Source organism: Dromiciops gliroides, chromosome 1 (assembly GCF_019393635.1).
Source record: "Dromiciops gliroides isolate mDroGli1 chromosome 1, mDroGli1.pri, whole genome shotgun sequence".
Lineage (NCBI taxonomy): Eukaryota > Metazoa > Chordata > Mammalia > Microbiotheria > Microbiotheriidae > Dromiciops > Dromiciops gliroides.
The window spans coordinates 80,128,827-80,200,915 of NC_057861.1; the positions used below are offsets into that span (position 1 = coordinate 80,128,827).

General features: G+C 41.0%; 3 protein-coding genes across 5 annotated transcripts in view; 1 reads left to right on the top strand and 2 right to left on the bottom strand.

The window, feature by feature from the left end:
• Nucleotides 1-12,446: 12,446 nt before the first annotated feature.
• Nucleotides 12,447-43,463, bottom strand: GLI4 (GLI family zinc finger 4). The gene is made up of 4 exons (XM_043978346.1): nt 43,396-43,463; nt 41,094-41,262; nt 21,788-21,901; nt 12,447-19,460 (listed from the first exon to the last, which is right to left on the bottom strand). The coding sequence occupies exons 2-4, from the start codon at nt 41,218-41,220 to the stop codon at nt 18,532-18,534; spliced, it is 1,170 nt and encodes a 389-aa protein (XP_043834281.1). The 5' UTR covers nt 41,221-41,262; nt 43,396-43,463; the 3' UTR covers nt 12,447-18,531.
• A 9,948-nt stretch (nt 43,464-53,411) lies between these two features.
• On the top strand, nt 53,412-53,852 carry LOC122745823 (acyl carrier protein, mitochondrial-like). Its single transcript, XM_043991274.1, has one exon. It carries the CDS (start codon nt 53,412-53,414, stop codon nt 53,850-53,852), a length of 441 nt encoding a protein of 146 aa, XP_043847209.1.
• A 15,243-nt stretch (nt 53,853-69,095) lies between these two features.
• Nucleotides 69,096-72,089, bottom strand: part of LOC122734630 (zinc finger protein 883-like) — an 18,260-nt gene continuing 15,266 nt past the window's right edge. For all 3 annotated transcript variants that reach the window (XM_043975580.1, XM_043975581.1, XM_043975582.1), the window contains exon 5: nt 69,096-71,162. In XM_043975580.1, the coding sequence (XP_043831515.1) occupies nt 69,211-71,162 (1,952 nt within the window). In that variant the 3' untranslated portion in view covers nt 69,096-69,210. The remainder of the gene's footprint in view (nt 71,163-72,089) is intronic.

Genomic DNA, 72,089 nt, shown 5'->3' on the forward strand with positions numbered 1-72,089 from the left:
AATAACTTGAGGAGACCACCAAGTCAATCAGAGACAGATTTATTACATCCTCATGAGGACGGGCAAAACCCAATTACACATTGAAGTCTTGCAAAGATAAGCCCAATCCTCTAGGTTTTTATAGTAATCTTGAAAAAGACTGTCCCCACATACATCACAATCTAACATCCAATCCTGTCTCATCCAAGGTGCGTACCCAGCTTGTGATCCATGCATGGAGACATGTCCAAGATCAAAGGGGAGAAGGGGAAGGGGTACAAGTCTGAGGAATGTCAAAGAAAGAGGGAGGCAGAAATCACTCCCTTATTTGACTGCAATTAATCCATGACAGGGACTGGGGTTTTGACATGTGAGAAAGGAGTAAGCCGACTGGTTTATTACAAGCCATAAACTAAGGTGTAGCTGGCATGTAGGAACTAAGCATAAGTAAAGTAAATAGTGCTAATTGGTAGAACTGTGACAAGTAATAAAACTTACTGGGGGACTGGATATCTCCCAGATCCCATCCCAAAGTTTACAGAACTGTCCCAAGTCCATTATCTCAACAATAAAACTTAAAGGAGACAGTGAGAATTTGACAAGCAATTAACTTTTAGGCAAAGCGAGAGGCTAGCTATTCTGGGGGGGGGGGTGCTAGGTATCTTTCAGACTCCATCCTCAGAGTTTAATCTGACTCAAATCCATAATTGTCCCACACACTCTTTACCATAATAATCCTTCAAATTTTGGAAGAGATATTGATTTGAGTGTAGACCTGGGTTTAAATCCTGACTGCCCCAACTTGCTTTTGATCTTGGGCAGTTTCTTGATCAGATAAATGGGATATTATTTACACTTGAAATTCATAGAATTACGAAGAAAGCTGTTTGTCACTATAAACATATACGTTTAATGATGAAGCAATGAATGCAGAGACAGTAATATGGTAAGATTGCTTTCACTTGTAAAGAATAGGTTGGAGCTTGAGGAAAGAGATAAATTAAGAGACTATTGTACCAATTATTCTGGGAGCAGATGGAAAGAAGGAAGGGCTTAGTAAATGTTGATCCTCACAACAATCATAGGAGATAGGTGCCCCTCCTCAGGTCTTTCAGGCTCACCTCCATGCCTGCTGCTGTTGCAGCCATGTCCAGGATGCTCTAGGAACTGTGGAGGACTTGGCTTCAGTGGTTGGCCAGGCTAGGTTCTGTTATTAGGAAGGGATGATGAGAAGAGATAAAAGTAGCAGGGAGGAAGGAGGAACGGAAGGCGGCCACTAGGCGGTTCCTGGGCTGGAATGCCCATGTTGCTAGTGGAGGAGTTAAGACTTGCTTTTCTGTTTCCATGTTCATCACCCAATAGAATGTAAGTTCTTGGAGGGTAAGAACCGTTATTTTTTGTCTTTGTATCCATAAGGACTAGCACAGTATCACCTTGAATAAATGTAAACAACAAAAAAAGGTTTAACTATCCCATGGGAAAACTTGCACGTGACCCTGGGCCCTCCCTGACAATGTCTTCTTTGTTTTGTCTCTAATGTCTGATCTGGCCTAGGCTTGCTGAGGGGATCTGTTACACCATTCTGTCCTCCTGTCACTAAGGATTGGGTCTTATGAGTAAACTCCTTTAAACAACCTAATTAACCTAACATCCTAATCTACATTGATTTATACAATCAAGCTTTCATGGGTCCCTCTTTCTTTGGATCTCAGTATTGTCTGGGAGGTTCTGTGTCCTTACAGTTGGCATCCTGAAGCAGAACAGATCGTCTCCCTTACACTTGGCCTTACAGGCAGACAGAGTTTAAATAACTTACCCAGGGTCATAGAGGTAGTAATTATCTGAGCCCCAATATGAACTCAGGTTTTCCTGACTCCTGTTCCAGAGGTCTATTCTCTGCACCACCTAGCTGTCTCTAAGTTTACCTCTGCTAAGCAAATAAAGCCTTATTCCAAATAGTCACTGAAGATTTTTGAACATGAGTCACACAACTAGATTTACATACCTCAACAAACATTTTTTTTTTTTTGGTGGGGCAATGAGGGTTAAGTGACTTGCCCAGGGTCACACTGCTAGTAAGTGTCAAGTGTCTGAGGCCAGAGGATCTGAATTCAGGTCCTCCTGAATCCAGAGCCAGTGCTTTATCCACTGCACCACTGAGGTGCCCCCCCCCTTTTTTTTTTTGAGAAGTTAAGACAACACTGTTTATTGAAAGTTTACAGATGGGCTCAAGCACACTGGCATTGGAACCGTAGTATTTAAAAATACACATACATACACACACAGACACAGACACCCCCCCCCCAACAAAAATGAGGCAAAACCTCTGACCCTAGAGGAAAAACAAAACAAACCCAAACATTGTGAAATGGGACCAAACAAAATCCCCCAGAAACCTGGTTCCTAAGGAAGACACAACATTCTCAAACAGGCCAAAGGGAAAGTGGCCACTCCTAGGTTGGTAAAATAGAAGTCGAGTATGGTTTTTAAGCTTTGGGGGACTTAATTTTAATTTTAAAAAACCAACCAGTTATTTCAACTGATTTGCTAGCTTCAGATAAGAGATCTGAATTTGTGACCAGCGCTAAAGGTTCAGTGTTAGTGTGGCTCGTGCTGGCCATTGTGCCATATTCTTGTGGGGGTTGAACAGTAGAACAGAGCCCATTCTTCCTTGTCAGTCTTGGCCCAAAGGCATCACCATTGCTAGTTACTTGTCACCACATACTTGGTGTTGATTGGAAACTTTTCAGAAATGGGGCAGAACTGCTTGGTTGTCCTTTTTTCCATGTAACAAGCATAATAATATAAATAAAGATATAGTTGGAAAAAAAACCCAAACATTTTTTAAAGCACCTACTACATGCTTAGCACTGTGCTAGGAGCTGAGAACACAAAACCAAAAATGAATCAGTCTATGCCCAAAAGGAGCTTAATTAGTTTTGCTGTGGTATGCAAGAATGACTGGAGGGGGTGAGTGAAGGCATGAGGCCAATGTAATACTGTCCCTAATGTAATACTGTTCCACTTATGACAATTAGATCAAACATACATCTAGGAACTACTGTGGAGTAAAAAAAAAAAAAAAAGAAGAAGAAAGCATTATAGTTGGAGTTCAGAGATCTGGGTTACCTGAGTTCAAATCCAGCCTCAGACACTTGACACTTTTTAGCTGTGTGACCCTGGGGGCAAGTCACTTAACCCTCATTGCCCTGCCCCAAAAAACAAATCTCCCCCCCCCCCTGCAAAAAAAGGAACTGGGTTACAATCTAGGCTCTGAAACTTACTAGTTATGTGACTATATAGACAAGTCACTGAACTTCCTTAAGCTTCAGTTTCTGCATCAATACATGTAGAAGAGGGATAATAATAACTAACGTTGACTATAGCACTTCAAAGTTTACAAAGCCCTTTACAAATCACTCATTTGATCCTCATAGCAGCCCCAGGAAGAAGGTGCTATTATACTCCCCATTTTACAGTTGAGGAAACTGAAACAGAGATTAAGTGACTTGCCCAGGGTCCCACAATAAGGGTCTGAAGTTGGATTTGAACTCGTTTTCTTTACTCCAGGCCCAGAGCTCTATCTATCATATTGCTTGAATTGGCCCTATCACATAAGTGAACTTCTGGGTAAGGAAACTCACTCTCACCAGTGCATGTTGGTACCTTCTCTGTAACCTATAGTCTTAGCTGCTAAGAGCACTGAGAAGTTAAGTGACTTGCCCAGGGTGATACAACTTGTATGTGTCAGAGAAGAGACTTGAACCCTGAAGTCTATCTACCTTTGAAGCCAACTCTTATCTAGTAGGCCATGTTTCCTGTTACTGGGGTAAATAATAATAACCAACTTTATAGGGTTGTCATGAGGAAAGCACTTAGTAAATCTTAAAACACAGCTCAAAGAGGAAGTGTTATTTAGTTTTTATTAGTTTCTATCAAGACTGCCTTCTTGACTTGATAATTTGTTGGGCCATTCTATATTTGGGCTTCGGGGAGTAAATCCTAATGTTCCACCTTATATCTACAGGCAGTAAAAGTCATCTTTTTTTATACAATGGTGTTATTTGCAGTGAACCAAGTCTCCAAAGTGAGAATTATGGGAAAGATTAAAGGCCATGGATCAGAGGGGAAAATGGTAACAAGGAAAGTGATAACAGCCAAGGCTGACCTTGGGGTCAAGGTAATGGGTGGACAGAGAACAGAAAGAGGGGAGTACCATAGTGAAGATCATAGAAACAGCAAAGTGCTTCTTGATGCTGAATTTAAAAATGTATCCCAAGTGCCCAGAAGGTAACAGAGGGTAGAACAGGACATGATTCCTGAGCTGGCCTCAGGGCTTCCGTTTTCCAAGGCAGTCTATCAGTACTCACAGCTGAGACCTGGTTAAATGAAAACCTCAGCAGGTTACCCTGCTGTTTTCCTTATGGAAAATATTGGGATTTAGAGATCAAAACTTTAGCACTTAGAAATATCCTCCATGGACAGGGAAGAGTGACCTAGACATGATCTATCATTCCAAGGGCAACTGGGATTAGTACTGCAAAATTGGAAGAGATAAAGAAACAAAGAACAAAAGCAAGGTAGGTAACCAATCTGACTTAAGCAGTTACAAGTCCAAATGCATATTTAGCTGATAAAAACTAACATGAAGTTAATAAACCAAGATTTCACAAGGCATAGGAAAAATATAGAAAAGTTTTCTTAACATTTGCTCATTTGGAAGGGGTGTGGGAAAACTGGGACGCTAACCCACTATTGGTGGAGTTGTGAAAAGATCCAACCATTATGGAGAGCAATTTGGAACTACTCCCAAAGGGCTATAGAACTGTGCATACCCTTTGATCCAGAAATCCCACTGCTAGGCTTATATCCCAAAGACATCCCCCCCCCCAAAAGAGAAAAAGACCTATCTGTACAAAAATATTTATAGCAACTCTTTTTTGTAGTGGCTAAGAATGGGAAATAAAAGGAATACCCATCAATTGGGGAATGGCTAGACAAGCTGTGGTATATGATGGTGATGGAATATTATTGTGCTATAAGAAATGACAAACAGGACAATTTCAGAAAGGCCTGGAAAGACTTGTATGAAATGATGTATTGTGAAGTGAGCAGAACCAAGAAAATATTGTACACAGAGACAGCAATATTGTTTGATGAAGAACTGTGAATGACTTGTCTGTTTTCAACAATACAATGGTCCAAGACAATCCCAAAGGACTATTGATGAAACATACTATCCACCTCCAAAGAAAGAACTGATATTGATGGAACAGACTGAAGCATGCTATTTTTTACTTTCTTTCATTTTTTCCCCCTTTAATCAAGTTTGCTTGTACAAAATGACAAATATGGTAATGTTTTACATAATCATACATGTATAACACATATCTGATTGCCACCTCAGGGAGGGGGAAGGGGAGGGACGGAAAGAAGGATAAAAATTGTAACCCAAGACTATAAATAAACATGTTTATTATTAAAAAAAAGAATAGAATTGCCTCCTTCAATAGTGAGCTCTCCATCACTGTGAGTAGAGGTTGGATAAGAACCCATGAGGAATGCTGCAGAGGGGAACTTTGCATTAGTTAAGAATGATCTAGATAGAGGCAGCTAGGTGGCACAGTGGATAGAGCACCGGCCCTGGAGTCAGGAGTACCTGAGTTCAAATCCAGCCTCACACACTTAACACTTACTAGCTGTGTGACCCTGGGCAAGTCACTTAACCCCAATTGCCTCACTTTAAAAAAAAGAAAAAAGAATGATCTAGATGACCATTAAAGTCCTTTTGAACTTTAAACAAAACATTTGCTCATGCTTGGTACGTAGAAAGCTTTCAAAAATCTGAAACCTTAAGAATTGTAAGAAACCTGAGAGATCATCCAGTCCAACTCCATTTTACAGATTAACTCAAGTCAAGAGTCATAAAGAGACTTGCCCAAGGTGCACAGTTAATTTAGTGACAGGGACCAATTCTCCCGATCATATATGGCATGTTTCCACTATACCACATGGGAAAAAAGGCCCCCATGTTTTTTGACCAAATCCCAGCAGCAAAATTAAGAGACCACAGGTAATTAAGAAGCAAAGCTACTGAATAGTTTAGAATATAAATGTGTTTGTATCTCATTCATTTACAGATTAATTCATTCAACAAACATTTCCAAAATACCTAAAACAAATCAAGAAAAACAGTTTAGATAAGAGAGTACCCATTCTAAAGACCCTTACAGTCTTATAAGGGGATGACACACAAACGTAATGTTATGAGAATACCTGAATCAAAGTCAGAGTCTATCTAGTCTCTGGGGTTCCTAACCTTATTTTGTGTTACATATTCTTTGGGCAGTCCAGTGAAGCCTATGGTACACTTCTCAAAAGTGCACACACAAAATAAAATACGTAGCATTACAAAGGAAACCGATTATACTGAAATACAGCTATCAAGATTTTTTTTAAAAAGCTAACAGACCTAGGTTAAAAACCCTGGCTCTAATGTAAACTATACCTGAACAAGAGAACAGATTTGGAGCTGAAAGTGACCTCAGAAACCATCTAGTCCAATCAATTCTCTCTACAATATCCCCAACAAGTATTCATTCCTCCCTTGAAGACCTCCATTGCTGGGGAATTAACTACTTTATTAGTGAGGCAGACTTTTAGACAAATAGGAAGTGTTTGGGTTATATATTTAGCTAAAAAAAAATCTATCTTTCTGTAACTTCACAGAATTACACAGAATTTAATTGTTGGGACCTCAGCAACCATTTTATAGCTAAGAAAACTCAGGCTCACAGAAATGAAATGACTTGCTATTAGCCACACCCAAAAAGAATCCCCATAAGAACATTATCTGGTCTTCCCTCATCAAGATTTCTCATAACACACTTAACAAATGGTCATTTAGCCTCAATTTAAAAACTTCCAATGAAGGAACTATTCGTCTTTTAGACAGTTCAATCAGTCAGACAATATACATTTACTGAGCACCTACTACTTGCCAGGAACTGTGTGCTAAGGGTTAGGAATACAAAGAAAGGCAAAAGACAGCTTGTTTGCTAGGAGTTCACATTCTAATTGGGGAAGACAACATACAAACAACTATGTACAAACAAGATAAATGCAGAATTAATTGGAAATTAAGAAGTTTTTTCCTGAAATCAGTCCTCAATTTGTCTCTTCAATTTCTCTCCCTTGCTTCTGCTTTTGTCCACAGGGGCCAAACAGAGCAAATCTAATCATCCTTCAACATATCATCCCTTCAAGTTCTTGAAGATTGCTTTCATGTTCCTCCAAATTAATTTCATGCAATGAAGTGTCAAGGGACCTGTTTAGGATGCCCAGAACTGTGGTACCCAAAAGAGAACACAATACTGTACAGAAGGTCTAATGAGGGCAGAGGGCAGAGGGCAGAGGGCAGAGGAACTATCACCTCCTAATGTTTGGGGAGTGTGCTTGTCTTAATGCAGCTCAAGATCACATTGGCTTTTCTGGCTACTATTGTTGCCTCATTGTTGCCAGCATGACTACATTGTTGACTCATGAATGTACATTCTACTGAAACCCCCTGGGATCTTTTTAGACAAACTGCTGCCTATCCATGCTTCCTTATCCTACACCTTTAGAGTTTTGTTCTTGTTGTTGTTTTTTGGTTTTTTGTTTTCTGCGGAGCAATGAGGGTTAAGTGACTTGCCCAGGGTCACACAGCTAGAGTGTCAAGTGTCTGAGGCTGGATTTGAACTCAGGTCCTCCTGAATCCAGGGCCGGTGCTTTATCCACTGTGCCACCTAGCTGCCCCAAGAGCTGATTTTTGTTTTTTGTTTTGTTTTGTTTTGTTTTTGTGGGGCAATGGGGGTTAAGTGACTTGCCTAGGGTCACATAGCTAGTAAGTGTCAAATGTCTGAAGCCAGATTTGAACTCAGGTCCTCCTGAATCCAGGGCGGGTGCTTTATCCACTGCACCACCTAGCAGCCCCCCACCAAGAGCTGATTTTTTAAAACCTAAGGCTAAGACTTAAATATATCCCTCCTGAATTTTATCTTACTAATTTCAGCCCAATTAATTTCTAGTCCTGTGGTGTCAAATTCAACTAGAAACAAGGCTAGTAAAGTACACATAAAGATCCCTGAAGGCCCATACCGACTTAGAAAGCTACATTATCTATGTTCTGTTGTATTTTTGGTTATTTTATTAAATATTTCCCAATTAATTTTAACCTGATTCAGGCTCAGGTGTAGCAGAGTGCTACAGACTACACCTATGGCACCTTTGCATTTGCCTGTCAAGATTCTAATGGATCTTGATTCTATCATCCAGTGTGTTAGCTATCCTTCCTGGCTTTGTATCATCCACAAATTTGATGAATGTAGTAAGAAAAACAACACAAAACTAATACAACCCTGAGCAAGAAAAACAGCTACTAGTATTTATAGAAGCATTTTAAGGTTTACAGAGCATTTTTTTTTTTTAGTGAGGCAATTGGGGTTAAGTGACTTGCCCAGGGTCACACAGCTAGTAAGTGTTAAGTGTCTGAGGCCAGATTTGAACTCAGGTACTCCTGACTCCAGGGCTGGTGCTCTATCCACTGCACCACCTAGCTGCCCCGGTTTACAGAGCATTTTGCAAATATTCTCAATTTATCCTCACAACCACCCTGTGAGGGGGATGCTATCATTACCCCAATTTTATAGAGAAGGAAACTGAGGCACAGGTTAAATGACTTGCCCACAGTCATATAGCTAGTAAGTATCTGAGTCTGGATTTAAACTCAAGTCTGTTTGACTCCAGGTCCAGCACTCTTATCTACTCTGCCACCTAGCTTTCTCTGTTAAGTTCCTGACAACCACTGAACTGAATTTTCATTCTTTATATTTTTATCCTAGGTACCTAGCCTGACACATAGTAGGCACTTGATACTTATTGTATGAATGATGAAGTCATGTTGGCTTTTTGTAATCACCTCTTCCTTTTCTAGATGTTCACTAAGAATCTGCTCTATGGGGCAGCTAGATGGCGCAGTGGATAGGGCACCGGCCCTGGAGTCAGGAGTACCTGAGTTCAAATCCGGCCTCAGACACTTAATACTTACTAGCTGTGTGACCCTAGGCAAGTCACTTAACCCCAATTGCCTCACTAAAAAAAAAAAAAAAAAGAATCTGCTCTAGAATTTTCCCAGGAATTGAAGTATATGCTGCTCTCTTCCCTTTCTGAAAGTGAGGATATTTGCTCTTCTCCAATCTTTTGTTGTTGTTGTTGTTGCTCTATCCACTGTGCCACCTAGATGCCCCTTCTCCAATCTTAAGGTACTTTTCCTGTTGTCCACAATCTTTCAAATGTTGACAGCGGTTCAGCAATCACATACACACAAAACACATTCCTTCAGTACCAGAAGATGTCATTCATTTGGGTCAGATGACTTGAATTCATCAAGGGTAACTAAGTGCTCTCTTACTAACTCTTTACTTATCAACTACATTAGCCATATTGTTCCCTTATTCCCAGTGAAAAGGTCATTCTCCTTGGAGTAAAACCAGAAGCAAAATAAAAATTGAGCAGCTTTGTTTTCTCTCCTTAGTGATCATTCCACCTTCTTCCCAGCAGAAGTTTGAACCTTCCATACAGACAGCTGGTAGGTTATCATTTCCCTTTCTCCCAACCCCATCTTTTAAATGTCTCTTCAATCAGTCTTCACACAGCAGTCTCCAGTCTCTGAATATTCTTGGTTACTCTCAGACAACAGAGCAGATACCCTTAAAAAGCCTAAGAATGTGAAGAATTTAAAATTCAAAATTAACAAACATTTCTTAAGAACATAGTGTGTACAGAGCAAATCAGCCCTACCTCTGGACTGAGGAATGTGGTTGTGGAAGATATGATCCAAATGATCCAATAATAATAAGATTTGTAAAGCACTTTATTTATTGTCTCATTTATGCTTCAAAAAACTTCTATAAAGAACATATTACAGGTAGTATAACTTCAGTTTTGCAAATGAAGAAACTGCCTCAGACAAGTCATGTGACTTGCCCATGAGCAATTCAATAAGCATGTATTAAGCACCTCCTATAGATTACAAAGTACTGTCCTGGGTACCCGGGAAATAAAGAGAAACATGAAACTGTCCTTGCTCCATTAGAGAGATACATGTACCCACATGAGTAAATCCAAAGTAATTTCTGGGGGTGGGGGGAAGGTAAAAGAGAACTAACAACTGGGGAAGGGAAAGGAAGGTGATCAGTAGAGGCTCTTTGTAGGAGATGGCACCTAAGCTGGGAGCTAGAGATTCAAAGAGAAGGGTGGAAGGCTTGAGACTGAAAAGAATTTAAGGCATGGGGACAGCTCCCATAAAGGCACCAAAACAGGAGATGGAATGTTGTGTATTGGGAACAAGTATGTCTGCTTGCCTTGAATACAATGTGGGTGAGGGGGAGTAATATGAAATCAGTATGTAGAACTAGGCTAGAGAAAGATTGTAAAGGTCTTTAAATACCAGAGGAATTTCTATTTTGCCATAGAATGACAGAGGAAGTCTTTTGGCTATTACACCATATTGACTCTTCAAAAAGTCATTGTACTGAATATAATAACTGGGGGTTGAGATCTTTAACCAATCTTACACTGGAAGGATGAATCCAAATAGAATTTTTATCTGTAACTGATTTCATTGATGGAGAGAACACCCAAGGAAGAAACCCCATCTATCATTGCAGATTAGCAACTGCTCTACAATTTATAGAGTAGCCTACAGACATTAAATTGTTTATCAAAATTAGGCTATTATTTGAATAGAACTAATCATAGAATCACAGAACTGGAAGTGTTCTTGGAGCTTTATACACTGTAGTCCAAGCCCTTGATAACTGCATGAATACTCTATTCGACATTACCTAAAGGTGGTTATATACCTTCTCCTTGAAGACTTCCAGTAATGGGGAGCTCAATATCAATTAACCCAGTTTACTCATTACATAAAATGGAAATTAATTTAGAATTATCAGTAGTAAAGTAACAAGCCTATTCTTTCTTAATTTTAGTGCCTTCCCTGTTAATTATGTCCTATTTATCTCGTATATAGCTTGCTTTGTATATACAATTTTCAGGTTGTCTCCCCCACTATACGGTCAGCTCCTTGAAGGCAAGGACTAACTTTTGCCTCTTTTTTGTATCCCAGCGATTAGACATAATAGGCACTTACATGTTTATTTATTTCTCTGAAAAAATCAGAGCAAGGTATAAATATGACTGAGTTTTTGTGAGGCCTCAAAGTCCAGTTCAGCCTGGGTAAGCTCTTCTGGGATAGATATTCTCCCTGGACTATGTATTAAAGGACAAGGAAAGTTCTTGAACCCCTTACTCAGATGGAGCAAGGGCGAAGGGTAGAGAAACAGGGATAAAGAAATCTCAAGCCAGGCTAGAACACTTTTGGCCCCTCCTCATTGGCTCTACAGAATCTGAGCGCTGGAAGGGTCCTCGGGTCCGGGTGGGTAAGAATGGGGCGGTGGAGATGGGTTTTGGGGGGTGGGGGCGGCAATTAGAGAAGTCAAAAGATGTTGGGGTAGGCCAACAGAGGTTAGAGAAGGGGTGTCCAAGACCAGGGCTATTCCACCCTACCTGGGCTTTTACCGTATCTCTGCTCCCTCTCTGGGGAGGAGGGTGAATCGCCCCGCCCCCTCCCAAGGGAGCGCTGTGGGGGTGGGGAAGAACAAGGCCGCAGGAGGGGCGCGGGAGGGGCGGGACCCGAACAAGTGCACCCCTTCCTCTCCGCCACCCCCGCCAGGAGTAGCCTAATTCGGGACCGTCAAGGGAAACGGAGAACCTCAAGGGCCACAATTATTAACCTCCACCACATCCCCGCCTCGGAAATGGTGTGTGCACTTCCGCATGGCCCCGCCTCACCGCCTGCCGGACACTCTAGGAAACCAGGAAGGGCTCCGCTCTATGATCATGTCAGGCGGGCGGGGAAGGAAGGTGTGAAGAGGATATGGGGCAGAAGGAAGCACGGGAAAGAGAAGTCTTTTGGCGGGTGCTCCCTTAGTGCTGCCTTTCGTGAGGAATGGGAGGCGATCTCATGGCACTTAAAATTGTTTGTTTCATATCAGCTATGTGTGTGCATGTGTTGTGCACTCGATGTCTCAGAAAGTCTCCCTTCCCCCCCCCCCATCCACGTGCATCCATGGCTAGCGCCCCTTACTTGTGTATCCTGTAGATGCATCGCCTTGCTCTCAGGTCTCGGCTTCTCTCACTCTCCTGCCCCAAGCAGGTTTCATGTGAGGGCTGACCGAGGCCCCCCCAGGATAACAAGTCCAACTCTCTATCTGCTATTGTGTTTGTGTGGGGTGGGGTTGAAGGAGGCGCCAATAATTCTTCCTATACACCACTGTAGCCCGGTGTGCCCCCATTTACATAAAAAACAGTCACGATGACGCTATTAACTCTTAAACAAGAAACATTTACTTAATAAGGCAAAAGCAAGAATAACATTTACTCATTAGAAGGCAAACACAGGAATAATGTAATCTTTTCTCAACAGTAGGCAAGATAATCATAATATTTACTTAATAGATGAGAGCTGGAATAATCAAAATATAAGTTGAGCCACAAACCAAGGCCACACTCTTTACCAACACACGCACAATGTTCATGGGGATGTGCCCAGGCCACCTCACGACAAAACTAGATGACTTTGGCATAATGAGCCATCTGCTAGGCAAAACTGCTTCTCTGCTACTACTCTTGGACTACTGAAACAGTGACAAATTATTTTAGCACACATCTGTTCTTGGGAAGATGCTGAGAAAATGTTGTGCTCAGTGACTAGAAACTCTCTTAGGCTGAGAACTGCCAAGCTCCTCATATTTGCTTTGGGACTCTGAGGACTTTCTCTGTCTCAAGCAGTAGATCAAAATTAGGGCTAAGAATTCTCCCCCAGTCATTTTTTCCAAAAAGGAGAGGATTATGTTTTCTACAATCACTTCTCAGGAAAGCCAAGCCTCTTCTCACAGCAAAGCAGATGTAAAATCCATCTCACCATTTCTGTTTCTCTTTCTCAAACCAGAAAGAGCAAAAAAAGTCAACAAAGGAACCCTTGAAAGATTCCCCCTCTCTGATTAAAGATAACATTGGAGAACATAAGCTCAGACAGCTCTCCATATTGAACTCTGAGCAGCTGCAAAGCCTATTAGACAGCGGTCATCTCTGAGTGGACCAAGTACCTGTTTGCTTACTATATTCTGTCTTCTGTAAATAGCTCCTCTTCTCACTTCTTGTGCCCTTCTGTCTCTAACTCTTCTTGTGCTCAATTTTCTCTATTCTCTCAGGTGGTCACCTTTTTTTCTTTGCCTATAGCTTTTCCTCCTGCTGGCCTGTAGCTTCTAAGGGCTCAGATCAGTGCCTCCTCATACCCAGTGACCTACTTCTAATTTATGATGTAAAACTCAAAAATCCACCTTTCTGTCAAGTGTCCTCCACAGGCCTTATATAGTCTTCTAAGTCCCTAAGCAGTTAGTTATTTGATCGGCTATTTCTCAGTTATGACTTTTAAAATAGTCATATGCAATTGAGTTGATGGACCACAATGTTCTGTAGCTCTCATTAACTGTTATTGTTCTATCCAAAGGGCAATGCTCTATCTGGTCAATCGGTCAATGCACGTTTATTAAACCTCTACTATGGACCAGGTCCTGTACTAAGTGCTGGGGATACAAATATGAAGAAGAAAGTCCCTGTTCTCAAGGAGCTGGCATTCTAATGGGGGGAGACAACACAGAAAAGGAAGCTGAAAAGGATGGGGTGGGGTGCAGGAGAAAGGTACCTGATACAGGGGCATGATGGAGAAGTCCAAAAGAGAATAGCCAGGAAATGAAGAGATGGTTGGCCTGGGTACTGTCCTTAAATGGAGGTTTTGGGAAGAGCCTTTTGCTCTGCCCTCAAGTCCAAGGGGCCTGAGGAGCAGAAGATACCGATGATTGTGAGGACCAGGACTAATGTGATTTTGCAGGATGAAGAAGTTTCTGGGGCATGATGAAGTCCAAAGGAGTGCAGCCAGGTGGAATGATGAGAGGTCTTTGGAATAGTCTCTGTCTCTCCTCAACATTTTATCTAAGAAACTGTGTTTCTTTTCAAGTTGATTGTTATCAGATTTTCTTAAGTAAATGTTCTTTTTTCTAATCTCATTAGCAACCATAATGTCCACATTTGAGAAGGCATGGGTGCTTTCTTGGCTTCAGCCCTGGAAACAGCCTGGCAGCAATAAGCGCCTAACAAAAATTTGTAAAATGAACACATGAATGAACATAAATGAGGGGATAGATAAGAGGAAAAAAAGAAGACAGAAGGAAGGAAGCAATGGAAGAGAAATTTTAAGTCAGTTGAATGATCAGAATGGGGAGAGCAAGGGAGTATGAGCCTTCCACATATAGAGTATGAGATTATCTTCTCACTCATGCAGTGACAGAACTCTAACAGGTTTTGGGGAACAGTGAGACTGGCTTGTACTCATCTCTTAGAATTTCCAAAATACATGGGACTTAGTTAACCTCTATGAATCTGTTTCCTCATTTGTAAAATGAAGAGGATGGACTATATTGCTTACTTTATAGAACTATTATGAAGAACATGCTCTGTAAACAGTAAAACACCATACAAATGGAAGCTTTTGTTATGCTGCCTTTCCAGGTGATTATGGGATTCAGGAAGGAAGAATGTATACACACAGTGGTCAAGGCTTCCTTGAACAGTATAAGAACTGCCAACAACTTGAAGGCACAGGAACTGTCAGAGCTCCCCCTGTCAAGCTGTCCCCTAACAGATGCCTCATGGTTCAGTGGAAAGACCACTCAGTTTGGAAGAAAAGGATCTTCATTCAAGTCCCATTCCTGCTACTCACCAGCTACATGACTTTGGGCATCTGTAATATGGAACAGAGGTGGGGGGAATGGGGGGCATGTGGAGCTGGATAATTGGCCTTTCAAGGGCCTCAGTTTCATCATCTGAAAAACAAGGGAGTTGGCTGTATGGCCTCTCTCTTCCAGCTTTAAATACATAACCAATGACTCCATTCCTGCCCCGAAGCCATGTTGGTATATGGCCTGCACATTGTGTGCCTTATAGGATCTCCTGCCTGCCAAGAGATGTTGCTACCAGAAGGGCATTTAGGATAGTGGACTTTAGACAATGTCAAAATAAGTTTGGCAGAAATGAGAATGTTTAGCCTGAAGAAGAGAAGACTTAAGGGATAATTCAATGAGAATCTTCCAACACTAAATGATCATTCTGTTAAATGGATTCATGCTTGGGGTATGGTTTGGCCTAGGTGACTTCTGAGATATCTTCCTATAATGAGAGCATATAATTTTCTGTGGGATATACGACTTGTTCTTGACCCAAGAAGGCAGAAACAGGAACAAAGCCTGGAAGTCATAGGGAATCAGATTTTCATTTAATATGACTACTTCCTAACAAACAGAAGTAGCATAGTGTGCACTGGTAAGGCTTGGATATGTGGTCTATTGCACCTGTGTTTCCTACTTACTACCTATGGGACTTTGGGCAAGTCACAGATTTTCTGAACTATTTTCTCATCTGCAAAGTTTTTCATCTATTCCATTAGATGACCATTCGGTTTACTGTAAAATTTGGGAACTTAGAGGATGTTTCATAATAATCAGGGTTGTAAATGCTTAAAGCAGAAGGCCTTATTAACTTATATTTTAACTCATTAACTGGAACGCTTGAGGCCTAAAATGAGATAACTAGGGGCAGAGGGATGGACTAATAGGAATGAAGAAATAACATTTCAGGAGAAAGGATACTACTAGGTCTCAATAGTTGAAGGGGTGAAAACACAACTGGGTCTGTTACCAGAGGAAGGGTTGCTGGACCTTGAATACAGTGGTCTTGTCACATTTAGGAAGGAAATAGAACTGTTGAAAAATGGAGTTTGCTTTCTTGCTAAATTGTAAGTTACCCATCACTAGAGAACTTCACACAGACTAAAACCTGCTGGGACTGCTGTAAAGAGAATTCATGCTCCAAGACTTGAACTAGGTGACCTATATAGTCCCTTCCACCTCTTGCATTCTATTTTTCCTAAGCATATTGCACACTCATATGCCCCGCCCCCCACCCCCCATGCCTGCTCCAGCAGACACAGACACACGACCCCAAATACCCATTATTAGAACTGGTAGATAGATAATGCCTGAGCTTTAGAAAACACATTGCTTTTGAGAGAACTGGGGGGTGGGTGGTGGTGGTGGTGGTGGTGGTAAGGGATTCTACTCCTTAAACTCCTTCTCACTGAGATATAATTTATGTTTACTGTCATTATCCTGGAAAACTCAATATTAGAACCTTAGAATATAAGTAAAAATGAGATGGGGGAATTAGAGGGCCAAACGTGCTATTGAGAATATTAGAAACAAACTGACTAATGTTAATCTAAGAAGCATGTATTTAAAACCACATGCTGCCAAATAAGTTTCTGGCCACAAGACCTCAGGAATAAGAGAACTAGATGAAAGACATGGGTTCAAGTCTAGGCTCTGATATTTACTTCCAATGTGATTTTAGAAAAAAAAGTCCCTTCCCCTCACCAGGTCCCAGTTTTCTTATGTGTAAAATACAGTTGAACCACACCATCTTGAAGGTTTCTAAATCCAAAGGACTCCCAAAGGAATGAATGAGGTTACTCTATGTTGGAAGTCCCTAAAATTATGAATGGTAGGGATGGGGTGAAGAGGCTATGGTCACCAGTGCTGTATTAAACAAAGGAACAACCCTTATAGTTTGAGGTAAACTGACATAGAATATGTTAAGTTTTACATCACACAACCCCTGATAGGGGATATAAGGCTGAATCTATGATTTATATCAAGAGTACTGTGTGAACTCTTTGGTGACATATCTGTAACAAATCATTAAGATAAGCAGAAATGTTCTGGAGTACTCTGAATTAACTTCTGAGGACACTATCTGGGATAACCATGACCTACCACCACATATCCCTTGGGGTCTCTATCAGATATAATATAGAGCCAGATAGGTATCTGAGGCAAATCCAATGTGGCAATTCTCTGGTCAAATGTGTCCACTTCAAAAGACAGTATAGGAAAAACTCTCTTTACACCTTCCTAAGGAAAGAAATTTTAAAATTAGGATCTCTTTATGTCATGGTTAAACTTGTAGGTTCTAGGCACCAGATTTTAAGGGTGACCATTAACAAATTGGAACACACCTACAAGACAATCAGGATGAAAGGGATTAGGTCATGAGGATTAGTTGAAGTAACTGGAGAAGACTGAGGAAGAACATAATATGACTTCAAATTACTTTAAAGGTTGTCATATAAAAAAGGAGTGAGATTTAACTGTTTAGAGGGCCAAATGAGGAACAATGTGTATACCAAGTGGATGTTGTAAAGAAGCAAATTCCAGCTCAGTGTAAGGACAACTTCTAAAATCAGACCCAAACTGTTCCTTAATGCAGTTAGTGAGTTTCCTATCAACAGAAGTAGTTGGGTAACAAGATAACCATCAGGAAAGCTATAGATTTGTTTCCACGTGGGCTAGAAGGTTGGACTAGGCAACTCCTAGAATTCCAGCTCTCTTTTATCATCCAGTAAGTCTCTTACACTATCAAGTGACTTCATTAAAGCTATAAGTGGAATCCTACCCTGAATGAACTTTAAAAATAATCTATTATTGATACTGTGGTGTCCCTTGCATGGTATTCTATCAAGGTACTTTTTTAACCTAATTCTTTACTTGTGCACAGTCTGGGGTAGGGAATGATTTTGCTTTGGCCACCAGAGTTCCACACAAAATTAAGTTAGGACCCCTTATTCTGAATCCCCTATTCTACCAAACCCTGTCCCTGTCGAGAAGGGCAAGAAATGATAGGGAGGATGGTAGAAATAAGAGACCATATGGAATTAGAAGTGAAGACAACTTTTCTTTCCACTCTTCAAGGTCCCCTTTGTTTGGCTGGAGGCTACCTAAGAACATTTATTGTTTTCATTCTCCTCCATTCTGACAACCTCAAGGACATGAATGCTATGTCCTATTTTTTTAATACCCCCAAAGTCAGAGCTCAGTAATGCTTGTGGTGACTGAATTACCTAAATTGCTCTTGTAATTACCCATAATCTCTCAGCCAAATTCAGTGTTCTCCATTTAATGTTCTCTAAACCTTGAGATCTTCACAAAATTGGCTGCCACTCACTTATTTCCCAAATTTTGCTTTTTTTCCTCCTTGACAATATGTTCCCCTACTTTTCTTCTCTTCTTGTGACCCCTCAGTAAATAGGGTAGGGGAGCAGTCACTGAAAGATTTTACACAGTTATGAACAAGAATTTATTATCACCAATCACCAAGTATTTATTAATTACCTCACTGCATGCGGTGCTGGGCTAGATTGCTGCAAAAAGAGAATTAGACAGACAAGAACCCTTTTCATTAGGACCTTATTTTTTTTAATGGGCTCGTGCCCCAAAGTAGATTCTCTGCTCTATCAAGGCATCCGTCCCCCACACTCATCATATTACATTCCTGGGGTTATTCTCTGTAGTGGATTCTCTGATGCTGAATAAGTTGTGAGCTCTGACCGAAGGCTTTCCCGCATTCATTGCATTCAAAAGGCTTTTCTCCAGTGTGAGTTCTCAGGTGTCGAAAAAAGTGTGACCTCCCTCTGAAGGCTTTCCCACACTCATTGCATTCATAGGGTTTCTCCCCAGTGTGAATTCTCTGATGCTCAATGAGCACTGAGCTCCAAATGAAAGCTTTCCCACATTCACTACACTCATAGGGTTTCTCTCCAGTGTGAAGTCTCTGGTGTCGAATAAGATTTGAGCTCTGGCTGAAAGCTTGCCCACATTCATTACATTTATAGGGCTTCTCTCCATTATGAATTCTCAGGTGTTGAGTAAAATGTGAACTGTGACTGAAGGCTTTCCCACATTCATTACATTCATAAGGCTTCTCTCCAGTGTGAATTCTGTGATGTTGAATAAAGCCTGACCACCCTCTGAAGCACTTCCCACAATCACTGCATTCATAGGGTTTCTCTCCAGTGTGGATTCTCTGGTGTTTAATCAGTAATGAATTGTATTTGAAGCATTTACCACAGGTGTCACATTTATGGGGTTTCCCTCCTATGGAGCCTCCCTGACGTGTCATAAAGCTTGAGCTCAGACTAAAGCTTCCCCCAAATTCATCACATCCTTGGCTCCCCTCTCCTGGGGGAGCCTCCTGGTGAAGGACTGTCATGTGCCAGGAGCCTCGCTTCTGGGAGAGGGTTATCCTCTCTCTGCCCCCAGCAGAGTTTCCTATTGGCCTTTCTAAACTGTCCTCCCGTTCACAGGGTTCTCCAAATTTGGGTCCTCGAGGTACATTCCTGAGGAGACTTTTCAACATTCCTCCATGTTCTTCTCCTTCTTCAGAAACTTCTTGCTTTGGAGTTAACAATTCAATCTCAGACTCAGAATCTGAAATGAGGAAATGAAAATCCAAATGTCATCTTTTCCCTGTGCTGGGAAAAAGGAAACGGGTAGAAAAGGAAGATAAATATCATCCTTGAAATTAATTTCTAAGAGATGCCCAAAGCTTTGATGGCTCTCCAAAAGGACCTCACTAACTAAGGAAAAGGGAACAGAGACATAGGCAAGAATTTTCGCTTGGTAATATGGTGCTTGTCACACGTTTTCCCAATCCTTCTGGATATGATGAAGAGCCTGATAAGTTTATAGGACTGGAAAATTGGTAAATAGATGGCCAAAGCTGTAGGAGGGGTGACCAGTTAGGAAAGGCAAAGTGAACAAAGAAAACAATGAGTGCTTTATAAAGAATAGGGTGTCTATTGTGAACTTTAGAAACTCTATGTATTTGGTCGAGTTATACTGATTAGGCATTGTTTTGTTTGCCTATTTTTATTTCTTCTGTTTGGCCCCTGGAATCTGGGAGTGAACCAAGATAAGGCTAACCAAGGGTAACCATACTCTGGGTGAAATGCCAAAAGACTACCATGTCATCAGGAGGTTTTCTGAGTAGCTAAGAATGAATAATATAGGATAGGAAAAATATGCCAATGACCTTGGTCAACAGAGCCTAGGTAGTTGAATCTCAAATTTGGCTTAGATGTGCTTTGAAGACACCACTCTCATCTGGAGGTAAAAGATGTATCAAGTTCCAAGCCTGGAGATAGCCCACATTAATCCTTGAGAACTTTAGTTAAGGATAAAGTCAGAAAGCTTAGACACTGCTCTGTTTGAATCTCTGTAGAATTTTTTCCTGTAGACTACAAGTTACTTTACCTTCTTAAATTTTCTGAATTTGCATATTCTCTTTCTGTTATAAACAAGTCCTAGAAAATGTTCTTGTATAGGCTGGATTATATGAAAATGGGAGAGAAGATAAAGAGGGAAGAGGGCATTAGGAAAGGTTACTGAACAGCAGGAATGGCAGGGGGTCCAGCAGTTAGTGTCTGGATCTGGTACCATACTGGCTCAGGGACCGAAGAAAGTCAGTGCCTCAAAATGGAATTTAGTAATTAAAGAAATTTAGTAAGATGCAAAAGGTGGAAGTCTGATAGGCAAAGGCAAAGTCACCTTAGAAGCTGACCGCTTGGTCAGGGAGTCCTAAAGCCCAGGGCTAGACCCTGGCATCCTCCACTTGCCCATCAAAAAAGTTGGGAACTTTGACTAGTGGCATAAGCTAGAAAGAAGGAACAGGAAGATCTTAGGATGAGCAGACTAAACAAATGTTACAGAGAGGCAAAGAGGAGCTTGTGTAACAGATTTCAGAGAGAACAGCAATAATGCTCCTAGAGATGGTGATAAGAGATACTGAGAATCTAGAGGAGGAATAGCTGAATTTGGGAAGCCAATCCAATTCAATTCAACTCACATTCTACTAATATGCAAAGCACTATGCTCAGTGCTAGAGGTACCAAGACAAAACCAAAACAGTGTTCCTCTTCAGGACCTTACATTTTACTATGTCATAAAACTATGGAATGTTAAAACTGGAACAGGACCTGAGACAACTTTGAGTCCAGGACCTTGACAAGAGGAACCCTGGATTTAGCCAAGCTTGTGGAGTGAGTGAATGGCAGGCAGTCTCAGTTTAGAGCGCAAATGATCCGACACACGTAAGCTAGAGCTCTTTCTGATCATGGGTAAGGTAGCAGTTGGTTGTGATCGGGAAAGAGATGACACCAGATAGAGGGAAAGGGAAGAAAGGCACTGTCCTCATTCCCATCCGTACTGTATGATGGCTGTGTTCTCACAGTGGAACTTTCCTTAGCCCCTGGGGACTTCTCACCATAGAACTTCCCTCCATCAGGCTAGCCCCCTTTGTCTCCCACTGGAGCCTCCATTTTGGGGATGGGCCCAGGGTAGCCACGCTTCATTCCCCTCCCAACTATGCTTCTAACTCTCTCAGACTTTGCCACTTATGGGTACTTTCTATCCCCCCACCCTCTTTCAGCTTTTATGTGTTATGTTTTCCCAGTAGAAGGTAAGCTCTTTGAGGGCAAGGACAGTCTTTCTTTTTGCTGATATTTGGATCCCCAGCATGTAGCACAGTGCTTAGCACGTAGCAAGCATTTAACAAATGCTTATTGCCTACCTGCCTGCCTCAGTCTCATTCCATGGCTTCAGATGCTGGGAAGACCTGCAGCCCACAGAGCAGAGATTCATAGGTATACAGACATGTAGAAAGGTACTCCAGAAATACAAATTGAATTCAATTGAAAACTTCAAATACTTCATTATCTAGCCGGGCTGTTTGTCCCGAGGAGGCTATTCTCACTCACCTGTGTAGGTATCTCTTGAGATCTCAGTTTCTTGAATTCCCTGAAAATCTGAGCCAGACAGTTCTTCCTCTTCTTGTAGCAAGGAAATTACACCTGGCTTGGAAACTGTAAATCCTATTTATGGAAAGGAAAAAAGGTAAATGATAACATGCTCATCCTTTACACCCAGACTAATCCAAGTCTCCCTCATATTCTCTCTACCCAGTTTCTCCTTTTCCAATCCATCCTGCTCCTGCTGTCAGATGACTCTTCTGAAAACAATGTTGTGAGCATGTCCTTCCCCAGTTCAAAAATTTTATGGTTTCCAGATTCCTACAGAAAAAAAAAGTCTAAACTCCTTAAACTAGCATTCAAGGTTCCTCACAATCTGACTCTTGAAATATCCCACTCATCCTCTATAGGAACCTACTGGTCTGGTCAAAGTCATTTGCTCATTTGCCTCCAAACATACCCCAGTCATTCACACCTGGAGATCTTTGGTCATGCTATTCCCCTTGCCTGGAAGACCCTTCTTACTCCACTCCATTTATATATCCAAGCTGGACCTTGAAATATCCCTCATACACTCTGCCTATGTAAGACTTAGCCATCCTTCAAGGTCCAGCTAAAATCTCTAGTCCTCCAGGAAGATAACTCCCTCACTAAATGTACCTTACTTCTGAACTACTTACTCATTTAGTACTTAGAACACACGCAATGTATTAATATATATCTTTTAAGCATAATAGCTGACACTTAGATGGCATGTTAGAGTTTACAAAAGCATTTTATGTACATCGAGCATATATGAGATGACATATTATAGAATATTAAGGGCAAGGATTGTTTTGTATTCCCAGGGCTTGCCACAGTAGAGGCTTAATGAGAGCTTCACTGATTGACTCATGTTGGGGAGAAGGCATTCTAATTGCAGAAAACAGAATGAGCAAAGGGACAGAAGTGGGAAAGCCCTGAACACGCTGTGGGATTTGATTGTACTTAAACAGAAATGAGGAACTAAGAAAAGAAGATGGAGGGAGGTGCAATCTCAGAAGAGCCCAGGGAAGCAGCATTATTTCCAACTCTGCCAAGAACAGCCCTCTCTGGCACAGCTGCCTACGCCTAAATAGGATTAGGAATTTCTAATCCAGGGATATACAACCTGTTGATCAAGGCCTTCCACCATCTGGCTCCAACCTATCTTTGACCTTATCTCATTTTACTCTCCTTCACATATTCTGCATTCCAGCCAAACTGGACTACTCTGCATTCTTCATGCTTGATCTTCCTTCTTTTCTGTGGCTCAAGCCATGGAAGAGACTCACCCTATTATATCCATCTGTTGATCTCACTCTCCTCCTTCACAGCCAAATTATATGACACTTCCTCTAGGAAATGTTCTCTTTTGCCTTCCTTCATCACTGAGGTGGAAGTGAGCTCTCTCCAATTTTTTCATAGTCCTCTACCTCTACCTTCTTCTTTGAACTTATTTCATTCGTATGATAGTTACTTATGTTTTTGTCCTACTCATAAGATTGTAAATTTCTTAGAAGCAGGGCCTTCGTCATATCTGAACCCTAAATAAATATTTTCTTGAATTTAATCCTGGTCCAAAATTAATTCTTGATCCACCTACTGGATCAGGAAAAGTCTTACCTCATTTACTGACAAGGAGCCCTACTCTAGTCCCGGATCATTTAACTAAAATTCAGACAAATCTGGTAGTGGAATCTCTGGGTTAAAGTATTTTTTCCCCTCTAGCATAATTCCAAATTGATTTCCAGAATGTTTGGATCAATTCACAGCACCACCCACATCATAACAGTGTCTTTCTTTTTTTTCATAGTCCCTTTCTATTTCTATCTTGTGCCATGTTTGCTAATTAGTTGGGTATAAAGTGAAACCTCAGAGTTATTTTTATTGGTTATTCTCATTATTAGTCAATAAATAGTTGAGAGTACCTATTGTGTGCTAAGCACTGTGCGTGCTAAGGACATTAGTTATATGGAGCAATCTTTTATATGGTCATTTACAGTTTATATTCTTTTGAGAATTATTTGTTCATATTTTTGACTACTTATCCATTGGAGAATTGTTCTTGATTTTATACATTCATAATTAATTTCCTACACATCTTGGGATGACAGCTTTTAAAAGTCTAAGTAGGCCCTGGAATTCCCTGTGCACCTGCCCAGCTTGTACATTTAAGAATCCCAAGATTATTCAATAAATTACTCAACCTCTCTAAACCTCAGTATGCTTAGACACAAAATGAGTCCAATCATAGTTGTACTATCTACATCATAGGGGTTTTATAATGATCAACTGAGATAATGTCTTTAAAGCGCCCTATAATGCTAAATAAACATCACCTATTACTACTATTCCAGAATATCATAGTTGGAAGGAACCTCAGAGAAAATCCTGTAGAACTTATATTTTCTAGAACCCTGATGACTTCCACCAGTGAGTATAGAATACTGAATATGCTGTCAGACACAGTAGATGTATTGGTTGGTTTTGCTGGACTAATTTTTTCTTTCTTTTTAAATCTTTGTTACAAGGAATGGCTCACTTGAGGAGGGGAAGAAGAAATGTGTCCAGACAAGGACCCTAAGTAAAACAGTAGCCACCAATAGAAAATAAAAGAAAAATGAAACCACCTCTAGTGAGAGAACTATGTCCCAGGGAGCCTACTTTACTTTTGGATAGTTCTAAGTATAAGATTTTTCCATCTCTGCCTCAGTTGCCTCAAGGTAGAGATACCTCCTATGATCTGCTCTTTCAACTGACGAGCTCCTTTCTGGAACCTCCATTTGAATAAGTTTCTAGGCCATCTATGCTTACTTCAAACCTGGCTTCTGACTCTGCAGACTTTTCTGTCTCTGGCCCATGAAGGCATCTTTCTTCCCTCCCCACACATTTCAACTCCCTTTTAGGCATTATTTTCTGTTAGAATGTAAAGTTCTTGAGGGTAGGTACTATCTTCTTTTTTGCTTATATTTGCATTTCCTGTCCTTAGTCCAGTCCACACTTAATAACTGCTATATATACCTACCTACCTGTCTATCTTGTCCTCCCAAGTCTTTTCTTTAATTAATTTAAATTTTTTTTTTTTGGTGAGGCAATTGGGTTTAAGTGACTTGCCCAAGGTCACACAGCTAGTAAGTGTTAAGTGTCTGAGGTCGGATTTGAACTCAGGTACTCCTGACTCCAGGACTGGTGCTCTATCCACTGCGCCACCTAGCTGCCCCAAGTCTTTTCTTGAGGCTAAACAATCCTGGTTTCTTTAATCAACTGTCATGTGATACAGTCTCCAGTCCCCCACTATCATTATTTGCCCTCTTCCATATATACCCTAGCTGAATATCCATCTTGAAATGTGACACTACAGAAGTGTTCTGACTGAGACAAAGTATACTGAGACTTTTGCTTTTCTAGACAAAATACTTCTAGCCACTATACTTTTCTGGACAAAGATTAAATTGACTTTTTTGGTTGCCATATCCTGTCTAATGCTGGGTACACTGAAACCCCCAAATCTTTTCCATAAGAACTAATGTCTAGCCCTATCTCCACATAGCCAGCAAGGTTTCAAGCTCCCTATGAGAAGAACAATAGTCCATAGATTGAACAGTCTAATGGGTCAGGAGAGGCTCATCACCAAAAGGCCGGCGATTCATTCATTCATTCATCCATTCGTTAAATGGGCAAGCAGGATTAGATTAAGTAAAGTTTGAGCTGAAAGAGTACTTAAAAAATATCAAAATGCAACCCCCCTCACTTTATAACTGAAGAAACTGAAGCCCAGAAAGGAGAGAAAAATGACCTAAAGTCACACAGCAAAGGATAGAGCTATAACTCAAACTCAGGTTTTCTGACTTCAAATCCAGTGCTCTTTCTATGATGCCAGACTGATTTCTGAGGTTCCTTCTATGCATTCATGCTTCTACATAAGAGAAGGCAGTTCTTTAGGCAAGCTATTATACAGATTTTTTGAATAAGGGGGCAGAGGGTAGTTGTCCCCATTTGGGGGAGAACTCTGACCTATATAAATCAAATGTCTTTAAGTCAGGGACTGGCTATACGTTTTTAAATTTTATTTTAATCATGTCACTTAAATAACATAAAAGAAAAATTACAAGAAAAGACTTCCCCCATGCACACCTAGGATATACTCTCTCACAGGTTACAACCCCACTAGTAAAAGTGGGTATTTATGCAATGAACGTACTTGACACATGGAGGGTACATACATAGGGAAGCCCTCTGGCTAAGGAACATGCATCAAAGAGCACATATGACAGATATATATGTACACATGGCCCAGGAATACATATGGATGCCATACATGTGGGGATATAATTTACATTCCTTTTAAATGCCTAGTCTCCACCCCTTCAATAATTCTAGTGCTTTCCCTCTGTTGATTATCTCAAATATATCCTACATATAACTTGTTTGTATGTAATCATTATCTGCATGCTGTTTCCCCCATTAGACTGCAAGCTCATTGAGAGCAGGGACTGTTTTATTTGTCCTTGTATCTCCACATCTTAGGCACTTAAATGTTTACTGACTTCATCAATCAAGAAGTATTTATTAAGCACCTATTACTCCAGGCATTAGGGATACAAGTACAAAGTATAAGACAATCCCTACTGCCAAGGAGTTTACATTCTAATAAGGAGACAAGTACATATAAAAAGTACACGTATGGCACAAAGATAAAAGTGAATAAATACAAATATATACAATGTAGTTAAATGCAAGGTAGTTTGGGAGAAAGAGTACTAGCAGTTAAAAGACCAGGAAAGATTTCAGGAATGGTGCCTGAGCTACATCTTAAAAGGAGAGAGAGGGAGTGCTTTCCAGGCAAGGAAGATGGTACCAATATGGGAAAAGGCATATTGGGAGAGGAACAAAAAAGGACAGTTTGGCTGGAAAGATAGGTTGCAGACCTATGGTGTAGAGTTTTAAAAGATTAACAGATGAATTTATATTTTACACTGGGGCAACAGGAAGAATTGTTGAATAGAGAAGTCACTTAAGGAGAATTACTTTGACAACAATTCGTAGGAGTGGTGAGAGACTTGAGGCAGGGGGATCAAGTAGAAAGTTGTTGTAATAATCTAGGCCAAAGGAGACTAAAGCTTAAATTAAGGTTGTAGCTGTGAGAAGAGAGATCAGTGTGGGATGTATGAGATGTTGTGAAGGTAGAAATAGCAAGATGGCACTGATTGGATATGGGGGACTTGAGTTGTTAGGGATAATGCTGAAATTCAAACATGAGATTTTGTAAGAATGGTGGCAGCTTGGAGAGTATATAGGAAAGTTCAGAAGAGGGAGAGTTTAGGAGGAAAGATCAAAAGTTCAGTGGTAGATATGTTGAGTTTAAGATGTCTTGCCTGGGCAAGTCACTTAACCCCAATTGCCTCACCAAAAAAAAAAAAAAAAGAAAAAAAGAAAAGACAAACAAGATGTCTTGGGGGTGGGGGGTGGGGGGAAGCTAGGTGGCACAGTGGATAGAGTACCAGCTCTGGAGTCAGGAGGACCTGAGTTCAGATCGGCCTCAGACTCTTAACACTTACTAGCTGTGTGACCCTGGGCAAGTCACTTAACCCCAATTGCCTCACCAAACATACACACACACACACACACACACACACAGATGTCTTGGGGTATCTAGTTTAAAATGTCCAAGAGTCAATAACTGATGTGGAACTGAAACTCAGGAGAAACACTGGGGCTGGATATTTAGACCTGGGAATGATCCATGGGAATTGAGGAAGTTACCAAGAAAAAGTCCATAGAAAGACATGTTGAGGGCCAGGACCAAACTCATAGTAAGGAAGGTGAAATGGATGATGAACCAGCAAAGGAGACTGAGAAGGAGCAGGCAGACAGGTAGGAGGCAAGCTTGCAAAGAACAGTGTCATGAAGACCCAGAGAAGAGAGTTTCCAGGAGGACAAGGTGGTCAGTAGTGTCTAATAAATCCAGATAAGTTGGGAAGGATTAGGAATGAGAAAAGACCATCAGATCTGGCAATGATCATTAGTAATAATGGTAAAGATCATTAATAAATTTGGAAAGAACGGTTTCAGTTGAGTGATGAGGCTGGAAGCAGGACTGTAGATTTAACGAGTGAGTGAGAGAAGAGGAAGTGAAGGCAGATAAGTTTATACAATGTTTTCAGAGTTTGGCTGAAAAAGGGAAGAGAGATAAGGATAACGACTTAAGGGGATGGTAAGGTATAGCAAAGGTTTTTTAAGGATGGAAGAAGGTTGGGTATGTTTCAAGGCAATAGAAAAGGAACCTGTGAATTAAGGTTGAAGATTTGAGAAAAAGCAGGAATGAATGGCTGAGGATACAATTTGCTGGAGAAGACAGGAAGGGATGGGATCAAGTGCATGTGAAAAGGGGCTGGCTTTGGTGAGTAGAAGGACCACCTCTGTTTCAGAGACTGCTGAAAGGTGAAGAAAGTAGAGGTGATGTCAAGAGGTTTTGAAAAGAAAAGAATGGGACTCACATCAAATTGACTCTCTCCCCGCCCCCCCCCCCCTTCCCGTAAAGTAAGAGGCTTCCTTTTCCCAAAGCTCCTGGTATGGTCCAGAGAATGCATGTATCATTTCCTGGCTTCAGTCCTTTCCCACCAGAAACACCTTCACTCTGCCCCTGTGTCCCTGAGCTCAGATAAGCGAACTACCTCATCATCTTGCTTGGAGTCAAGCTTTCACATCACATCCCAGCCATTTCCAAACCATGCCATCATGTGAATACCTTCCCCATGAATTTGTGATTCCCCTCTGTAACTTCCTCTATTAGAATATAAGCTGTTGTATCTCCGGCAGAGCACTTAGAACACAGTAGGCACTTAATAAATGCTTTATCATTCATCATCAATCATTTAGAGAAAGTCTGGGGAACCCGAGCCTCTCCTACAGGACATGTATCTTACTTGGTTACTAGAATAACAGATAGCTTAAGTTACATTTTTGATCCCTGAGTTTAAAAGGTATCCAGGCATTGATTTTTCAAGATGTTTTACAGATAGTGAAGTTCTGAAATAATGAAATAGATCACAGAAAGTATTATGAGTATGGTTTATAACCACCTCAAAGGTATCTTGGTTGAAAATATAAGATGGCAACAGGCATCTTTTATAGATAACTTTGTAAAGCAGATTACATTGTTACAGTGATACAGGCCTTGCAAAAAGTATAGAGGCTATAAGGTCTCTCTGTATTTATTGTTTATTGATTGCAAAAAGCATTTGGTCTACTAAAACCTTTGTTAAAAAAAAGTTTTAAAGGCCACATCCAACAATACATTTTTCATGTACATATTAAAATCACAGCAGATTCCACAAAAGATTCAACCAGAGACAACCTTATTCAATGATCTGCTCAGTATTAAAATCTAGTGAGGCATCAAAAAGGGAAATATATGTTTGAAAAAGGTGCTCTGTGGGGGCAGCTAGGTGGCGCAATGGATAAGGCACTAGCCTTGGATTCAGGAGGACCTGAGTTCAAACCCAGCCTCAGACACTTACTAGCTGTGTGACCCTGGGCAAGTCACTTAAACCCCATTGCCCTGCAAAAAACCCCCAAAAAAACAAACAAAAAAAAAAGAAAAGAAAAGAAAAAGGTGCTCTGTTACTGTCATGGAAGATGTGCTGTGGAAAATATAAACAGATGTCATCCAGATGCTCCTATCTGAAGATACTATGCTAACAGCATAGAAACTTGGAACACTGTAAGACCTCCAAAGCCATTCAAAAGAGATTGGCCTAGTATTCCACACAGGATAGAGAATACATATAATCCAGTTTATGACATGCAGTTTAATGGGAGCCCATTGAGTTAGTCCATAAGTAGCTATGTCTTGGATAGGAAAAGTAGAGAGTCAATGAGCGGGATTCCAGAACTGAAAATAAGGAGCTGGACCACATATGGTAAATAGTCACAGTATTTTCAGGTCCTGAGCTATTCCCTGTCATAAAAACCCATTTTTAAAAAATACCCACATTTTTTTCAGGAGCTACATAGAAGACCTAGGTTCAATGTCCCTTACACTCTTAGGGTCCTAGAAAACTTGCTAAAAATTACATTTCATACAAATTTCGATTTTGCATCAATGCAAAATTTTTAGATGATGATTTCCCTATACTGATGAAATCACAGGTATGTATCCTCCCCAAAACCCCATTCTCTCACTGATGTTAAATATGGAAAATACAATCTCAGATCAAAATTGCAAATTAGCCAAATGAAAATGGAAAAATGCATGGAAGAAAAAAATACAAATGTGTGAGTACAAAGAAGCTATGGTGTTTTCAGAGAGGGCTTATGTTCCAGACTTGCCAAAAGAGAACCTCATCCTGCCTTTCTAATCCTGACTACCCCCTTTTTACAAGTCACTTTAGGATGCCAGATATAGGGGTTGTAGAAGCCATCTAGATTAAGGGACTTGCTGAGGTCTCTTACACATAGTAAGTGGGATTCAAACCTAGGTTCTCAGACTAAATGCAGGGCTCCTTCTAAGGCAACATACTACTTCCTGTGAAATCGCGGTCTCCCAGTATTAGATTTGGAAGTTGGGTTGAAGTCCTCATTGGGGAATCGTACTAACTACATAAAATATCTCCAAGGTCCTTTCCAACTTAAAATCCTATGATGACATCATGGAACACTCAGGTTTTTATGCTTCTGATGCATTTAAACACATCATGTCTTATGTCTCTCCTAGAGCATAATAAGTGTCAGGAACTGTGTCACTTTTAGACTTTGCAAGTACCCAGGGCTGGGCAGAGGGGGCCTACCAGAAATAGATAGCTGACAAATGTGTTGAAACTATTGTCATAATTATTTTCACACACCATGGAGGCACGTGTCTGTAGAAGCTCTGGGTCATAAGGGAGGCTTCTGTTCCTTTCAGAGGTGACTGGCTAGGGCTGGAATGTTGCCTTTCTTGCTGAGCTCACCCACAATTAGCTATTAGGCTTCTACAGTAGGTCTAAGGACAAACAACAGAAAAGATCCCTGGCCTGAGACTCAAGACTTGGTTTCTTTGTTTTTTTTAATAAACATTTTTTATTTAAAGTTCTGAGTTCCAAATTCTATCCCTCCTTCCCTCCCCCCTCCCTGAGACAGTAAGCAATCAGATATCTGTTATATATGTACAATTATGTAAAACATTACCATATTAGTCATTTGGTATAAGAAAACCTGAATAAAAGAAAAAAGTGAAAAAGTGAAAAATAGCATGTCTGTGTTCAATCATTATCAGTTCTTTCTTTGGAGGTGGACAGTATGCTTCATCATTAATTCTTCGGGATTGTCTTGGATCATTATATTGCTGAGAACAGTCAAGTCATTCACAGTTCTTCATTGTGGACAACGTTCTGGTTCTGCTCACTTTACTATACATAAGTTCATACAAGTCTTTCCAGGCCTTTCTGAAATCATCCTGCTTGTCATTTCTTATAGCCCAATAATATTCCACTACAATCATATGCCACAGCTTGTTCAGCCATTCTCCAATTGATAGGCATTCTTGTGTTTTCCAATTCTTAGCCACTACAAAAAGAGCTGCTATAAAGATTTTTGTACAAATAAGGACCTAGGGTTCTTAAGGATATTGTTTGGGCTACTCAAGCAGGCAGTGATTGGATTACATGAGCTCTACATATTCCCTTCCAGCTCTAAGATTCTGATTACCAGGAGACCGCGATTTCATAGGAAGCAGTATGTTGCCTTAGAAGGAGCCCTGCATTTAATCTGAGGACCCAGGTTTGAATCCCACTTACTATGTGTAAGAGATCTCAGCAAGTCCCTTAATCTTGATCTAGATGGCCTCTACAACCCCTATATCTGGCACCCTAAAATGACTTGTAAAAAGGGGTAGTCAGGATTAGAAAGGCAGGATGAGGTCATGGCTCTGGACTTGGAATAAGATCCAGTATAGAACTCTGGATCCAATTGTATGTGGCCACTATACTGTAAACTCTCAGATAGTTTTCACATGTGAAAAAGAGAAACAATGAGGGTCATACTTACACTACTGGCCTCATGGAGTTGTTCTGTAGAAAGCATTTGTAAACTCTGAAACACTATTTTTAAGAAAGGGATTTAACACCATTATTGTTAAATGATCTCAAAGGTTACTTCGAGCTCTCATATTCTAAGATTCTAATTGCATCTGTGGGGCAAAAGATTCAGAGAATATGAAATTAAATTCTCCAAAAATGTGGCAGAAAAATGCACCCACTCAAGTCTTTGTGCATTCAAAGAAAAATCTATGATGATACGGAATGCAGGGGGTGGTAGTGAGAAGTCCTGGTAGGAGGAGTTGCCAGAGTTATGTGCCAGCCTGAGATAAGCACAATAGGCAGAGAGGAAAAGAGGAAAGGAGTAAAAAGGGTTTGAGGAAGGTAAGACAGACAGAAAAGAAAAAGGAAAAGAAATAAAATTAGTCTGATGCTAATGCAGAAATATGTTTAATGTTATTATATTAACAATAATTATATATATATATATATATATATATATATATATATATATATATATAAACCTATATCAGATTACCTGCTGTCTAGGGGAGGGGGGAGGGAGGGAGAAGAATCTGAAATTGGAAAGCTTGTTTTTTTGTTTTGTTTTTTGGTGAGGCAATTGGGATTAAGTGACTTGCCCAGGGTCACACAGCTGGTAATTGTTAAGTGTCTGAGGCTGGATTTGAACTCAGGTCCTCCTGAATCCAGGGCCGGTGCTCTATCCACTGCACCACCTAGCTGCCCCGGAAAGCTTGTATAAACAAAAGTTGAGAACTATCTTTACATGTAACGGGGAAAAAAATAAATAAAATACTTTATTAAAAAAAAAATAAGTTTGATGATATAGTGGCAGTTTATAGGAGAAGACAGTGAAAAAAGGAAGGCATATTGTACAGACATGGTCTCCTAGGGTTTGGTCAGAAAACTCATCAGGCCCAGGCCAGAGAGGTTAGCCATTGTCTTCTTGAGGATCTCTGAAGGAAGAAACTCTTTCAAGCTCCATCTGTGACCCACTTCAGAGTTTTATCAACCTCATCATCAAAACATTCCTGGTTGATGGGCTGTGGGAAGTCCAAGTGAGAAGGCAAGGGCTAAAAAAAACCCTGGAAGCTTGGTTGGAATAAACACAGTAAAAGTTTATGTTTATATAACACTTCTCGGAGCATTTTTTATATTCACTGTGCAACATAATCCTCACAAAAGCACCATGAGGGAGACAGGACAGGGATTCAATCAAACAAGATAACAAATGTAAAACTCTTTGCAAACCTGAAGGCTCTATATAAATTCTAGTTACTATTAGGATTATTCCTCCCATTTTACAGTTGAAGAAATGGAGTCTGGAGCCTCTAAAAGGTGAAGTAACTAAGTCAAGGTCACACGACTACCTGTAGAAGCTGGCCTCCTTCTACCTACCCTTAGTCAAGTGCTTTCACTGCTATATATTGCTCACTAGGAGCCATAGATACTGGCAACAGTGATCAAAAGGCTATGGAAGATGGACATGCAAGATTCCAATCTCTCTACACCTAGAGACACTTCAACTCACTGACTGGCCTTAAACTTGGAAGACATTCTCCTCAACCCCAAATCCTAAGCTTCCATCCAGACCTAGTTCAAATGTCCTTCACCCTCAAAAGTATTCTCAGCAGGTTTAACACTTTCTTCCCCTACATTCCAATGCCATAGCACATATCACACTTCCCATTATAGGGTCAAGACTGTGTCTAATCCCCTTTGGATAATCCTTAACACAGAACACAGGGCCCAACACACAGCAAATCTATCTAATAAATTAATTCATCACACATTCTGCATTGTGATCCTGACAGGAAACTTGTCTCTGACTCACAGAATCTCAAAGCTGAAATAGACCTGAGAAGACACCTGGTCTAACCAACATCTAAACAGGAATCCCTCTACAACAGGAGTTCTTAACCTTTTCTATGTCATAGATCTCACCCCGTGACCCCAGCAATCTGGTAGAATCTATTGCTGCCTTCTCTGAATGTTTTTAAATGTATAAAGTATATAGCATTACAAAGGAAAACAATCATACTAAAATAAAGATAGATATTTTTTCTCATTCAGGTTTACAGATCCCCTAAAACCTATCCATGGACCCCTGAGGGGGATGTGGATATTTCCTCTACAACATTCCTGACAAGGAACAAGTGAAGAGTTCCAGTGAAAGAGAATCAATTACTTCCTAAAGGAGCCTACTTCACTTCTGGACAAAACTAATTGTTAGCAACTTCTCCATTAAATCAAGCTAAAATTTGCTTTTTACAACATCTGCCTAGTGCTTCCAGTTCTTTCTCCTAGGGTCAAGTAAGGGGGCAGAATCAAGGTGGGGGAAAAGTACAGCCCATCTGCACCAAACCTCCTCTATAAACCTCTAGAAAACCCATCAGATGTAATTCCTGATAGGTAAATCCAAGGGAAAAAAAAATCATGAAGAACAAGTTTAGAATTAAACGGTAGTTTTGTGGTTCTGACCCCAGGAACAGAGCAGGGTCTGCCTGCTGCGGAATAACCAGGGCAGAAATCACAGACCAATGGGGAGCCTGCAATTCAGTCCCCCTGAATCATCAGAGCTTCCCAGGGGGCTGACAGTAGTTGAATCCTATAGTAGTATATGGGAAAGGCTTCTTACAAAAGGTCCTTTCTACCCTTGTTGATATCCCTCGGACGGAACTCCTTATTTCCTTTGATGCTGCTACTCCCCCCGGTGCAGGCCCTCGTCATTTCACACCTGCACTACTGCAATTGCCTTCTAGCTGGTATTTCTTTCACCACCCTGGCCCATCCTGGGCTAAACTGCTGAAGTGCTCCTCTAAAAGAACAAGTCTGACCATGTTACTCCTCTACCCTATTCAGTAAACTCCACTGTCTCCCTATTCTCTCCAGGATCAAATAGAAAATACTGCTTGGTGTTCAACACCCTTTGTAACCTTGTCTCTGTGTCTTCAAGATAAAGCAAGGAGGCCAGTGTCACTGGATATCAGAGTATATGGAAGGGAGGAGGAAGGTGTAAGAAGACCAGAAAGGCAGAGAGGTGCTAGGTTATGAAGGGCTTTAAAAAAAAAGAACAGGGGGCAGCTAGGTGGTGCAGTGGATAAAGCACTGGCCTTGGATTCAGGAGGACCCGAGTTCAAAGCCTGCCTCAGACACTTGACACTTAACTAGCTGTGTGACCCTGGGCAAGTCACTTAACCCTCATTGACCTGCAAAAAAAAAAAATTAAAAAAAAAAGAACAGAATTTTATATTTGATCTTGGAGATAATAGGGAACCAGTGGAAATGATTAAATTGGGCAGGGGTGGGGGTGGGGGTGAGGGTGACACGATCAGACCAGCACTTTAGGAAAATCAATCTGAAAATCAAGTGGAGGACAGCCAACATGGCAGAGGAGTAGGAAGCAGTACAGGCAAACTCCTCTCCGCAAAACTCCTTCAAACAGATCTAGAAAATCAGGTTAAATCCTGACAGAGAAATCCAGAAAAAAAGTCACAATGAGTTATTTGTCCGATACAGGTTGGCATAAGGAGACAGAGAAGTCTTCAGAAACTGGTAATGGGGAGGACAAGGAGCACATCGTTTGTAAAGCACACAAGTGCCTAGGGAGAGGCTGTGCACTAGGATAAGAGGAGGTCTCGGTGTATCAAGAAAGAAGGAAAGTCAGGAGTCAGCAGCAGTATGGCTCAGATCCCTTGAGCAAAGAGCACCTAGTTCCAGCACCTAGCCCAGCCTACAAAGGAAAAAGCAGGCCAGGAATCCCAAACCAAAGGGCAGCCTATAGTTGTGTCACTCTGAACCAATGGAGCTTTCTAGCTGGCTGACAGAACCTGAGTCAGGCAGCCTATTGTGACTTGGTCCCAAACCCAAGTAAGAAATGTACAAAGCTCAGACAAAGAGAGAAACAGCCAGACTCTGTTCTAGATTAAGACCTTTTTGGGAGCACTGAAAGTTTACAGGTTCCTAGTCTTTCCCTGAGGTCCTGGATTAGGATAATGCTCAATACACCAAAAACAGCATCAATAGGACCAGCCCAGATCTTCCCTCCAGAAAGGTGGCAGAGCCCAGCCCCCAAAAGTTCAAAGTCAGGAAGTAGGCCGGAAGAATGAGAAAACAAAAAAAGAATCCTACCATAAAGAGTATGCTACCTATCTAAAGACAAACTTACCATAAAACTGTGGTGACAGGAAAGCTCAAGACACAAATCTACAAGAGAATGACTCCAAAACACCCACAAACAAAGCCTCAAAGGAAAACAGTTTAGACACAAACTCAACCACAATTCTTGCCTCTAGGATCAAATACAAAATGCTCTTCTGTTTGGCAATCAAAACCTTTCATAAACTAGTCCCTTCCTATCTTTCTAGTCTTCTTACACCTTACTCCTGACATATACTCTTCAATCCAGGGAAACAAGATGCTCCATCTCTTGGGTTGGGGCATTTTCTCTGGCCATCTCTCATACCTGGAATGCTCTTCCCCCTCAATTCCACTTACTGACTTCCTTGACAAATTCTAATTGGCCCCCAGCCAAGGGCACAGAAATTAAATTAAGTCCCAACTAAAATTCTATCTTTTACTAGAAGCTTTCTCCAATTCCTCTTCTTTTTTTTTTTTTTGGTGGGACAATGAGGGTCACACAGCCCAGCTCCTCTTACTTCTAGTGCCTTCTCTATGTTTTTCCTGTATATATGGTTCCAAAGGTTTGTCATGCCGGGGTGGGAGTGGGGATAAGCTCCCACTCTCTATAAAATGCTCCAATAGTTGGGGCAGCTAGATGGCACAGTGGATAGAGCACCGGCCCTGGAGTCAGGAGTACCTGAGTTCAAATCCGGCCTCAGACACTTAACACTTACTAGCTGTGTGACCCTGGGCAAGTCACTTAACCCCAATTGCCTCACTAAAAAAAAAAAAAAAATGCTCCAATAGTGTGCATCTCAAATAGCCTCTGATGACCAAAGCCCAACTCCTGGCCTTCTCGTAGCGGAACTGTTTCTACTAACAGGAGAAGGGGCGAATGCGAGTCACTGGCACTTTAAAAACCAGTCGCTTCGTGCAGGTGGGGCTCGTTAGCCTTGGCAGGCAACCCGCCTAGGGGAAGGAAACCCTGATTTTAAACCTCCGCTGCCTTGCGGCTATACCCATATATGGGAAAGGCTTTGGGAGTTAACCCTGAGGAAAAATCAGGAGTCGGAGTCCCTTAGGCAGTTGGATGTTGGACATCACATCCCTCTGGCAACTCCTGTGGCAGCACTGGTGCCAAACTGTATTGGCTCTGCCTCTCCTTTGGATCCACCAGTGTTGCAAGGAGGGAAAACCTGCTGCATGGGCAACAGCTTGTTTTCCATATTGATCTGCCCAGGCCAGCGCCCTGGAGAGGACACTCCAGCTACTCCTCATAGGGTAGATACAACACAGGATGCAGCAGTTACCGGTTATAAGTCACTCGGGAGCTGCAGGTCCTGTATCGGACTGCACAGCCACACTGTTGCCTGTGGCTCTTCAGAGCGCTGATCCATGGTCGTCTGTGACTGGTGGAAGCCTACTATATAGGATGCTTTGTATATATTAGTTTGCATGTTGTCTCCCCCATAAGATTGTAAGCTGTTTGCAGGCAAAAACTGTCTTTTGCCTCTTTTGTAACCCCAACACTGAGCACAGTGCTTGGCACAAGGTAGGTGCTTAATAAATGTTTATTGATTGACTACACGTTTACTATGGGGTTTTCTTTTGTTCTCAGTTGGGGTGTGTGTGAGAAGGTATATTTTTGCTTATTGAAAGGATGTACAGTGCAGGGAAAGACTTGAGAGAGGGAAATCAACCAGCAGGGCCTGAATAAAGGTGGTGGCAGTGTCAGAAGTGAGAACTGAAACATACAAGAGATTATATGAAGGTAGTATCAACAGAACTTGGTGACAGATTGGATATGTAGGAGTATATAATAGTGAGGAATCAAGGATTACATCTAGATTAACAGCTTGGGAGACTGAAAAGATGGTAGTAACTTCCACACTAATAGATAAGTTAGGAAAAGGTGAGGGTTTGGGAATAAAGATAAGGAGTCCCGTTTTGGACATATTAAATTTACAATGTCTACGGGACAATGAGTTCAAGATATCCAATAGGCAGTAGGAATTATGACATTAGAGGTCAGGAGAGAAGTTAGATCTGGATAAACAGATCTAAGAATCATTTTCATAGAGATAATAATTGAATACATGGAAGCTGATGAGATCACTAAGAAAAATAGTACAGAGGGAGAGGAGGGTCCTGGACAGAGCCTTGGGCATGACCTAGAGAGGTAGATCCAACAAAGGAAACTGAGGAGTGGTCAGACATGTAGGAGGGGACCACAGTGTCAGAAAAACTTTGACAGGAGAGAGGATTAGGGAGGGAAAAAATGGTCAACAGTATCAAATGCTACAGAGGTATCAAGAAGGATGAGAATTGAGAAAAGGCTATTAGATTTGACAATTAGAAAATCACTGTTATTATAAAGATCAAGTTATAGAGGAAAAAGCTACCTGTTCAAAACTACAGAGTAGCATTCTAACTAACTATAAGGAACTAGAAACAAGGTAAATATCCAACAGCTTATGAATATTTAGGATGGTATATCAATGTAATTACACAATGAATTCCAGAATTCCAGAATCAGAAGAGATTCTAAAAGGTTACCTACTTCCATCTGAACAAGCCTTTTTTTTTTTTTTAGTGAGGCAATTGGGGTTAAGTGACTTGCCCAGGGTCACACAGCTAGTAAGTGTTAAGTGTCTGAGGCTGGATTTGAACTCAGGTCCTCCTGACTCCAGGGCCCGTGCTCTATCCACTGCGCCACCTAGCTGCCCCTAAAGGGGGGAGGACCTGAGTTCAAATCCAGCCTCAGACACTTAACACTTACTAGCTGTGTGACCCTGGGAAAGTCACTTAACCTCAACTGCCTCACCAAAAAACAAAAAAACAACCCAACAACAACAAAAACCCCCCAAAACAAAAAAAAAACATTGAAGAGAACCCTTGACAAGGGGCCAATTAGAATTTGTCTGAAGACCTCCAGGGAAGTGGAAGTACTACTCTCTAAGGCTGTCATTATACTTCTGGATTTTGGAAGGCCCTAATTATTGAGAATGCAATTTGATCATATGAAGAATATTAGCAAATCTGCAAAGAGATCAAACTATGAAGAACCTGATCAATGTACTTACCTTCAACATAATGCCATGAATTTCTAACTACAAATATATAAAAGTAAAAATACATTAAATACAGAGATAAATAGCCAGAGAATAGGAGAGGATATGTGAAAATTAATAAATAAGTTGTTATAGGCATAATGTACACAGAAATTAAATTTTTAAGCGAAAATACAAGCATTTTGTACCATCTCTTCCAAATGGAAAGTGACCTAAGTATAAAAGGTCACATAAAAACCTGGAGGGAGGGGCAGCTAGGTGGTGCAGTGGATAAAGCACTGGCCTTGGATTCAGGAGGACCTGAGTTCAAATCCAGCCTCAGATACTTGACACTAGCTGCATGACCCTGGGAAAGTCACTTAACCCTCATTGCCCTGCCCAAAACCAAAAAACCAACAAACAAAAAAAAACTTTGGAGGGAAAAGGATGAAAGTACCTTTAGTAACTATAACATAGAATGACAGAGATCACAAAAGAGAAATCAAAAAGTTCTTGCATGATAAAATCAGTGCAGCTAGTATAAGAAAGGAAAATTGGGAATAAATTGTTACATGAAACACTTCCTAAAGATTTGATATATAAACTATAATGGATTAATCCAAATATATGAACAAAAGGCATTCCACAATAGATAGTGGTCAAAATATATGAACAATCAGTTCTCAAAAGAAGAACTACAAACTATTAACAAACATGAAAAATTGTTTCAAATCACTAATAAGAGAAGTGTAAAATTTTTAAATTTTCATCTAATACCCAGAAAATTGGCATGGATGACAAAATATAAAAATAGTTAACTTTTGTGGGATATTAAGCAGTAAAACCAAAGAAAGTACTTAAAAATTATATGTATAGGGGCAGTTAGGTGGTACAGTGGATAGAGCACCAGCTCTGGAGTCAGGAGGACCTGAGTTCAAATCCAGCCTCCGACACTTAACACTTACTAGCTGTGTGACCCTGGGCAAGTCGCTTACACCCAATTGCCTCTCCACCCCCCAAATTATATGTATAACTGCACACCGCCCCCCCTCCTCCATATCCCTTTTGAAGTTGACTAATGAGACAAGGTACTCTTGGTAAAGACCTAATGGAGAAGTATAGTGAAAAGGAAACAGCCCTAAACCAGGATACCTAGTTTGAATCCTGGCTCTGTCATGCAAAGATGCTCCTGTAGAGCTGTGACCTTGGGGAAGCCACTCAACTTCTCTGGGCCTAAGTTTCCTCAACTGTATAAAAAAAAAGAAAAGGGGGTGGGGGGTAAATTAGTTGATTGCTAAGTTTCCATCCAGTTCTAACAATCTAGGAATCTTATCTAAAATTTATATCTCTCCCAGTGCTGAGCACAGTATTCTACACAGTAGGCACTGAAGCATCTGGAATGGAAGTAAATGCATGCAGAGTCTAATGAAAGGATGACTTCTTGGCTCATATATGTTATACTCAGAGAATCAAAAAATGTCAATGCTGCAAAGTGCATTAAAATGAACTAGCCCAAACTCTCTCTTTTTGGACTGAGGAGAATATTGATACCAAGAGAGGTGGGCAAATATGTGTGCGTACATACACAGAGTTAAAGCTGGAATCAGAATGTCTTGATTTCTAGTCCAGGCTTCTTTTCAGTACCCCACCAGGGAAGGAGGGATATAAAAACCCAGATCCTCTTCTTGGCTCTGCCAAGGAATTTGCTTCTAACACACCCCAGCATTCCACTGGCTTTTTTCACAATGGCATTTCAGGGCTGACTCTTACTAAGCTTGTGGTCAACAGTGTACCAAGATTATCTACTTCTCCTGTACCTACCCAGCCCATTCTCATCCTGGATTTGGTTTGCTGATACCAAACTCCATAAATCTACCATTTTGTCCCTGTACTTGCTTAATTTCATCAAGGTAGGCAGGATGGCAAGGGGCAAATGAGGAGGGCCCTGAATGAATGAAAAAGCATTTATTAAAAGATTACAATGTGCCGAGCACTAGCTAATTTTTTAACTGAAAGGGAGAAAAAAACCTAACATGCTTAAAAGTGTTAGTTAAGTAAATGTCGGAAGGAGAGTAAAGGGAATACCATGTTGATGATCATGGAGGTGGAGCTGTGCCTTGTGGCGATGAGGTCCAGAAGTTATCCCAGGTGATGAAAAACTGATGGGGGATGGAACAGGAGGTGACTCCTGTTCTCCCCCCAGGTCTGCCATCTTCGTAAAGAAGCCTTCTTGAAGATGTAACACAATTGAGACCTGGGAAAAATGAAAATTATGGCAGGATGAGGATGGCATTATGAAAAGCTAAAACATCAGGGTCCAGAAACACACCCAAGAAGGAAAAGGTAGACTAAGGACTCTATTTTTTTGGCCAGACCTGTGATTTGTATTGCTTTAGGGAAGCCTGATGGGAATCAGAGAAGTTAAGTCAATTTTCCAGGCTAAAAGAGCCAATATGAGTCAAAGGTAGTCCACAAAAATCATCTTCCTGACACTGTAGTCAGTTCTTCACTTATCAATCATTCATACTACTACTAATTGACATTTATATAATATTTTTCATTCAATACAACAACCCTGTGAGGAAGGTACAACAGGTATTATTTATCTGCACTTTATAGATGATATTAAGTCACTACTCTATTTTCACACAGCTAGCAAGTTGCACTGTGGGGGCATCTGAAACAATGCTGTTTTCATTTCTCTAGGGCAACAGATATGAATGGTGAGAGGAAGGTCCAGTTTAAATATAATTTCCTTAATGAAGCCTTCCCTGATTATCTCTTCACTCTCCACCCAAAGCTGGTAACACTCTTCTCCTTCTCCTCTATATTGGCATAGCATTTGGTTTATACCTGTCTTATGTACTAGTCAGCTAAGTGGTGAAGTGGATAGAGCTCTGGGCCTGGAGTCAGGAAGACCTGAGTTCAAATCTGACCTCAGATACTTCCTAGCTTTGTGACCCCAGACCAAGTCACTTAGCCCTGTTTGCCTCAGTTTCTTCTTATATAAAATGAGATGGAGAAGGAAATGGCAAACCACTCCAGTTTCTTTGCCAAGAAAACCCAAATGAGGTCACGAAGAGTTGGACCCAACTGAACAACAATGCACCTTTTTTGGATGGTCTGGTTGTGGAAACTTCCTTCAGTAACACACTTGCAGATCACTAAGTTTTATACCTTGTAAAAACTTTTGTGGGACACTGATTTTGGCCCATGGCCACACAGCTAAACTGTGTCAGAGGCAGGGCTGGAATCCAGATTTCCAGATTCCAAGGATGATCCCTCTAGTCACTGCTACAAACTGTCTCTTAAGCACTCCTATAATTCTACTGTAATTGTTAGTGTGCCATTTTCCATTCTAAACTTCACAAGGGCAAAAAGTATTTTATCTAAATCTTCTATCTTCCTCAGTCTCTAGCATAGTGCCTTTCACATAGTAGATACTTAATGTTGTCAAAGTTGAAAGTGTCAATATATTACTAAATGCTCCAGTCTGAGTATCAGGCTTTCAAGTATTAGAATCATACAATGGCAGACCATCTGATTTAATTCATTTTACATATAAAGAAACTGATACAGAACATCTGCTTAAAGTAGTTGATTGCTACATACACTGAACCTCAAAAAAGAAACAAAAATGCTCCAGTCATATCAGAAAAACATTCAGTGGTTCGGCAAGTGGCATAAGATAAGTAAAAATATTGTATTAAATTTCGGTGCAGTTTTTTTCTTACACACACACACAGAGGCCTTTTTCTGGATTAATGGGTCTGGCAGACGGATCCTTCAAGGCACGGCCAACTTAGAATAGCATTTCAGCCTTGGCTTCAGCACTGGAAAAAAAGCCCTGGCCCCGGCGTCAGGAGCCCTGGGATTGGCATCCCGGCTCTCACACGAGCTGTCAGCAAGTCCTTTCTGTTCTCTGAACCTCAGTTCCCTCCTTTACAAGAGGTATAAGACCCGCCACCGCTGTGCCTCCTTTCACGGGGGTGGTGGCAGGGGAAGCTACTGTGGCCCCTGGGACCCGGGGCTTGGCCGGACTGGGGTAGGGGACGAATACGCGGCGGGTGGGGACCGGGAGGGCGGCTGCCCGGGCGGCTCCGACCGCTCCCACCCTCCGGCACGCAGTCGGGGTCCGGCCGGGGAGAGGAGCAGGAGGAGGGCAGGGGGCGCGCGTGGGGGTGGGGCTCAGCGGATCTCAGCCCGCGCGCCCGGCTATCCCTCAACCCCCACCCCAAGGAGGGAAGGACGGGACAGGCGAGGCGGGGCCGCCCTTTCCTCCCCGGCCACGGCCCCACGGCGACCCCTCCACCCGACCCCGATCCAAGAGCCCTGGGACCCCGGGCCAGCGCCGGGCCGGGGAAGCCCGCGCGCCGAACACACCTACCCAGCCCCCGCGTCCGGGTCCCCGCCGCTCACCTGCCGGACTCTGAGCCACTGCCCCGGACAGGAAGTGTCCCCCTCTCCCGAGCCCCGCCCCCGGGCCCGTGGACGCCCCGCCCCTAAGACGCTTCCTCTAGGACGCTCTAGGAAGCCCGGACGACTCCGCGCCTCGCGCCTCGGTGGATCGGGTTAGGTGGGGCTGACACCCAGGCGGAGAATGGATGTCTGCCGGGAGAGAGGAGGAGAGGAAAGGGGGAATGGAGAAGAGAGGAAGGAAAGGAGAGGGGAGAGTGGACAGGGGGAAAGGGGAGGAGAAGGGAGAGGAGAGCAGGGGGAAAGAAGGGATGGGGAGAGGAGAGGGGGAACGGAGGAGAGATGAAGGAGAGGGGAGGAGAGAGGAGAAGAGAGAAGAGAGGAAAGAGAGGAGAGAGAGGGAGAGGGGAGAGGACAAGAGGGGGAGAGGAGGAAGGGAGAACAGAAGGGAGGAGAGAAAGGGAGGGGAGGAGAGAGAAGGGAGAGAGGAAGAGAAGAGAAGGGATAGGGAGAAGAGAGGGGGAATGGAGAAGAGAGGAAGGAAAGGAGAGAGAAGGGGAGGAGAAGGGAGAGGAGAGGAGGAAGGGGGGAACAGAAGGGAGGAGGAAAGAGGAGGAGAGAGAGAAGGGAGAGAGGAAGAGAAGAGAAGGGATGAGGAGAGGGGAGCAGAGGAAGGAGAGGGAAAAAGGAGAGGAGGAGGGGGAGGGAAAGGAAAGAAGGGGAGGAGAGAGGAAAAAGGGAAGAAGAGAAAGGAGAGGAGAAAAGAGAATGTAGGAGAGGAGTGAAAGAGGGAAGTGAAGGAGGGGAGGGAGAAGTAAGGAAGAGAAAGGGGAGAGTAGAGAAGGTTGAGGGAAGGGAAGAAGGAGGGGAAAGGAGAGGAGAAAGGAGTAGGGGAGGGAAGGGATTAAGGTGGAAGGAAGAGAGAAGGGAAGAATAGGGGGAAGGCTGAGGTCAGTTAGGAGGACAGTGGGGAGGATGGAGAGGAAGGAAAGCCAGAAGAGGAGAAGAGATGGAAAGGGGAAGGAGGAGAAAGACAGGAAGAATACTGGGAGGATGAAGGGGATGGAAGAGGGAAAGTGGGGAGGGAAGTGGAAAGGTGGGAAGGGCTGATGCAGAAGAAAGATGGGAGAGGGTGGAAAGCACAGAAAGGAAAGAAAGGAGAGAGGAGAGGGAAGGGGGAAAGGAGGAGGGAGAGCTGAAAGGAAGATGAGAAGATGGAAAAGGGAGAAGAAAGAAGGGAAGGAAGGGAGAGGAGGTGGGAAGAAGATTGCATGAAGGAGAAGGGAAGGTAGGGAGGAGAGGAGGTAGAGACAGCTGAGAGGAGAGGTGGGGAATACTGAGACAGAAGGAAAGAAAAGAAGGGAGAGGAGAGAGGAAGGAAAGGAAATTGAGATGGGGAGGAGAAAAGGGGAGATCTGAGAGGGAGATAAAAAGGGAGATGAAAAAGAAAAAAAGGGAAAGAGAACAGAAGTAAGGAGACAAAGAAAGGTGTCCTGAACCAGCTCATGCTGGATTGTGAGTGAACATTTACACCTTGGGAATCAGCAAATGCTACAAATCAGGGATTGATGCATTGTTTTGTCAATCTCTAGACTTAAGTAAGTAATGGAGAAAATATTAATAATGCAGATTAATCTTATCCTTCCTCTCTTCTCCCCATCCCTTCTCTTCCTCTCCTCCCCTCCCCTTCTCTCCTGCCTTCTGTTCCCCCTTCCTCCTCTCCCCCTCCTGTCCTCTCCCCTCTCCCTCTCTCTCCTCCCTTCTCCTCCTCTCTCCTCCCCTCTCCTTTCCTTCATCTCTTCTCCATTCTCCCTCTCAAATGTACAATGTACATTTTCCCCTAGAGAGCCAGTTGTTAAGTATTTACCAGAACAACCCTGGCAGAGGGAAGCGTGAAAGAAAAAGTGGGAGATTAAGCAGAGATGGGAGGAGAGGGGAAAGAAAAGAGAAGAGAGAGAAAAAAGGGGGGAGGCAAGGTGAGATGGAGGAAGAAGAGGAAGTAGGAGAGGTGAGGAGACAGTGGAGGAGGAAAAGGGGGAAGAAAAAGTCATAAGGGAGGAAGAAAGAGGGAAGGTAAAAAAAAGGAGGGGAGTAAAAAGGGAGGGTGGGAAGGAAAGGGAGCCTTTAGAGGTGAGTTGAAACAAAGGAGAAAGCAAGGGAAGAGAAAAAAGGAGAGAGAAGAGTGGAAGGAAGAAGTAGAGAGAAAAATTAATGGGAGAAAAGAAGAGAGGAGCAGAGAGAGATGAGTACTAAGAACAATAATTTCAAGAGTTAAAAAAACCTTTGAGGGGCAGCTAGGTAGTGCAATGGATAGAGCACCGGCCCTGGAGTCAGGAGGACCTGAGTTCGAATCCGGCCTCAGACACTTAACACTTACTAGCTGTGTGACCCTGGGCAAGTCACTTAACCCAAATTGCCTCACTAAAAAAAACAAAACCAAAAAAAAAAACCTTTGAGACTATCTAGTCCAGAAGTTCTTAACCTTTTTTGTGTTTTATATTCCTCTATTGAAACCCACGGCCCTCTTCTCAGAATAATGTTTCTGGTTTGGGGTTTTTTTTTTGGTTTTTTTGGCGAGGCAATTGGGATTAAGTGACTTGCCCAGGGTCACACAGCTAGTAAATGTCAAGTGTCTGCAACTTGATTTGAACTCAGGTCCTCCTGACTTCAGGGCTGGTGCTCCATCCACTGCACCACCTAGCTGCCCCAGAATAATGTTTCTAAATGCCTACGTGGTGAGGCCCATGTGTTTCAAAGGGCTGTCTCCTGAATGTAGCATGGTGGGGTGAGGTGGGGTGGCTCAAAAGGAGGAAGAAATCTTTTAGCCTCTTCTTCCCCTACACTTCTCCAAGGGAGACTTTAATTTCTGCCAGGCAGGGAAGCAGGAAGTTGGGACCAGAGGCCATCCTGCTCTCCTCAGAGAGAGCAGGCATGGGGTTAGAATTATATCTCTCTGCTCTCTTAAATATTGTTAGTCTAGGGGATGTGATCAGGTTCAGTCTAACTTTTGATGACTTGTTTCATTATTGGGGTTAAGAAGAACCCTTTATATCCAAGGTCCTTTATATCTGGGGCTCAACTCCCTTTTCCCCAAATACCAGTTTCACACTGAATACACAGTGAATAGTAAAGAAACCCATTTATCCAACTCATAGCAAAACAGAAATCAAAGGAAGAATGCATAGGAGAATATATGCCAGACAGTACAGAGTGAAGGAGCTTTCCCATTGAGAGTGAGATAACTCAGCTGAACCAAGAGAGACGGTTCCAGATCTCACCCAAGGCAAATTCCCCATTTCCAGTGTAGCGAACTGGGGATAGGGATGTGATAGAGACTGCCAGCTCCTCTTGTGTCTTCCCAGAGTCTTTTCCTTCAGCAAACTGAAGTGGGGTTGGCCTCTTCCATCTCTCCTCTCAAAGCTGGAAGCCAGAAGCACCTGAATCGACTACAAGGCCTGAATCAACTTGAAGCTTTAAGAGTCTTGACAAAGACTAAAGAGAGAGATGTCTCAACTTCACCAATTCTACTTCTCCCCTTACAGAGGCCCAGGACACTGATCTCCACTAATAAGGAGATTATCCCATACTAATGGGCAATGGGCTTTGCGATTGGGATTACACATAAAATGGATAGGATTACAAAGGAAAGCAATTATATTGAAATAAAGATGTAGTTTTTTCTTCCTATCCAAGTTCACAGATTCCTTGAAATCTATGCACAGATCCAGGTTAAGAACCCCTTACTAGTCCAACTAGTGTTTTATCCAGAATTCTCCAAAGCAATCTTCCAGTCTTGAAGATGGCCAGTGAGAGGAAATCCAAGGTAGAACATCCTACTTTTGGACAGTTCTAATCAATTTTTTGATGTGACTGCCTTTCAAATACTTGAAGAGGGTTTCATGTTCCCTCTGAATCTTCCCATGGTCAAGTTACAGATGTATCATGTTAAGCTTGGGTCTATAAGGATATAGGGCAGGCCCTGTTACAGAAAATTTTATTTAGATTTATATGATGTCAAATGTATGACTCATTATAGTGAGGTATCATCAAAACTAGGGAGGAGCTTCACATCTTTCACCTATGTATATCAATATTCCACTTTTTTTCTGTGGATTTAGTTTACTTATGACAACGTGTCTTCAAGCTGTCAGGTCTAGATTCCCAGGTCCTAGATTCCCAGGATGTAACCACATTATTGTCAAACTCCTTGTGGATGGGAAATATACCTCCCCTACTAACCACTCTAATCCCAGCCAATGAGTGTTCTATTTACAGCAACATCACTCACAATAAGAACACTTTTCAATTTTAAGCATTACCACTTAAGACAAAAGAGATAATATGAATGAATGAAGCATTTTTTCTGGTTAATTTTTATTTTATTTTCCTCAATTACATGTAAACAAATTTTTTTTAACATTCTTTTTTTGGTGAGGCAATTGAGGTTAAGTGACTTGCCCAGGGTCTCACAGCTAGTAAATTGTCAAGTGTCTGAGGCCAGATTTGAACTCAGGTCCTCCTGACTCCAGGGCTGGTGCTCTATCCACTTTGCCACCTAGCTGCCCCTCAACATTCATTTTTTTAAAATTTTGAGTTCTGAATTTTCTTTCTCTCCTTCACCTTCTCCCTCCTTGAGAAGGCAAGCAGTTTCATATGGATTACATATGTGCAACCACACAAAACATTTCCATGTTAGCCATGTTGTAAAAGAAAACATGAAAAAGCCTCCCAAGAATGATAAAGTAAGAAAAAGAGGAAAGTTTCAATCTCCATTCAGATTCCATCAGTTCTTTATCTGGAGGTAGATAGCATTTTCATCATTAGCCCTTTGGAATTGTCTAGGACTATTGTATTGCTGAAAATAGATGTCATTCACAGTTGATCGTTGTACAATAGTGCTGTTTCTGTGTACAATGTTCTCCTGGTTCTGCTCATTCCACTTTGCATCCCACTCATCATTTATTTTGGCACAATAGTATTCCATCATAATCATATATAATACTATGTCCATAGCCCTGGGAATACAAATTGAAAAGATGGTCTTCACTCTCAAGGGGCTCATTCTAATGGGAGAGACAAGATGTATGTAAATTTTCTGCTGCAAGTAATTTAGAAAAGTCCTATTATCCTTAGGGTACAATGGCAAAAGAGATGGTAATGTCTCTTTTAATGTTATTCTGCTAATCATAACAATTTCCAACATTGAGTCATTTTGAGTGTCAAAAATTTTGGCGAAAAGAGCTTCTTTTCTTTTTAAATTTCTTTTTAAAAATTATTTTTTGTGGGGGCAGGGCAAAGAGGCTTAAGTGACTTGCCTAGGGTCATATAGCTAGTAAGTGTCAAGTGTCTGAGACAGGATTTGAACTCAGGACCACCCTGAATCCAGGGCCGGTGCCTTATCCACTGCACCATCTAGCTGCCCCCAGAGCTTTCTTTTCTGAGTCTTCAATAGATATGGCTGCAGCAGCCCCTGCAGGAGCAGTTCCCAGGCTACATCTTCAGAGGATTTATTTCCCAAGGTGAGGGCTGCTGGCACTAAGTATTGTTATTCCAGAGGTCTTTGGGTTCAGGTCTGGAGCTGTCTCAATCAGATCTGGGGAAAGATGATGGTTGAGGTGATGGTTTAACTTTGTTGGCACATGCTGCCTCCTGTCTTTCCTTTAGGATACCTTGCTGCTTCAGCTAGGCTGGCTAGTCTATATAGAGATACTAATATATTTCATCAAGTAAGTCATAAAAATACATCACAATACACATATAAACGAGGATCACACTTTCCTACTAATAATGCACTTCACTGTGGTGAAGACTGGGCACACATTTACAGGAATATGTCAGGGAAGCATATGAGGGAGGAAAAATCATGTGCTTAGGGTAACGGACCTCTGGAATGCAGGCTTCAATGTTATTGATCAATGATATTGTCACCACCCAAAAATTGCTTTTCTGCTCAATGCTTGACTACTTTTTAGTTATGGAAATCATTTCTTTTCTCCTTATATATGGCATTTACAAGCTCTTTTTTTTTTAATGTATGAGGTATTTTATTTTTTCCATTACATGTAAAGATAGTTCTCAACTTTTGTTTATACATGCTTTACAATTTCAGATTTTTCTTCCTCCCCCCTCCCCTAGACAGCAGGTAATCTGATATAGGTTATATCTATATATCTCTATACATATATATATATACACACACATATATATACACATAATAACATTAATCCTATTTCTGCATTAATCCTGTTACAAGAGAAAGAATCAGAGCAGTGATGCAAAACCTCAAAATGGAAAGAAAAAAAAAACCAACAGCACCCAAAACAAAAGAAATAATATGGTTCAATCAGCATCTATACTCCACAGTTCTTTCTTTCTTTTTTTTTTCTTGGATTTGGAGATCCTCTTCTATCATGAGTTCCCTGGAACTCTTCTGTACCATTGCATTGGTGAGAAGAATATAGTCCATCACAGTAGGTCAACACTCAATGTTGATGATACTGTGTACAATGTTCTTCTGGTTCTGCTCATCTCTCTCATCATCAGCTCACGCAAGACCCTCCAGGTTTCTCTGAACTCTTCCTGCTCATCATTTCTTACAGCACAATAGTATTCCATTGTATTCATATACCACAACTTGTCCAGCCATTCCCCAATTGATGGGCACCCCCTCAACTTCCAATTCCTTGCTACCACATAAAGAGCAGCTATAAATATTTTTGTACATGTGGGTCCCTTTCCCCCTTCCATGATTTCTTTGGGCAAAAGACCTAAAAGTGGGATCGCTGGGTCAAAGGGTATGCACAGCTTTATTGCCCTTTGGGCATAATTCCAAATTGCTCTCCAGAATGGTTGGATCAGCTCACAGCTCCACCAACAATGCATTAGTGTTCCAATTTTCTCACAGCCTCTCCAACATTTATTATCTTCCTTTTTTGTCATTTTAGCCAATCTGATAGGTGTCAGGTGGTACCTCAGAGTTGTTTTAATTTGCATCTCTCTAATCATTAGAGATTTAGAGCATTTTTTCATATGGGAATAGATAGCTTTGGTTTCTTCATCAGAAAACTGCCTGTTTACAAGCTCTTTCATTGCCCTTAAAAGGGTGTTTGGTAAGCATTGGATCTTTTTTTTTTTTTAAGAGAGGCAATTGGGGTTAAGTGACTTGCCCAGGGTCACACAGCTAGTAAGTGTTAAGTGTCTGAGGCCGGATTTGAACTCAGGTACTCCTGACTCCAGGGCCAGTGCTCTATCCACTGCGCCACCTAGCTGCCCCGGTAAGCACTGGATCTTAATAGGAATTTTCTTTAAGCTAGAGAACTGCAAAGCTCATCAAATTGGCTATCTCTGAGCTTACTTACACAGACTATTGTTATTGTTATTTAGTCATGTCCAACTCTATGTGACCCCATGGACTTTGTCCATGGGATTTTCTAGGCAAAGATACTGGGGTGGTTTGCCATTTCCCTTTCCAGTGTGTCCCCATTGTACAAATGAGGGACTGAGGCAAATAGGGGTTAAGGGTTACACAATAAGTGTCTGAGGCTGGATTTGAACTCAGATATTCCTGATCCCAAAAGGGTCACAACTGAAAAACAGCTCAATGATTTCCAGACTCCAGGTTTGGTGCTCTATCCACTTCACTATCTAGCTGCTACACAGACCACACCAAGCCATTCATACTCTCACCTGTATATTGCTTTGGTGCAATCAGATTGGAGCTCACATGCTGGCCCTTGAGGGGCCCCTGAAGACTGGATGAGCTACAGGCCAGGATTTCATTTTTTCAAGGGCAGGCTAGGACTATTCAGAGGTTGGGCTAGCCCTGAAGCAGGTGCAGGTTTGGGGAGACCCTGACGATGACAAGGGAGCATCAGTTCCCCTTCTCAATAGCTACCTCTGAGTCCCTCTCTACCCACAGGTTATTGGGGGCATGAATGAGGACCAGATAAGATCCTTAGCTTTCTGGCTGCCTTAGACTTCTTCCAGCCTTCATGGGGGGGGCACTGGGGAGAAGCTAAGGAGCCTTGACCTACCCTGAACCTGAGCCAGATTTTTTCACAATCTGTTCCTTGTTTTCCTGTTGTCCCCTACCCTTTGAATCTTCCAAGAACTGGATGGAATGGGAAGGAAAAGGTATGTCGTTCCCCACCCCCACCCCCGTCCTGACACTAATTCAGCCAGTATTGAGGGTCCCTAGACACCCATAGCCAGAGAGCCCATCAACCCAACCAGTTCGAGGGTTTTCAGCCAAATGAATATTTAAAGTTAAAACAAAACAAAACACACCAGAATGGAGTTCACAGGGACACAACTCATGAGGTTGTGAGCTCACCAGAATTCCAAAGCAGTTGCAAAGCCTGTGTACTTTTTCTTATCAAGAGGTGGCAGCTGGGGCAGCTAGGTGGCACAGTGGATAAAGCACTGGCCCTGGATTCAGGAGGACCTGAGTTCAAATCCAGCCTCAGACCCTTGACACTTACTAGCTGTGTGACCCTGGGCAAATCACTTAACCCCAATTGCCCTGAAAAAAAAAAAAAAAAAAGGTGGCTGCTGAGAGCAAACCCTTATGGAAGCGTCACCTCTCTCCAACTCTGGGTGGTGATGCAGGACAATAGCTGTCATTGGAGCTCTGGGCTAATGAAGTCAATTCTCTCTCCGACCAATCAGGAATCACTCAGCTGAAGCCAAGTGTCAGCTGAGGACTTTTAAATGCCTCTGTTCCAACAGATCAGTTTTTCAGCATCCCCTGTTGGGTCTTCAATTATTCTCAGTTTCTTATGTCAGGTTATTCTCTCAGAGTCCTATTCCCAGTCCCTGTATCCATCAATGGCTTAACTAAGAGAGCCTCCAGCCCCTCAGAGATTCACCTTTCATATGTCTCAATTCCCCAGATTTCCCTTATCAAATGCAATAGTCCTTAAAAAATAATACCATAGTCTCCAAATGTCTGTATTATTGTTCGGATTTTTATTTTGTTTTGTTTTTGTTTTTGTAGGCAATGGGGGTTAAGTGACTTGCCCAGGGTCACACAGCTAGTAAGTGTCAAGTGTCTGAAGCCTGATTTGAACTCAGGTACTCCTGAGTCCAGGGCCGGTGCCTTAACCACTGCGCCATCTAGCTGCCACTTATTGTTCGTTTTTTAATTTTACCAGTTACATGCAAATTAGCTAAGGTACTCATCACCCTTGGAAGCTCTGATGCCTTTAACACAGTTGATCAACTATTTAGTGCTTTTGAAACTATTTCTCTAGTTTTTGATAAATAAAAGATCTATCTTTAACTCTTTATAACCTTAAACTATTCCCATATAAGCAAGGCATCATTCTGTATTCTTCAGAAAGGAATTTTAGTCTTTATATTTTATATCATAGATAATTTTCTACCCCAAACTGTTCAGAGCATGTCTGAAAGCTGTTTCTTTATGAACAACTGTTAGCAGTGTATTATTAAAACAAAGTGCTTTTTCTGCTCCTATTAGGTAACACAATGTTCATCTATAATGCTAGCAATATCTTACATCCTTTGACAATTAATATAAATCACTTCCTTTTCACAAAAACAATTTTTCAGCTCTCTTTATTACTGAACTGTTCCACAGGAAAATGGTTTTAAAGGGACATAATGTATATAGTGTAGACAGTGTACATGGATAGATATGATCTGAAATGCTACATTTCAAAAATTGGAATACTAATGCATTGTTGGTGGAGTTGTGAACTGATCCAACCACTCTGGAGAGCAATTTGGAACTATGCCCAAAGGGCTTGGGACTGTGCATACCCTTTGACCCAGTAATACCACTACTAGGTCTGTATCTCAAAGAAATCATAGAAAAGGGAAAAGGACCCAGATGTACAAAAATATTTGTAGCAGCTCTCTTTTTGGTGGCAAAGAATCGGAAATCAAGGAAATGCCCATCAACTGGGGAATGGCTAAACAAATTGGGGTATATAAATGTAATGGAATACTATTGTGCTATAAGAAATGATGAGCAGTTTGGTGTCGCCATCTGGTCCCTGGGCCCCTGTGCTTGCCTTGGTGCGGCCGCTGGGCTCAGTCTCGAGCGTGGCAGCGGCGTGGTGGCGGAGGGCAGCCATGGCGATTCCTGTCCCTGCACACATGCAGGTTTCTGGGTTATCCCTACAGTTGAGCCGCCAGTATAGTGACATGCCCCCTCTGACACTGGAGAGCATTAAGGACCGTGTCTTCTATGTCTTGAAACTATATGATAAGATTGATCCAGAAAAGCTTTCAGTATCTTCCCACTTCATGAAAGACCTGGGCTTGGATAGTTTGGATCAAGTAGAAATTATAATGACCATGGAAGATGAATTTGGGTTTGAAATTCCTGACATAGATGCTGAAAAGTTAATGTGTCCACAAGAGATTGTAGATTACATTGCAGATAAGAAAGATGTGTACCAATAAAGTTTTTTTTTTAATTAAAAAAAAAGAAATGATGAGCAAGCAGAATTCAGAAAAACCTAGAAAGACTTAAGTGGACTGATGCTGAGTGAAGTGAGCAGAACCAAGAGAACATTGTACACAGTAACAGCAACATTGTGTGATGATCAACTGTGATAGACTTGGCTCTTCTCAGGAATGCAATGATCCAAGACAATTCCAAAGAACTCATGTTAGAAAATGTTCTCCACATCCAGAAAAAAGAACTGTGGATTCTGAATGCAGATTGCACCATACTGTTTCTACTTTTTGGCTGTTTTCTTTTTCTTTTTTGAGGTTTTCCCCTTGTGTTCTAATTCTTCTTTCACAATATGACTAATGCAGAAATATGTTTAATGTTATTATACATATATAACCTATATCAAATTGCTTTCTGTTTTGGGGAGGGGGGAGGTAAGGGAGGGAGGGAGAAAAATTTGGAACTAAAAATCTTATGAAAACAAATGTTGAAAACTATCTTTACATGTAACTGGAAAATAATAAAATACTTTTATAATAAAAAAGAGAATTGCTCCATTTCATTTTTCCAAGGAAGACTTTGATTTCTATAATTTTGGAGAGCAGAAGGACAATCATAACTGACAATCACTCTTTTGCTGTTCTATTTTCAAGAGTTTTGGTCAAGAATTACACATAAGTCTCTCTAATTACACATTCTCTATACATTACACATTAGATAGTTGCAGTTAGAGGTATGGTGCTCTTTTAGAGTTCAGGATGAAAGTCACTTTTCATGGTTGCTAAGAGTGGGAAGTAGTCCCAGCCCAGGTCAGGAGGGTAACAGCTTAATCTCAGCCATTTTAGCTCCCTCTCACTGACACTTATTACACAAAAACAATCATAGATGTTGAGCAAACCATAAAATAGTAATCAGGAAAGTCTTCCAAATTCTTTAGATGACAGATAACAAGAATAAAGGGGCTCTGAAACTCATGAGTGAGGAGAAATCTCAGATCAACCGAGAATGATCTCACTGAAAAACTCTGCTCTTATCAGACTCTAAGGGTGCAGGTATTAGAATATGATGGAATATTGGATTTCCCCACATGCCTGTGGCTCCAGGGACTCGCATTAGCTATTTAAAGTCTGTAATTTGCTTCTTTATCTTGTCCTCTCTCCTCAACTTGTCTCTTACTGTTGTTTCTGTCTCTCTCTCCCCCCTCCTTCAGCCAATTAGGAGTCATATCTTCCTACAGAGCATATTGCCCTGTACAGACTGTACTTCAAGGGACTACCCAAGCCCGCCTATACATTAACATGCTGAGTCTTAACATCTTCATCTGTAAAATGAGGAAAGTAATACCTGAAGTGTCTACTTTGGGTTGTAGTGAGGCTTAAATGAACTAAGGCATGTAAGCGTTGTAAATCTTAGAACATTATATGATTGTCTCATTGTTATTATTTTCTCCTCCAGACTAAACATATTAAGTTCCTTCAATTCATCCTTATGACATGAGAAAGAGGGAGGAGAAAAAAGGAAGAATGGAAGAAGAGAAAGGAAGGAGAGAGAGGGTTGAACATCTACAGATAATAAGATTCTCAAGAGTTGGAAGGGATCTCTGAAGCCTTCTGTTTGATACAGATTGTTTAACTATTGTTTGATCCAAAATTCCATAAAGCAATTTTCTCATCTTTAAGATCTCCAGTGAGGAGAAACCCAAGGTAGCTCATTCCACTTTTGGACAGTTCTATTTATTCCACTTTTTTTAGGTTACAGCTTTTTACATATTTTGAGACAGCTTCATGTCCCCTCTAAACCTTCCCATGTGCAAGTTATACAACCATTCCATCAAATGGGGAAAATATGTATAGAGCCTATTTCATGGGTTGTTTGGATGCTCAAATAAACTTATTAAGTGATTTGCAGATCTTAAAGCACCATATGAATCTATCTTATAATTATTCTTTTCTCCAGGCTGAATATCCCAAATTCCTTCACATGATCCTCATGTGGCATGAGCTGAAAGCCCTCCATCATCCTAGTTGCCTTCCTTTGAACACTCTCTAGTTTATCAATATGCTTCCTAAAATGTGGCCCCAGGAACTGAACACAATATTTTATATGTGATCAGACCACATTAGAACACCACAATGGGACTATCACCTTTTTATTCCTGGATACCGTGTCTTTCAATGTAGTCTATCATAGCAATATCTTTTTGCCTCCTTTTTAGAAAATAAAAGCCATTTTCAGTGAGCTGCTTCTTTTTTATACTATATGTCAAAACCCTTTAGTATCTTTACCTGTCTCCATATTTTTGCACCTGTCCTTGAGAAAGAGGTGGTACTTTTGAAAAAAATCTCTATTTATATCCTTTGATCACTTATCTACTAGAAAATGACTCTTGTCCTTATGTATTTGTATCAATTCTCTATATGCCTTGCATATCATACTTTTATCAGGGATATTTGATGTAAAGTTTTTTCCCCTAATTGTCTTCTAATTCTAGCTGCATTAGTTTTGTTCATGCAAAACTTTTCCAAACTTATGTAATCAAAATTTTCCATCTTATGTTACTTAATCACCTCTTTCCCTTGTTTATTTAAGAGTTCTTCCCCTAGCCGTAGTTATTCAAGGTACTTCCTTCCATTGTCCTCACACTGAAAAGCTATGAACGGCACAAGAACAAGGGAACAAGGAAGTCAAAGGTATAGTTTGGGATACAGTCAGTCAGTCCAGAAACAGCAGTGTAAAGTTAAGATTGTGAAAAGAGGAAAGGCCTGAATGTCGTATGGACTAGAACAGGGAGGGATGAAAGTATTGGGAATTGAGGTAAAGATGAATAAGCTTAAGAAGAATTAATAAATTAGAAGAGAAAGGACAGGAGATTTTGATCAGAGAAGGGAAAGTTCTGAGTTCAAAATCCAAGAGGTGGCACTATTCTTGGTGATGGCAAAAGCTAGGGTATAACCATTCCTGTGGGTGATTGAGGTAGAATGAAACTGTAAGGTTCATGTTCTGGAATGTTCAGTGTATTTGAGGGGATATCAATTCCTATACTGAAGTCTCTAAGGATCATGGCAAGACTTGAATCGGAAAGAAGATGAGGATAATATAGACAAGAGAGAACTTCAAAGGAGAAGAAGTTGCTGAGTGATGGCAGTAGAAGGAAAGATCCCCAGTGACACTGGAGAACTAGGATAATGCCAACTCCTTCTCCTTTCTGGCTCTTTGTGTGGTGTCTGAGGCCTGAATGCAGGGCAGGGCTGGACCTTAAGTTGACTTAAGGTCAACTTTAAGGCCAATATTTCTGCCTACTGGAAGGTGTTGAGGACCTGGTTGGCCAAACAGAAGAAGTCTAATACCTCTTTCACATAAAAATTCTTCAAATACATGAATATAGCAGTTACCACCATGGTCTTCCTTTTCTCCAGGCTAAACATTCCTATTCTTCCAAATGATTCTTATATGGCTTTGATCTTTATTCATTTCACCATCCTGGTCATATTACATTTGTCAGTGTTCTTCCTAAAATATGGTAGCCAGAACTGAACACCATACTCTAGATATGGTCTGACCAGTGCAAAGTACAGAATGATTTTCACCTTTTTTAATCTAGACACAAAGCCTCAATTGAGGTAGAATGAAGCTGCAAGTTGTAGGAGTTAAGTAGGCTCATGTTCTGGAAGGTCTGGATGGTATCTTAAGGGATGTCAATTCCTATATTGAAGTGCTCTAGGATGAAGGCAAGGCTTGAGTTGCAGACAGGATGAAAATGATATAAACAGACAGAACTTAAAGTACAGGAAGTTGTGGACAAACCTAGATTTTTTTAAAAAAAGAACTGATGTCTGGTTGTGTCTTCCTTATTTTTTACTTGAGAAGTTGATATTTCGAGTTCAAGTGTAAGACTTTTACATGTATCTATTTTTTAACATGTTGGACAGTTTTACTTCATTAATGGCTCTTAGGTGTCCTTGGCTGGACAGGTTCATTTCTTCTGCACTCATAAATAGCTTCTGGCTCCATAGGATGGCACATGGGGATCTTTGTGGAATTTTTTCTTGAGGGTGATGTGCCTGATGTTGCTTAGCATGGCCCAAGCATTCTGTCATAGTGGTTCTCATATAGGATATGGTAGGTTTCCTCTGATCAGTCCTCATGATGCCCTTGGTTTTTGTTTTTGTTTTTGCAGGGCAATGAGGGTTAAGTGACTTGCCCAAGGTCACACAGCTGGTGTCAAGTGTCTGAGACTGGATTTGAACTCAGGTCCTCCTGAATCCAGAGCCAGTGCTTTATCCACTGTACCACCTAGCTGCCCATGATGCCCTTGTTATCAGCAGCTGGTTCAATGCCCACCTTCCTCTGGTGGGTCAGCCCATTGTAATGACATGAGTTCTGGGTTTTGGGACTATTGGGTTAGTGCTGGACATCTGCTTGTTGCAGTCGATGAGGGAGTGGGAGCAATTGAGCTCCACTCATCCACTCAAGATGAGTAGATAGGGCAGCTGGGGGCTCCTCTCAGAGTGACTCCTAGAGACAGAAAGGGGACTTTACTTGTATTTCTATCAAATTTTATCTTATAAGATTTGGCCCCATGTTCTAGTCTGTAAAAATCTTTTAGGATCCTAATTACCATCTAAGTTAGCTACTTCTCTCAACTTTTCATCTGCAAAATGAACAGATATGTTTAAGTCGAATTGAATGCCATCTATGCCTTCATTTAAGTTATAGGCAAAAGCATTAAGTAGTTTAGGGTCAATGACAGATCTCTAGGACACTCTGCTAAAGACTTCCTTCCAATGATTTCCCATTAATGACTAGTTCTTGTATGGGATTTTCCCAGTGAATAGGTAGCCTTTTCCCCTCTTTGTTCTAAGAAAGTTAAATGAGTACATAAATCAACAAATCTTAACAATTGCCAACAACAAGATATAGGCACAAACTGTCACAGTAGAAAGATTGTCAGGCCTGGAGTCAGGAAGATCCGAGTTCAAACTCAGCCTCAGGAACTTATGACCTTGGGCAAATCACTTGACCCTGTTTACTTCAGTTCCTCATTGGTAGAATAGGGACATACTGGAGAAGTAAATGGCAAAGCACTCCAGTGTCTGCCAAGTATGAGGAAAGGGAATTGTCAATAAGGATATAACCGTCACTATTCAAATTACTCTCTTCCAAACTTGTTTGAGGACAAAGGTCTCAGTCCCCCTCCTGTCCCCTCTGGCAAATAGATCACATGGTTCAAGTAGCCCTGAGCTGGCCTCAATGAGGTCCTCTTGGGCTGTGTACATATAAGGGAAGATTGAAGAAATGTCTCTGTGTCACTTCTTCCATTGGCTGAGAACTCAAAGAATAATTATGGAAATTAGGGTATATATTATTTATATAAATTGATATGTATATGTTATTTACAAAAGTTATTTACCTGTATTAAAAAAAAGAAAATTGCCTGTTCATTTAAAAAAAGGAAGAAGAAGGATTTGAAATACTAAGTTATATGTACTAGAATATATCTAGGTATATCTAAATGTAATAATGTAGAAAATATACATTATATATGTCATAAATATAAAAAATAACAAGGTATACATTTTAAAAAAAGAATACTGCATTCAGGTTAGTTAGCTTTCTTGAGTAGGTTGTAACCCTTAAGTAACTAGCCAGTGATGAACAAGGGGAGGGTCCATTTTGTGTTAGGGACAAGGGAATAAAAAGGGGCTTGCAAGTCCTCACTCTCTGCACTCGTTGGCCGTAGCACTTATTTGAAAGTGTCCATTCTCTTGAGAATGAAAATAAATGAGCCTTTGACATATCACTGCTGAGTTCCAGAGAATTATTGAGAAAGGGTCACTTTCCTCTCACCAAGAAAACCCTAAATAGGGTCATGAAGAATCAGCATGACTGAAAACAACTAAACAAGTAGTTAAGCAATAAGATTTTGATAGATATGCCATCTATCATACCAAATGTAGCTTCTTGAGGGCTATTCCCCAACTTGAACTCATAAGCTAGGTTTCTGGGGGGATGACTACCTTGACTACCCCAGGTTCAAGCTACTCTAAAGATCTACACACTTTAACCACAGCTAATGAGCATATATAGACAGATTCACCTTCAATAATCAACCAGTTTACAAAATTAGCTCAAAGAAAAGGCATTTGTTGAAACAGCATAGCACTGAAGGTAGTAAGAAAATATCCTTCACATAAAGCTGGAGTATACTCTCCCACAAATACATACAAAATCCACGGAAGATGGGGCACACACATAGGGGCAACTCACAATTCCAGTACTGTAGATTCTCAATGTCCTTTCTCTTCTCATGATATCTATCCTCACATTGCTCCCTACTGAATGGAGTATCTGCTGGGTGAACTGCTCTCCTGAGCTTGTTCCTTACTGGGTGCAGTGTTTTGTTTGTTTGTTTCTTGTGAGGCAATGAGGGTTAAGTGACTTGCTCAGGGTCACACAGCTAGTAAGTGTCAAGTGTCTGAGGCTGGATTTGAACTCGGGTCCTTCTGAATCCAGGGCCAGTGCTTTATCCACTGCACCACCTAGCTGCCCCCCTGGAGGGAGTGTTTTTATTTCATCTTGGTCTGGGAAATTACTTTTGGAAGGATCTGAACCTCATAGCCTAGTGTCCAAGAGTCTCAGATCTGGAACCTGCCATCCCCTAAGTAGAATCACAGACCTAGGTGTCAAACTTGTCTTCTCTCTCCTTCTACCGGACCAGACTGACCACTAGGTGCTTAGAGTGCTTTGTAGACAGCTCCTTTTCTTTTTAAAAGCTTGGCCTTTCCTATTGGCTTAATTCAGTGGCTTGGGAGAGAAAAGGCATAAATGGTAACAAGTGGTTTGAGGTTCCATGTGCAAATGAAGCATCTGAAAGTCTTAAGTTCTTAGCAGAGGCAAAGGGGCCTTTCATCCTCCCTTATGGCAGAAAGAGAGCCATTCAAGTCTCAAAGAGGCTTTGTACCTTATACTAGATTTAGAAATAATAGAAATACTAGATTTAGAAATAATAGAAATACTAGATTTAGAAATAATAGAAATACTAGATTTAGAAATAGTACTTTATACTAAATTTAGAAATTTAGAGTATAGAGAAGCAATTAGAGCAATAGAACAATAGGTAGTAAATGACCTCTGGTGCTCTGAGACACAGCTGGGGTAAAATCCTCCAAGTAGACTCTTGTCTGGGTAACCCAGAGAGTCAGAGTTCATACAAGATTTTATAGGCAGATTTCATGCATGGGTAGCTTTGTACTGTGCCTCTACCAACTTTTCTATCAAGCTAGGTGTTACAGTGCATAGATCACCAGACTTGGAGTCAGGAAGACCTGAGTTCAAATCCTGATTCGGACATTTTACTAGCTGTGTGATCCTGGACAAGTCACTTAATCTTTGTCTGCCTCAGTTTCCTCATCTGTAAAATTGAGGGATAAAAATTGCACCTACCTCCTAGGGTTATTAAAGCTCAAATGAAATAATATGTGGTTATCATTGGTTAACATATGGTTATGGTTAGCCTGTGGCTTTAGGCTAAAATGAGACAACATATATAAATGCTGTGTAAACTTTAAACAACTATATGTTCACTATTATTATATTAAAGGGAGAAAAGCTTACGAGTGCTGCTGAGTCTTGATCTCTGAGGGTTTTTAAATTTTGTTTTGTTTTCTGAGTAGCATTCTCTTTCCCTTTCTAGAAACTCATCTTTTGGGGGAGTCTCACTTCCTTACAAATGGATCCAGGGCAAAATATCTTTGGTGTTGTATCCTCTCTTTTCAGAGGCACCTAACATGTAAATTGTAGCATTCATTTCCATCCTGAAACTTTTATTTGTATGTCTTTTCTCATGAATCTTAGCTCTGCTCATTTCACTTCTATCTTCTCTGCCTGACTAGGGAATACATAAATAACTATGGATTGTTGAAGCTGAGTTCCTCTTGAAAAATAATTGTCAGACTGAGCTAATTCCCATTTTGATGAACAACTTTGCATTGTCCTTGTACCAAAAAATCCCTATTCATCAATGTATAATTTAATTCTCTATATTTATTACATTGGGGGCGGGGCAGGGCAATGAGGGTTAAGTAACTTGCCCAGGGTCACACAGCTAGTTAAGTGTCTGAGGCTGAATTTGAACTCAGGTCCTTCTGGATCCAGGGCCGGTGCTTTATCCACTGCACCACCTAGCTGCCCCCAGATTTGTCTAAAATTGTTGCCTCTTCTTCATTCTCCTCTAAACACTCTTCTGTCCTCCATCCAAGCTCATAATTCAATGAAAACTGCTCTCTCCAAACTTACAACTGATCTCTTAATTGCCAAATTAATTAATTGCTTTTTCTCAATCCTTATCCTTGACCTCTTTCAGTCTGACACTGTCAATCACTCTCTTATCCTGGATAACCTTTTCTCTTTTCTAGTTTTTCATGACACTTCTCTCTTCTGGGTTTCCTCTTGTCTGATCACTCTTCAGTTGCCTTTACCATCTAGCTTGGTGGTCTCATTAACTCCAGTGGGATCAATTATCATCTCTATGCAGATGATTCTCAGACCTATTTTTCCAGTCCAGTCTCTCTCTTGACCACCAGCCTCATATCCCAACAGCCTATTGGACACATCAAATTCAACATGTCCAAAACAGAATTCATTATTTTTCCCATTAAAACATTCCTTCTGGGGCAGCTAGGTGGCTCAGTGGATAGAGCACCGACCCTGGAGTCAGGAGTACCTGAGTTCAAATCCGGCCTCAGACACTTAACATTTACTAGCTGTGTGACCCTGGGCAAGTCACTTAACCCCAATTGCCTCACTAAAAAAAACACAAAAAAACAAAAACAAAAACAAAACATTCCTTCTTCCAAACTTCCCTATTACTATTAAATGAAACCATCCTCTAGGTTACTCAGGCTTGCATCCTTGGTGTCATTCTTAACTTCTCTCTCACACTCATCCCATGTATCTAATCAGTTGCCAAGTTTTGTCACTTTTACCTTCACAACATTATTAGTATACCTCCCCTTCTCTCCACTTATACAGCTGTGACCTTGGTACAGGCCCCTGCTACTTCACCATGACTGGAGTATCGCAATAATCCTCTATTTGGCCTTCTTACTCAAGTCTCTTCCCACTCCAGTCTACCCTCTACTCAACTGCCAAAGTGGTCTTCCTAAAGCATAGGTCTGACCATGCCATACCACAAAAAAACTCCAGGTGGTTCCTATTACTTTCAGGACCAAAAATAAAATCCCCTACAATTGAAAGCCCTTTACCACCTAGTCCCAGTCTTTTTACTTTACTCCCCGGTGTGTACTCTACAGTATGGTGACACTGGCCTTATTGCAGTTTCTCATACACAATACTCTATCTCCCTACCTTGTGCCTTTTGGCGGCTATATCCATACTTCAAGTGGTTTCCCTGCTCACCTCTGCATCCTGGCTTCCTTCAAGATTCGATTCAAATCTCGTCTACTGCAAGAGGTTTTCCCCAGTCTCCCCCACCATACTTCCATTCCATCAGAGGCCCCCCCATTGTACCATATGTATGTATATATATATATATATATATATATATATATATATGTACATAGTTACTTGCATAGCGTCTCCATTAGAATGTGAGCTCCCTAAGGGTAAGGGCTGTGTTTTTGCCTTTCTTTGTATCCTCAGATTTTAGCACAGTGTCTAACATACATTATTTAATAAATGCTTGTTTATTGACGGCGTATCTTTTGTATCTACTTATTTGTGTATATTACATTTTTTACCCAGTAGAATTTAATCTATTTGAGAACAGGGATTGTTTCATTTTTGTCTTTATATTTCCAGTGCCTAGCACAAGGTAGGTACTTAATAGAGGCTTGTTTAATTTATTTAGCACCTCCTTAATGTAAAGCACTATGTAAGGTGCTCAGAACACAAAAACAAAAAGGAAACTCCTTGACCTTAAGACACTTAAATTTTTGCCTGGGGGATGCAGGCATACATGTACACAGATAAATATAGTAAAAGGAAGAATGTAATGGAGGTAAAGGATAGATCAGAGTAAGTGCTCTAGGAATATCTGAAGAAGTAGAGGATACTTTCAGCCTGAAGCATTAGGGAAGACTATATGAAAGAAGAAAGATAAGGATTCTGAAAAGTGTAGATGGGAGTGCAAATAAAAGCAAACAGGTATCCATGGGGATGTTTGGGTAGAACTCTGGTATCATTCTTGGCAAATGTTGAGCACAAACTAAAGAGGGTTTAATATAGGATTAAGAGTTATTAGGTTGTGAGCTCCTGGAGGGCAGAGGCCAGGCCGCATGCACCCTAGTCCTTAGCTGAATGCATCATACAACACAAGCATTTAAAAAATGTTTACTGAGAAAATGAGTATAGATACAATACTTGTTTTTATTTCTGCACCAGATTTGTAGTTCAGGGTGAAGGCCTCCAGCATATCCCTCTTCGTAAGATCTATGAGAGAACATGGACAAGAATCCAATGGAACGAGAAAGCATCAGTGGGTAGTAGTTTATACCAATGGACAGGGTGCCCACACAAGGAAGAGATCACAGTTCCACTGAAGTACATGAGATTCTTGAAAAACTTGTAAAAGAAGCAAATCACCATGGAAGGAGTATTGCTAACAGTTCTATTAGAGATCATTTTGAAAAGGGAGATTTACTAACAACATTGAATAAATATACATTGAACTGAATTACTTCTATAGAGGCATCAAGTCCTACCACCCCTCTTCTACTAGATCATTACAGAAAGTGTGGTGGGAGTAAAATTAAGGGACGGTTCTTATTTGGGGCCTGAGAGGACTTGACAGTAAGCAGGACTTTTCTTGGATCCTCAATAGGATGGTACAAATAGGGAACCACTTTTTCCAGTCTCATCTCCCAGCTCAGGGCTTTCTCCTTCAGAGAATGAACCCCTGGTGTTTCCTGTGAGTCAGGGCTTATGCCCACTAGTTTAAACTTTGCCCTTCTCTGGTCCTAGGCCTCACTCAGGTTTCTTGTCTATAAAATGAGGGGATTAGAAGTTAATACTTGCAGTCCTAGTCCCATTTTCAGAGATTGTTTGGATCTAAGAGAATTGAAGAATCTCAGAATTGGAAGTGTACTCAAGAGCTATTTAGACCACCTCTAAGCAAGAATCTCCTATACAATGTACCAGGGGGAATCTTAATCGGGACAAGTGGCCGTCCAGCCTTAGGAGATTTTTCCTGATATCAAGTCAAAATCTGCCTTTCTTTAACATCCATTTTCCCTAGTTCTGTGTAGTAGGACCCAGCAGAGTAAAATTCCTTTTCCAAGTGATAATCTTTTAAAACCTGAAGGCAATTATTATTTCCTCAGCCCTCAACATTCCCAGTTTTGATGACCAATCCTGTTAAGGCACAATTTTGCACTCCCTCCCTGTCCTGAGAGCTCACCTCTGGATTCGCTCTGCACACAATACTGCAAACGTGGTCTGCTTGAAGCCAGTGCTTGGAAATTTTATAATTTCTCTCCTCTGGAAGTCGTGGTTCTTTTGGCTACTACATCATATTATTAACTCATACTGAAGTCCACTAAATCTTCTAGGCTCTTTTCAGATGAACTATTTTCTAGTTTCGTCTCCCCTGTCCTGTGCTTCTCCTGAAAAGCCTCTTCTATTCTCTTCTCCTTACACGTCTCGTTAATGGGAAGAAGTGCATTATTTATCACAGAACTCAACCACTGTCTGAGGGTTTTCTTTCTCTCTTAACAAACTGGCAATCCAGGAATTCTTTGCCAGTTACCATTGACTTCTTTCTTTTGTTTCTCTGGTTTTCCTTAGCTCTCCTGGCCTAGGAAAGGAACAAGATGCTTCTTCCCTTTAACCCACTGAAACATAACATATACAGCTTCAAAATAAGTTTACTCAGTCATTATGGATAAAAGTAGCACCAAGCAAGCAAGGTAGGTACAAATTTTGCATGGTTACATATATGAAGACATAGTTCTTCAACTGGGTATCCTGCTTCACCTATTCCCTATATTCCCTTCACCATATTCCCTATAATTCCCTATTCCCTGTACTCCCTCCTAAATTCTCCCAGTCTGATACTTTCCCTTCTACCCAAAGAGGGGAAGAGATAGAGGAATTCAGACATATGAACCAATGTGAACAATGTGTAGGTAAGTAGACAAACTCCTGTTCAGGAAAGCTTCCTAATGTTTCCTTCTAAGTATGGTTAACCTAAACCTTGTAAAAAAAAGCACCATGCAGTGGAAAGAATCAAAAGTCCTAGTTTCTAGTTCTGCTATTTAAAATCTGAGTGACCTGGTACAGGGCATTAGCTAAATGGTCTCTTAAAGCTTCTTCTACCTCCAATATTCTGTAACTTATCTATCTCTATGACTGCCCATTCTGTTTCCATTTTAGCTTGTGGCATACACTAAATTTTAGCCTTGAGGTTCTGGATCCTTCCTCCTTCAGAATGGTCATATCTTTGAGACTTCTCACTGCTCCCTAACATTTTGTTGACTGCTGACTGATGGACCTATGTGACAAAAAAAAATTGTTCTAAGCCTTGGGTGCATTAAAAACCTCAGATCTATAGAGAATTGGATCCCTTATGGATCATTTTCCGGAAACACTACACCTCAGCCTACAGAATATTTTTTTGCTCATGGCACAATATTAATCACTGTGAAGAACTGTCCTATAACAAACATTTAATTTAACATAAAAAGGACAGATGGACTTCCAGATCCATCATCTGAGACCTAGGACTACTCTGCCTCTACTACTTCCCTGTTCCTTTGATACTTCCCCAGAACTTAAAGGGTAGAAGGCAGTTCTCATGGGAATATCTCAGATGGGAAGAACAGGCAGCAAACTGAAGCTAGGGATGGGATCCTGGGAATATGAAAATGAGCTTCCTGGCACACCCTTTGAGAGCTACTGCTTGACATTATAATCTAAACCCTGATAACCTAGAATCAGAATTGCTGACCTTCCAGGTCACTAAGACAACAACAATCTCTGGATTCACAGGCCTACTCCATTCTAATCTCCATGTATCTGTGTCTTTTTTCTATGCTGTCACCTTCCCTGGGCTCACTGGCACCAGAACACCTACTCTCTTCCCAGGTTACCTCTCTGCCAACATGCCACCATGGCTTGATGAATCATTTTCTGAGATTTATTTCCAAGGTTTATATTCTGATAATCAGAACATAATCGGAAGTGTGTATAAAGCCTTACACTAGGTGGCTGCCAAATTTACAATTTATCCCATCTAAGAAACACTCCTAAGCCAAAGTCTTGGCCTCTCATGATTCTCAAGGCTCCAGAAACAACATGATGTAATAGAAAAAGCAGAGATCTAGATTAAAAGGCCTGGGTTTAAATTGTAGCTGCCACATTTCTGAGCAACTCACTTTACTTTTCTGGCTCTATTTCCTTCCTCATCTATAAAATGAAGGATTATCTAAGGTCCCTTCTAGCTACAAGATACAACACCAAACTCAAACCAAAAAAAGGCTCTTGTCCCCTACGTTTTATTTCTAAAACCTGGCAGGCAAACAGGCCGGCTCTGCCCTTTCCAAGGAAGTGACAGCCACTGAGTGGTCTCAATTGGGACCCAGAAGCACAATTGATATCAGGTGCTGATATTCAACTCTCCACATCAATGGCTACTTTCTCAATCCACTCTGGTAAATAGGCCAGAAAAAACAAGCATATGAAATCAGGTTCTAATTTGCAAGTCACCTGCCCTCTCCCCCAACCAAGAGAAGAAATACCAATTTTATCCCCAGGAAACACAACAATAAACAATAATAGTTTCCCCATTACCTCAAGAACATAATGAAACCCCTAAAGCAGACAAAGAGAAGCCTTCCTCCTCAATGACAGCTTGTCCTTCCCAGCAGACCTTGCTAGAGAAGGAGCAGTTAACTGGGAATGTTCAGCCTGGAAAAGAGAAGACTCAGAAGAGAGAAGAGCATGATAGCTGCCTTCAAGTAGCTGAAGGGTTATACTGTGGAAGAAGTATCAGATTTCTTCCACTTGGCCCCAGAAGGTAGAAACAAGACAGTAGGAAGTTGCAAAGACAGATTTCTGTGACATATAAGGAAAACACTTATCACTAATTAGACTGTCTTATTCAAAAGTAGAATAGGCTGCCTCAGTAAAAATAGTGGCTTTTCCATTACAGAAGGTCTTCAAGTGGAGGCTTTTCAAGAAGGCAGAGCAACAGCAAAAGAAAGGCAGAATGGCCAGAGTGCTGGACCCAGGACTCAGGTAGATCTGGGGTTGAATCCTACCTTTGAAATGAGCTGTATGACCATGGGCACATAATTTCACTTCCTTGAGAGTGTTTCTTCACTTGTAAAATGGGGATATCTGTAGTACCTACCCCAAGAGCTACTATACTGTGAGGATTGAATATGATGATGTATGAAAAGAGAGTTGTCGGGCAGCTAGGTGGCTCAGTGGATAAAGCACCGGCCCTGGACTCAGGAGTACCTGAGTTCAAATCCAGCTTCAGACACTTGACACTTACTAGCTGTGTGACCCTGGGCAAGTCACTTTTTTGCCCCGCAATAAAAAAAAAAAAGAAAGAAAGAAAAAAGAAAAAGAAAAGAGTTGTCAACCTTAAAGGTTATTTTGTAAAGAGAGATGTTGTTTGTTTACCAGTTGGACTAGATGACCTTTGAGGACCCTCCCAAACTCTGAGATCTCACAATCTCTTCAAATCAAGCTTGCAATAGCCTAAAGAATATCACTATTCAGAAATTTAACATGTAACCTTTTTTTTTTGTGAGGCAATTGGGGTTAAGTGACTTGCCCAGGGTCACACAGCTAGTAAGTATTAAGTGTCTGAGGCCAGATTTGAACTCAGGTACTCCTGACTCCAGGGCCAGTGCTCTATCCACTGAGCTACCTAGCTGCCCCAACATGTAACATTTCTGATGTTACCATGTTCCCTATATACAATTGCTGATGCCAAACTTCATAATGCCAGGCAATGGCATGACCAAACTCATAGGGAATAAATAGTATCTCTGGGAGAGTGGTTAGGCTGTTCTATACAGCTCATACAACTTTTGGGCAGAGAGCAAGGCCAGAGCAGAAATAGAACATTTCTTTTTGTTATCAGCTTAGGTATTACTGGATTCAGATTCTTTCATAACTGAAGAGGGAGTTATTACTGAAGGTTTCTAGATAATCATCAGACTAATAATTCAACCATCAAAACCATATTTTATTATAATTCTGCCTGTGGCAGTGGGCTAGATTGCTGCATAAACTAAATTAGAAAAATTAGCAACTGCCATTAAAAAGTTTATAATCTATTAATGGATTTTAACCTATTAGGAACTCTAGTCAACAGAGTTCTTTACATTTCCATCACATATACAAATTGACTTGACTGTAATCACACTGATGTTGAATGAGAAATGAATGGCAAATAAAGGTGCTCCCACACGTATTACATTGACATGGCTCCTCTCCAGCATGAATTTTCTGATGTTGAATAAGTTTTGATCTCCTATTGAAGGGTTTCCCACACTCATCACAGTCACTTGGCTTCTCTACAGTATGAATTCTCTGATGTTCACTAAGGCCTGATCTTGTATTGAAAGTTTTCCCACATTCATTACATTCATAAGGTTTTTCTCCAGTGTGAATTCTCTGGTGTTGGATAAGGGTAGAGCTCCGACTGAAGGCTTGCCCACACTCATGACATTCATATGGCTTCTCTCCAGTATGAATTCTTTGATGTTCATGAAGGACTGACCTTCTACTGAAGGCTTTACCACATTCATTACATTCAAATGGTTTCTCTCCAGTATGTACTCTCAGATGTCGAGTAAGGAGTGAATGGCGACTAAAGGCTTTTCCACATTCACTACATTCAAAAGGTTTTTCTCCACTATGAATTATCCGATGCTGACTATAACCTTTGATGTAACTGAAGGCTTTCCCACATTCATTACATTTAAAAGGTTTCTCACCAGTATGAATCCTGCAATGTTCAATAAGGAGTGAGTTCCTACTGAAGGTTCTCCCACATTCATTACATTTATAGGGTTTCTCACCAGTATGTATTCTCTGATGGTGCATAAAACCTGTAAAATGGGTGAAGGATTTTCCACATTCATTACATTTGTAGGTTTTCTCCCCAGTATGAATTTTCTGATGTCGAGTAAGAGTTGAGGCATAACTGAAGGCCTTTTTACATTCATGACATTCATAAAGTTTTTCTCCACTATGAATTCTCTGATGTTGAATAAAATCTGTGAGATGGATAAAACTTTTACCACATTTATCACATGCATAGAATTTCTCTCCTTCATGAATTTTCTGATGTTTCCTAACACCTGAGCTTCTACTAAAGGTTTTTCCACATTCTTTACATTCGTATGGTTTTTCTCCAGTATGAATTCTTTGATGTGCTATGATATTTGAGGTGCGACTAAAAGATTTTCCACATTCATTGCATTCATATGGTTTTTCCCCACTGTGAATTCTCTGATGTTCATGAAGACTTGACCTTGTACTAAAAGCTTTCTCACATACTTTACAATTATAAGGTTTCTCTCCAGTGTGAATTCTCTGATGTTGAGTAAGGGTAGAGTTTCGACTGAATGATTTACCACACACATTACATTCATAGGGTTTCTCCCCAGAGTGAATCCTTTGATGTTCATGAAGGACTGAACGTCTATTGAAAGCCTTCCCACATTGACTACATTCAAATGGTTTCTCTCCAGTATGAGCTCGCTGGTGTCGAATAAGGACTGAATGTCGACTGAAAGTCTTATTACATTCATTACACTCATAACGTTTCTCTCCAGTGTGAACCCTCTGGTGTTGTATAAAACCTGCCTTATGAGTGAAGGCTCTCCCACATTCGTCACATTTAAAGTGCTCCTCTGTACTATGAATTTTCTTATGGTGAAGGGGGTTAGAGTGCTGAGCAAAACTTTGGCCATATGTATTACTTTTATGGACTCTTTCTTTTGCAGGATCTCTCTGATGTATAATAGGTTTGGGGCTGCAACCAAAGGTTTTGCCAAATTCATTGTATTTATTGCCTTTCTCCTGTCTAACTGTTTTCTTGTAGAAGACTGTGACATGCTGCGAACCTTTCTGCAAGGAAGTGGACTGAAGACATTTCTCCCCTTTGGTGTTTCTTCTCTTTCTCTCTAAACAGCTATTGAGCTCATAGGTTTCTCCTAACTCCCTGACCTGGTTAACATCTCTTGGGAGTTCTTTTGATACCTTTCCATGCAATTTTACTCCTTTAGGAAGAAGTAGAGTAAAAAAATCCTTATCCTCAGATTTTTTCTTAAAATCTGAAACAAACAAACAAAAAACTATCATTATGTAGGTCATCATAGCATGTAGACATAACCACACAGAGAAATACCCAGGAATGGTACACTGGAAATAGCACCAGATTTGGAATCTAGGACTCTAGGTTCAAGTATTAGTGAGGCTGCTTATAGCCTGTGTAACACCAGGTAAACCCTTAACCAGTTTGGTAACATTTTCTTCTCTGTAAAATTAGGGGTTGTACCAGATGGTCTTTAAGATTCCTATCAGTTCTAAATCCTATGAACTTAAGGTTTTTAAAATCTGGACTTTAAAAAAAAAATCAAAGACTTAAAAACTCACACTCAAAAATACAAGTTCAGCCAGTTTAAAGGTAAAAACCTAGTAAGATATGATCCACAGGGTGTCTTCCTTACCCTCTTTCCCATGAAATCATGGCTCTTGAATAGATAGAAATCTTCTCTATGAAAAGAAACAAAATAAAGAATCTGGAATGAAAGATAAATGAATTAACAGTCAAGAAAGCTATAAATGGGAAGGTTGTGAATGGTAAATAGAGATATTTTGGAAAACCAAGCAGGAATAGCAAAAGAAATAAGTATATGCAAAGTCAAAAGAATGGGCAAGAGAAAAAAATGAGATTCTACTTACAGTATCTTCTACCATGACGGTGCCTAAAGGTTTACAAAGTGCATTAAGTATGTTATCTCATTGATAGTCACATCAATCCTGTGCGATAGGTAATACTAGTATTATTTCCATTTTACAAATGAGGGAACTGAGGTTCAGAGAAGTAAAATGACTTAACTATAGTCACAAAGACAGTAAGTGTCTGAGGCAGCATTCAAATCCAGGCCTTCTTGACTCTAAGCCCATTGCTTTTTCCATTGAATATGGTTTAACTAATGGAAATGACAGTGAAGAAGAGATATTACTGTGTCTCAAAT

Coding starts and splice junctions, on each gene's coding strand:
- LOC122745823 (XM_043991274.1), top strand. CDS start 53,412: ATGAGCAGTTTGGTGTCGCCATCTGGTCCCTGGGCCCCTGTGCTTGCC.
- GLI4 (XM_043978346.1), bottom strand. CDS start 41,220: ATGGCAGACCTGGGGGGAGAACAGGAGTCACCTCCTGTTCCATCCCCC. Junction 21,902..41,093: donor CCTCCATGATCATCAACATG/GTATTCCCTTTA, acceptor TTCCATAAATAG/GATTTACAGTTTCCAAGCCA. Junction 19,461..21,787: donor CTCAAGAGATACCTACACAG/GTGAGTGAGAAT, acceptor TCCTCATTTCAG/ATTCTGAGTCTGAGATTGAA.